General features: G+C 42.9%; 1 protein-coding gene across 6 annotated transcripts; it reads right to left on the reverse strand.

Annotated features, from left to right (window-relative positions):
- Window positions 1-2,174: 2,174 nt before the first annotated feature.
- On the reverse strand, window positions 2,175-58,470 carry ephb3b (eph receptor B3b). 6 transcript variants are annotated; one of them, XM_080883231.1, is made up of 16 exons: window positions 57,736-58,469; window positions 29,988-30,052; window positions 24,793-25,465; window positions 21,451-21,606; window positions 20,198-20,533; window positions 17,247-17,371; window positions 16,598-16,760; window positions 16,119-16,227; window positions 14,541-14,593; window positions 14,179-14,385; window positions 11,744-11,991; window positions 10,943-11,158; window positions 9,796-9,945; window positions 9,293-9,492; window positions 6,200-6,355; window positions 2,175-4,074 (listed from the first exon to the last, which is right to left on the reverse strand). In XM_080883231.1, the coding sequence occupies exons 1-16, from the start codon at window positions 57,797-57,799 to the stop codon at window positions 3,966-3,968; spliced, it is 3,030 nt and encodes a 1,009-aa protein (XP_080739357.1). In that variant the 5' UTR covers window positions 57,800-58,469; the 3' UTR covers window positions 2,175-3,965. The 6 variants fall into 6 exon arrangements, with proteins under 6 accessions (XP_080739357.1, XP_080739356.1, XP_080739359.1 ...); XM_080883230.1 differs by having other exon boundaries at window positions 14,179-14,397; XM_080883233.1 differs by having other exon boundaries at window positions 14,263-14,385; window positions 57,736-58,468.
- Window positions 58,471-72,089: the final 13,619 nt, after the last annotated feature.

Below are 72,089 nucleotides of genomic sequence, written 5' to 3' on the forward strand. Positions count from 1 at the left end.
TCAACAATTGAGTCTATCAGTTCTTCATTCACCCCCACCTACCCCCATTTCACTAAACATGTACAGTACTCTCTGAAACATGTCGCTTACTTTTACGAGGGTGTTTAAAAGTGGCGAGAAGACATATGCGTAGTGAGAAGAGAAGACAGAAGAAAAGACAGTACTGTATATATTTATTTAAAACACAACTGAAGAAAAAAAAGCTAAAGATATATAAGTGAGGGGCGGGGGTAGGGGCGGGGTTGGGAGAGGGCGGGTGAATGTGCTGTGGTGGATGATGTAAAATATAAAGAAAGGCAGGAATGTCTGGATAGTTTAAATCCATGTGGCACACAAGGAGATAGCGGACAAAGCCCGATCTCTGATGATGAAAACGGCAATACTTTTCTAACATATGGTCTCACACACAAACACACACACACATGCTCACACAGACTAAAAGTACCAGTTTATCTCAATTTCAGCATCATAAAGTCTGATAAATGAACAAAGAACACAGGAGAGAAAGCTATTTCCTCTCAGCGATGTTAAATACGAAACACTCTCCCAAATGTGTGAAAAATACACTTAAAGATTAATTGTTTGCGTTGATGTGGTGACGGTTTAATCTTTTAAATATGTGCAACGCTGCCATTTGAGCTCATCACTCATGGCCGGTTAACTTTGGTGAACCCAGCTCCAGGGTCCGGAACACCATGTGCACCTCATCAAGAGTTCATGCGAGCTCCAAAACTGTCATTTTTCATGATTAGGCATGTCTGCCTTCTGATTTCGTTGAGCCCCTTTATTCCCTGTTTTCCAGCTTTTTTTGCCCGTCAGCTGTGTCTCGTTTGGCACCGCATCCAAGTTGACAACAGTGGGGTTAAGCTGAGTGACTGAGCCCAGTGAAGGAAGTGTATGGTAAGAAACTTTGACAAATGAAAAAAGTGAGACTACGAGTCTGTTATTTCTGCTTCTGTCATATCTCAATGTCTATCGCTCTTTTCCAACAAAACAGTGTTTTGCATCATAAGAGGAAACAATATACTTGTGGAAAAAAATTAAAGCCTGCCAACAGATTCTACTCATGTTAGCAAATGTTGTCGCCGGGACTGACATGCCTGGTTGTGAGCCATCATGTCAAATATGCCTTGGCGACCTCAATGAAGTCTGACTTAACTGCAGAATTCCTATTTGAGTTTCTCCTACAACTGTTACATGTTAGTAAGCCCTTAATAGAGTGTACTAGCAGTAGTGACAACACATGTATGTGGAATGAGAACACGCAAAGGTGGGAACGCATTGTGTGCTTTGCATAACGTCCTCTTCATTTGAAAGAACTTATGAGGGGTTGGCACGCTCCACAGTCACTAACATCATGCTGTCCTTACATATCTACGGAATAATATTGTCATAATGTGCTGATCACCTCTGGAAGGTGACACCGGTGATGTACCTTGCGGATCCCTATTCAGCTAACTTGAAATACCTCTCCGTGAGGAGTGCAGATGGTGCAGTCTCAGAATTGTGGCTTTCAGCTACGATGAAAGGAGCTGCAGATTTTGACTGCGTGTCTGGGCTGTTGATCCTGCACTGTACTAATCGTGCACTAGCGGCATGAGCTGAAACAGGATGATTACAGGCCACAGAGGGAATGAAGAGCTCTAATGATGGGTCATCTTGCCCTGGATGTCTGTGTCAGCCGCATGCTTATATCCTTGTGAGACCCGATGGGCCACTTGCATTATTTTAACCAACAGTGACCAGCAGGGTTCTCCTCTGATGTCTCTCACGTGAGTATCGTTTTGTAGGAAAGTGCAGGTCACATGATGGAGTTCCACCTCTTGGGGTGGAAATGACTAGTCTGACACAACAATGCCTCTGGACCTGCTCCCTAATAATAACAGTCCTTGGTAAGATGTGTTGGTCTGCATTTAAGTGACTTTCAGGAGTGAAAATAATGTGCCTGGAAGACGATTAAGTACAGCTTCACAAACGCTCTTCATGTTGCGAATGAGAATGGATTCAGGGAAGCTTAATATCGAGTTTAAATGGCACACAAAAACTTTAACACACCTACAGTGAGTTGACCATTCAGAGGAAACCCAGACAAATGGTGTTCAACTCTTCTACCCTACTTCCTGACTTCCTTTGTCCTTTTCTTCGCTCAAAATCAAACATTTCACAACAGCACGTCCGTTTTGTCAAAACACCATTTTTTTCTCTTGTTATTTATCTTATTTTTTGTTACAAAACATGTACAGGCTGTTTAGAACAACAACAAAAATACAATATCCAATTATTATGCAATTTCTCTTGTTTTAATAATCATCAATTCAATAGGTGAATCCTCTTGGGAGTTTCTCTTCCTTCTGATTGTTCCAAGTCCCCAAACGGCCTAAAGTCCTTCTGGGTGTTGGGGAGGGGTGTGTGGGTTGGTGGGTGAGGTACAAATAAATACATAGGGCAGGACGCCAAGAAATTAAAACAAGGATTCTGATTATTTCTAAAACCCACACAATAGAAAGTAGAAATTAAAGTGTCCATCATGGTTTGTCTTCAGTTTCTGCATGATGCATATATATATATATATATATATATATAATTTCATATATATATATGTTTACGTCCAAAGTCCATTTTTTTGGATTCAATAAAAAAAAGAATGTTTTTAACAGTTGTCCACAGAATATAGCATAAGTGTTTCAGATATATTTGCTCCTTATCACAGTTCAGTTCATGCGTAAATTCTCCATGGTGGCAAATAGCGGAAGCCGTATTGTACAGTATATTTGTGTGCAACTCGCCACACCCGCACATCCAGTCGCACTTGATCACACATACAAACCCACATGCACGCACGCTCACATACAAAAATGCACACAAAAGGCCAAAAGGGTCTTTCTATTTTGTTGCCACAGTCCTCGTCTCCCCCCCAGTCGTCACCGCGTATCCAGCGGGGGTACTTCAGTCTGACCAGTCGTTTTGAAACCACAAATCTCCCAAAATATGATCAAGAAAGAAAAACATTAAAATAAAAAAATCTGACAAACAGAAAATATGGTGCAGACAAAGGAAAGTAGAAAAGCAAAATACCAGGTGTAAAATGCAGTTGATGAGCAGGTGTTCCCACACTGGGAAACTATCCTGAGTCACTTCAGGTCAGAGTGAAGAGGTCGTCTCTGAGCTACCGAGGATCCAGCAACCAAAACAGGTGTCCAGAAATATGGCCGCCTCCCTTTGACCTTTATTGACCTCCGTCACTCCTTCGACCTTTAGACCGCAGCCCATCGTATTGCCCTCCTCCACCACCCCACCCTTTTCCAGCAAGTGCCCTTTTAGATAACACACCTTCAATATGAAGATGGAGAACAACACACATGCACAATAAAACAACTTCTAGCAAGGAAAAAACAAAACAAGGAAACTGTCCTCTCGCTCTCTCGTGGTCTGAAACACTTTTTTTTTTTGCGTTGATTTTCGTTATATGTAAAAACGTTTTCACTTTTTTTTATACAAGGGTCTTCCTTCTTTCCTACATAGATCATCCAGCAGAGCTGGGAACAGGAATCAAGGGGAGGGGCTCTTGTGTGAGGATAAGAGTGTGACATTTAAGTGACAGGACTAAGGCCAACTCCACTACAATGCACATGCATGCAAACATCAACTCACTCCAGAGCTGGTGAGGCACGCGTAAGGATATACGGGGGTTTACTATTTCTCCTCTTTCAAAAACACACAAGCTCCGATTGGATGGGGGGAGAAAAAACAGAAAACTAACAAAAAATGCAGAAACAGGAAATGTAAGTGGTAATGAAATAAAGAAAGAAAAAATATTCAGAGGCACTGCAAGCCAGTTTCGTAGTGTCTAATTGGCAGAGATGGGTCAGGCAGCTAGGGTTTTCCAGTGGCAATCTCTGGCACAGTTTCTCCCCCTTTTTCCGTCTGGCTGTCCTTCGACTGCATCGGTTTGCGTGTCTTCTCACTCACACCTGGACAGGAAGTGTTTGGTTCATCTGTAGTCTCATGTCCTGAATGCTACCAAGAATTTTCTTCTGATGGCCAGCCAATGTAACCCCTATCCGCAGCAGGTCCCTGTGAGCGAAGAACAAAAAGGAAACAAAAAAAAAAAAAGGAAAAATGAGAACAGGTGGCTCAGTCGTGAAAACAAAAGAAAAGAAAAGAAATAAAAGAAGGAAAACATCACATGAAGCTGAAGTGCAAATTTCACTGTTCACCACAAGTGAACACATACTCGACCAGGTGGGAACGCAACATAGGCCTCACCTTGGCGATGGACCATAAAATGGATTCTGAGAGTGAGGTAACAAAATGGGAGCACTCATCTGAGTGTTAGTCTTAATGCATGATACCTTTGTTACCCAGCAGGTGGGCATGAGGATGTGAGGCGAGCAGCAGTAATGACAGTTAATGATTAAAGTGCAAACTTCGCTACTGTCTGGCAGGTGGCAGACTTCACAGAGTCTATACCCGTCTGTCACTTGGCGAGAAAAAAAACACGGGAACACGGAAGCAAAAGGTTTTCTTCATCAACAACAGCCTTTCTCTGTATAACTACATGCTACTTTCAGCAGGTAGATCCATCTTTCAACCACCCAATCACGTGGCAGCAACTCAATGCATTTAGACGTGTGCATATGGTCGAGTCAACCTGCTGCAGTTCAAACAGAGCGTCTCCATTGCAAAGCTCGGTTGTCAAGTGACTTTGAACGTGGCAAAGTCAGACGGGCTGGAAACTGCTGATCTGCTGAGATTTTCCCCGTACAGCCATCTTTAGGGTTTACAGAGGATGGTTTAAAAAAGAGAATTTTTCCAGCGAGTGGCTGTTCTCTGAGTTAAAAATGCCTCCTGCGAGTGCATCGAGCTGATGGGAAGGCATCAGTTACTCAAATACCTACTTGTTACAACAAAAGTATGCAGAAGAGCATCTCCAAATGCACAACAAGTTGAACCTTGAAACAGAAGACCACACTGGGTGTCACCCCTAAGAACAGGAAACAGGGGCTACAGTACGCAGAGGTTAAGTAAAACTGGACCATAGCAGGTGCCTGGGTAATGAGTGTCAGTTTCTGCTGCGACATTTCGAAGGGTCAGAACTTAAAACAACATGAAAACATGGATCCATCCGGCCTTATGTCGATGATTCAGACTGGTTGTGGTGTAATGATGTGAAGGATATTTTCAATGTCAGTAATTTCATACTAGTATAAATATGTCTATACATACACTTAGTTGACTTCTCCAGATAATAGCTGAGGAGAGAGCAGACCATCAGCTGACCAGCTGACCACGAGTGCTCTGCCTCTGTACGCGTCCTGTCCCTTCTGATCTAATATAACCTACAGACAACATGCTTTCTCACTTTATGAGTTTCTCTGCTTCAAAAACAAAGGTATACAGTGAAGTCTATCACTTAACCAGATATGTACATAATCGCAGGTACACAATTTCGCAGCGCACATCTGTCCTCTCGTCACATTCGAGTCGCCACAACTTCACACAAACAAATTCTCCCCCACCCCCCATATTTTGCCAACCCCATCAGCACAGTGACGGAGGATGAAATGATAATAAATGGGCACCATTAGAGGAATTACTGGCCATTAAGGGCAACAGAGAGCCACAGTACACCACACCTGTCAGCCTAGCCAAATTGAAACAAATTACTCCCACCTCCACTGTCTATTATGCACCTAATGAGAATGATTTATTTATCATTATAATCCTAATTCATTTATTTAATCATCACTGGCCTGCAATTTCCATGGTTTCCATTGCATCATTTCCTGTTTGTAAACATGATCAAAGCTGAACCAAATTGCAGTAAAGGAAACAGCCGCAGGAGTTAGCTTAAAAATTGTAGGCTGCGGTGCTGTGCAATCGTGTAACGGTGATTTGTTTGCTTCTAAAACGGGCGACAAAGTATCAGTTTCTGAGCAAGCAACTTCTGATCAACCAAATATAATCACTTTGTTATCTCTGACATCTTCAATTATTAAACTAGTGTTCAGCATATATCAAAGTATGTGAGCATACCTACTGGAAAACAAATATAAATGTATTCTTTTTCTTATTCTGTGATATCTGAGTTGGTTCAGAGACCTGTTTTCCGCATCTCATCATCATATTTAAGTGTTTTTAATTTGACTCTGAATCTCAGTCCCGCTCAGGCGTTGTAGACCTGAGTAGCTCCACTCACTCTGCTGTCATCTGGGCCACCAGGTCAAAGGAAGCAAATCCTGCGTTGACAAAGTTGTCACGGTAGCGGCTCATCTTGATGGCATCCAGCCAGTCCCCCACAGTGGTGAAAGTGGTATAGTCTGGCACACAGCGGTCAAGCAAGGGCTGAGAAACCCTACATTAGGGGACAGGGGGGAAGGGAGGGAGGAGAGAAAGAGAAACAGAGAGAGAGAGAGGGTTAAGGTCGTCACTCTGTGTGCCTCTACCGGCCAACCTCACCCCCAAACGCCCCCCGCTGAGCGCCACCTCTCCATTTCTCTCCTCCTCTCCTCTCCTCTCCCTCCTCCTCTCCTCTCCTCTGTACTGAGTTGTGTGCAGGGGCGAGTGGAGGGGCGGGGCGAGGACCCAGGGAATGTACAGGGTGGGTGAGGAGCAAGTTGTGACTGTGGAGAGACTGGCTGGAGGCTTGGGTGGTGGATGTTGGCGCAACAGCTGGTGAGGGGAGGTCACGTGTATTCACACACAGAGCTTCAAATCTAGCTTAAACCAGCAACAAGTGTTAAAGAAACCAAGTGGAGATCGTTTTAGTCAGGAATGCATCTGCCTGGCAGCATCGGTGATGGTGATAATGTTAATAACAATGCAGAAAAGTGCCTTCTTTATGAAAACCTCAAGAAATGAAAACCTGGAAATATCTGAAAAGCTCTGTCTTTGTGTTTTGCGTCTCGTTCTTTTTGTTGCAAAGAGATGTCGGTGTATTGTTTGGGGACTGATGAAAGGAGGAAAAAAACAAAAGATCAACAACAACTTGAAATTCAATTTGTGTGGTTGTACTGATTGCACTATTAAACCATCTACAAACGTGCTTTAAATCTGATCTGGAAAGATTGGACTCTTTGCGGTTTTGCAGGTCAGTTCAAATCAAATTTCGTCCGGCTGTGAGAACACGAGCTTAAACGACAGGCTGGGAGCCATATGCCTTTCAGTGCATAATTACCAATGCATAAAATGATACACTGTGTGCAACACGAGTCCGCAAAGGTGGAAATATTTTTTAAAAATTGCTTTCAGGAAAAGAGGGAAAAACACTGAAATGTAAACACAGATGTCACTCACATGTGTGCGCGGTTTCGCATTAGCGCCGACTTGCAATGTTGGGGACTCTGGAAGAAATGACTCACAAACTCATAGTTCATGTGTGTTTGACAGCGTATGAATGTGATTAGTTGCGCAACGCTTCCCTCAAACGTCTTGAAAACGTGTCGGAGGGCGCTCTGCGTGTTGCTGCACACCTGTTGACAGCCCCAAAAGGGCTTCTTTAGGGGAAAAAAAGAACCTAACCTCCTGCGCTGATCAACGCTGCAGATAGAGAGGCCACCTTGGGAGTTTTAATAAAACGGCGCAACAACTCAGAGCGAAGCGCAGCAGATGAACGACAGAGGAGGTGGAGGTGGAGAGAATGTCCTGGGATGTGAAGGGAAAAAACAAGAAAGAGCACCACTGTCTCCACTCCTTTCTGCTCCGTTGATCCCTGTCATCCTTTTTGATGGCATTAGATTCATTAACAATTAAAAGGAATGGAGAGAGAACGAGAGGGGAAGGAGAAAGCACACGGAGGAGGAGGAGGGGAGTTAATAACAGTGATACAGAGGCTCCATTGAGTGGTGTAGATGGAGTGATTTTTAATAAGGCCTGTGCTTGGGCATCCAAGCCCTTGGGCTGTCGTTAACGCACGACTCTGGCTTCTCTTAATGGAGTATTGTTGGTCCTCCCATAAAATTGGCTTCAAAAGGGGTCCAGACTTATGCTGGCCACATGTTAGCCACAAGCACAACGCAGCAGGAAGGCTGGATAGTGCTGTGAGCTAGCTAGTGAGTCCACTACGAGCCGAACTTCATGTCATAAAAAAATGGCTGCTGCATTAGTCAGTGGTTTGGCCTTTTATGCAGTCATTGTTTTAAAAAGTTTGATGTTTCTTTCTTTGCTTGTTCTGACCGATTGAGCTGCAGCAAAGGATAGAAATCACCGAAGCTCACGCGGGCAAATATTCAGTCAGGTCAGGCATGTGCAACTCCCGCAGTCAAAGTCTTTAATGTCAGACAGCGTTAGCTAACCTCCAGCCACCCTTCAGTGCCGACCAGGACGACTGTAACATCTTTTACTCCTCCCTTGTTAGGTCTATCGGCAGGAGGCCACCTCTCTGCTGGCCCATTTAAAATCTCGTTAGTGGCTAATTAAAAGGCACTCTCATCTCTTTTTTGCATCGCCTTAATCGGGCTAATTAACCGCAAGCTTAATCTTCTAAGAGCGTCGCTCCTGTGGCCAACCGAGACCCTGGTTTCCCCCTTGAGCACAACCCAGGATTGTCTCTGTCCCTCCCTCAAGACAGAAAGACCCCGATGCAGAGACAGATAGGTAGGTCAGCCCCATCAGCTTTGTGCCAACTCGTTCCTCCAAATTCTTTCCAAGAAACCAATTGGACGGAAAGATAGTTCAGCTAAATGTAGATGTGACACGTCGAGCTCCCAGCTGGCGATAAAGCTGCTTTAAGGCTCGAATTGAGCAATGGTAATTTGGATTTGTATAACAGCTTACCCTGAGCTTGTGCAAACTAAAGAGTTGAATGAGATGATATCGGAACAATAAAAAAGAAGCCTGTTGCAGATGATTCAGGAACATTCATATCCACTATTTAAACTTAGCAATACTTGCAGAGTTCTCTTCCCTTGGTGCTAATGAAATTGCCTGACCAGCACTCTCTTTACTGACTGAGTTTCTTAAATCAATAAACTTAACTGACTGAAGGTTCTTGTTATTATATTACACCGCAAAAGCCAAGCAAGCCTAATCCGCCATATGACTCAGGAAAGGTAGTCATTACTAATATCCATTTATGCTATGACCATAATTATGCATTATTAATACACAGAGCATTACACTTAACAAGAGCCCTCAGGGGCATTTAGAAAAACACCCTCACATTTAAAGTCCCCTTCTATGATAACATGTTCCTCAGCATAAACAAGCATTTACTGCAAATCTCCACTTGACATGGCCTTCATACTAATTTTGACTTTAACGTGACCAATGTGCTTTTTATATTAAGGCTTACCCCGAGGACTGTGTGCTGTTGGTGACTACTTTGAGACTGGCAGCATTGCGAATAAGCTTATCCAACGTGGCCACGATCTGGGTGAATTTAGGTCGTAGGTTCCTTTCTTTCACCCAGCAGTCCAACATGAGCTGGTGCAGAGCTGTCGGGCAGTCCATGGGTGGGGGCAGTCGATAGTCCTGCTCCACGGCATTTATCACCTGGGGAAGGACAACAGAGAAATCCCAATCACTTCTAATCACAGAGTGTAGCGCAGAGGGAGGGCGGACAATGCGAGAGAGGCGGTCGATGGAAAACAGCACGGCAGAAGAGAGTGAATGGTGGGAATTATAAAAACCGGGGATAAAGAAGGAAAAAATGGCTTTGGTTATTCACAGAAACAAGGGCAAGCAAAAGTTGGAGCTGTGGGTGGATGTGTGGTGAGAAAAAGAATGGCTCTTCCACATAAATGGAAGAAGAAGGTGGTTTCTTATATATAAGCATAAATTCTCTTGTGATCTTACATCTTGATTGCTCATGTCCCAGTACGGCCGCTCGCCATACGACATAACTTCCCACATGACGATGCCGTAGCTCCAGACGTCGCTGGCAGAGGTGAACTTCCTGTAGGCGATTGCCTCTGGAGCGGTCCAGCGAATGGGGATCTTCCCTCCCTGTGGATATGCGAATGAGTAGGTGAGCATGAAATACTGGAGAGATGGAGCGCAAACACAGAGTCACACACATACAAGAGGGAAAGAGAGGGTGAGAAAAAAACTATCCAAGGGAAACGTTGATGCACAACAGATGGGTGCATGCCATAGAACCCAAACACCGCATTCACACAAGGTTAGTCAGACGTTTACAGACAAATGACACGTGCAGAGAGGTGAAACTTTAAGGATATGAAATGTGCAGCACAGTGCATTTTTCAGTGTCATTGTTAATCCTTTTCATTCAACTATGTACCCGATAGACAGTTGCTGACTCATACTAGGAGTGTCTCTTGGAGTAAAGAGCACAAAAATGAACACAACTGCTTCCTGCCATAAGGAGAATTGACCTTCTGCACGCCTCCTGACATTGTTCTGTGCTTTATCTCCTTCTTTGCTTTACTATACATGGATGTAAAAAATGGTCAGCGTCTTTCATATCGGGCCGAATCAGAGCTGAGAAGAAAAAAACAAAGCTGTCTTTATACCATCGTTCATATTCATAAGTCTATTATCCTCAGTATACCCTTTCAGACATAAATCCCAAACTGCTTTGCCAGTTGAAGAATATTAGAGACTCCAGCAATTTGTCAACAACCGATTTTGTAACGTTTCTGGGACTCTAAAACAAATCATGTGTAACACCTGCGTGCGATTGGAGGTACTCTTGTGATCTTTAAATTTCACGTATTCATTAATGTCATTAACTGGATCATTCCACACCCTTTAATATAGACTTCTATACCCTTAACTGTTCTTAATTTGTCCACGTGTCTGTGCCACAGTGACAAGAAAAACCTCTGATCTTGTGGGAACAGACCGGGCATTTATTGGACACGATGATTAAAAGAAAACAACAATAATGGGTTGATGTTGGAACAACATATGTAGCCTTTTTAAACACAGGAATACAGACAAACACAAAAAGCAGTCAAATGTAATATATCCACTAACTCACCAGTGAGCTGGTGTAGGTTGGATCTGTGGGGTCATCCTCAAGGAAACGAGACAGGCCGAAGTCAGATACCTTACACACCAGATTACTGTTAACCAAGATGTTACGGGCAGCCAAGTCTCTGTGCACGTAGTTCATGTCTGACAGGTACTTCATGCCTGCTGCGATCCCACGGAGCATGCCTACCAGCTGGATCACTGTGAACTGCCCATCATTGAGCTAGCAAAGGAGGAGAGAGTGACACGTATGAACTGCATTGCAGATCAAGGATCCATTTTCAAAGGAGAAAACAGCCTGTGTGCCTCTTCTTTCATGGTTTAGCTCATGGTTATTTCATGGTTTAGCTCTCTATATTCAGTGTCTTCTACACTTTTTTATGTCCTCTTACCTATATCTTTAATCTCTCATCATCTCACGCCGTAATCTCCTTCTCTTTTCTACATGCCCATTCTATATTCTTCCATTCTCCATTATCTCTGTATCAGCCCCCCCTCTTTTCTCTGGCAGACAGTGTATGATGTGACTTTGAGGCAGAGATTCATTGGAGACTGAGCTCTGTAAATGTCACCAACTGCCAGAATACAGGATTTGTAAGATATCCATAGTGAGCTCTGCAGCTGCACTTAAGAAGACCTTTTAAGGTTGCAAAGACAGTGAGATAACTGCAAACAAAAATCCAGCGGCTTTGGATGGGCTTATTTACCCAGTAGTGTTGCATCACTCATAAAATCACATTTTATGCAGAGTAACTAATTTTAAGGCTATTCTGGTGTGTGCTTGTTTTTTTAATTAGTTTTTTCTCACCCTCAGAAAAGAGTCCAGTGCTCCATTCTCCATAAACTCGGTCACAATCATCACCGGACGACTTTTGGTGACCACACCTTCCAGGCGGATAATGTTGGGGTGGTCGAACTGGCCCATGATGGAAGCTTCAGATAGGAAGTCTCGCCTCTGCCTGTCGGTGTAGCCCACCTTGAGAGTCTTGATGGCTACGATGATCTCCCGGCGCCCGGGCAGCTTTAGGCGACCGCGACACACCTCCCCAAACTCTCCTGCGAGAGCCCAGGTGAGACAGCCAGAAAAACAGCAAAAGAGGAGAGATGGAAAGACAGACAGAGAGAGAGAGAGGGAGGGAAGAGAGGCATGACGGAAGAGTGGAGGAGAGTGGGGGGAAAGAGGGAAGAGGGGACAGTTAACTGGTTAGAACCAAGGAGCCAGGGAAGGGTAGCTGGGGGCAGAGTGGGACAAGGGGGTGTGGGACTGCAAGAGAAGCCAAGACTCTAGGCCAGTCTTAAGGGATTGTGATATAAGGGGAGGCATACAGTGACTTTATACTGTTAACTTACATACTAAAAGAAAAACAAATGGTGAGTGAAAGGCATAATGGCACAATGTGAAATGACACAGGACTGGGAAAAAAAAGCATAACATTTTTAGGGTAAAGTTGGGTGACATTATAGGCCAGACTTAGGGTGATTACGGGGAAAGGGGGGTCAAGGGTTTGGGGGGGGGGGGGGGGGGTGCTAAGCTTCAGAGGGGCCGGAGAAGTGAGCACAGGAGGAAGAGATGGGTGGAGACAGGAGCTTGGGGGTTGTGGACGCTTTATGTTTACACTCTACACCAAGCGTGTGCAAGAAGCCAAGAAAAATCAGGTGATGAAAGTGATGCGTGTCAACACAGGTGCAAAGGTAACAAAGAGGGGGAGGTCAGGGAAGGCGGGGGCAAAGGGTTGAGGGGCATGGAGGGATGGATTGAGGAAGGGGGAGAGGAGAGGAAGGGGACAGGGAAGACAGGGGTTGAGGGTTTGTCACTTTAAAGGCGAATGCTGGGGAGCGAGGGTTTCAAGAAGTTGCCTCAGCAGTAGAAGAGCTGTCGTAGTAGTAGTAGTAGTAGTAGTAGTAGTAGTAGTAGTAATGGTAGTAGCAGAAGCAAGCGATTCCCATCTCTGCCATCACAACGTCTTCCTTTTTTGGCTCAGAAACATATGCTAAAATATCTGAACCTCACATGGCACAGTCCTGTAGCTTTTAGGCAGAGATATAACTGTCAAATATATCAAAGACATAAAATATTTCACTGTCTACAACATCATGTGAGGGAGGGTTTCTAAAACAAGGGGGTTACAACCACATAGTGGATAGGGTGTGAGTACCAGGGAAAAAAAGGTCAAACATAACGATCCAGTAAAAATCCTCTTTTTAATTAAGAGGTTCTCCGGATATAAAAAAGTGGGCAGGGTTACAGGCAGCCAATCCTGGACTTGGAGCAATTTAATATATTTTACACCCCAACCAGACAGATTTAAACCTCTAGAAGAGTACAACAGATAAATATTAGCCATGGCTCTTAGAGACAGGAATTCCCCAAGCTTACACACACAAAACCAGACACAGAGCCAAAGAGCTGGACTTTAAGTCCTCTAAAGTACATATCCATTACAATCACGCCCTCGCAGGTTCACACAGTGCTCATTAAGGCAATCGCTGGCCAGTAAATCTCTCGATATTTCACAACATACACAAGTTTGTGAGCTACAGCAACTACAGTACATTTTCACATTACCTTCAGTCTTCCTTCTTTTAAAATTTCAATTTCCTTTGCATCAGTTTTGAAGTGCAGAGTAGTGCAATGAGGTATGAAAGAAGTAGAAAACAAGCCCACTTTAAGAGGTAGATAAGGTATCCTACAGCATTCCTGCCAGTAGCCAGATATAATTACCACTAGAATTACAACATCCTGCATTATTTCAATGATGGCAGCTGCTGAAACTCAAAACCTTAACGCTCAGTGTTTATCTGTGCACACGAAAGTTCAATAAGTGTGCAAAAAAACAGGTTTGTAGCTTATACTGGAAAATACATGCAATCAGATGGGATTAAACTCTCCCCTAGAGAAATCAATCCTGTCTGTATGGGGTTGTGCTTTTACAAAAATTTAATCAGTTATCAATAACTCTTGTGCCATATTTATTGCATTGCTCCCATTGCAGGATTGGGGTAATTTTTGCCTTTTAGGACATGGGTGAAAAAATAATCTACCATACAATGGGTATTAAAACTAGTTTAAACGCACACGGCGTGGTAAACGTGGGGGGTGCTAGAACTGTGAGTCACACTAACACAGTGCTGGACATCTGGAAGGCTAAAAAAACAAAAAACACAAAAACGTTCCTAAGAGGTGACGGTATGCGGTAGGGAGGCGAGCAAGAAGAGGGCTAGCGATGAATTGAGTGAAAGTACCGCTTGGTGTGAAGTCCTCTAATGGTATGGCCTGGAGGTGACTAGCAGTCTTCCCCCTGTAGCTCAGGAGCTTTGGTGGGTTACCTGCGCCAATGACCTCCTCGATCTTCACGCAGGACACATCGATCTCCTTGGCAAACTCGCGCACTGCCTCATTGGGGTCCTCGTAGGTGAAGGGGTCAATGTAGACTTTCATTCCCGGCGTTACTATTGGGGATTCAGTGGCAAGAACAGGAAAGTGAATCTCCGTTGCCAAGCAATAAATATTCAATGTGATATCTGTCTGATCACTTCTGACGACAGCGAGAAGCACAGACATGCTGCCGTTGGAACAGGCAAGCGAGCTTAGCGGAGAGACTTACTGTACTGCTGCAGTTTCTCTGTGTACTCTGACTCTGAACCGTTTCTCTGCTTTCTGTTGAGAAAGATGAAAACACAAACTGAGTCACGTGGTCCCTGCACAGTGGGACACAAACACTGCTGAGGAACAAAGGCACGGGGAGAAAACAGATCCCTAATAACGCCTAGTTGTAGCGTGAGATGCAGTCGCACTGTGATGTGGCATGGTAAATATGTGTAGTCTTTTTGTGCGCTGGAAGCAAGGGATACGCTGATAAAGATTGTATCAATGCCTAGTGGTAAAAATGATTCATACTCGGGGACTGTAGCGCAAGTGTAAACAAAAGGATATCATACTATTGTCTGAAGCGGCAAGTGAAAGCCATTCACTCTCAGTACCCCCCCCCCCCCCCCCCCCCCCCAAAAAAAAAAAAAAAAATGAGCAGCCGTGACAAAAGCGGACTCAAACAGCAAGCTCAGCTGTCTCACTTTCCTCGCCCCGCAGACATCACACTGCACATTTCAATTCAATCTTGCTCTCTGGTTGTCAGTCTCCCTTTTCTGTTTTTATGAACTTATTTACTCTTGTCCTCTTATAGCCACTCAGTTCCTCCAGCTTCACCTCCATGCATCTGTCCCTTTCGCACCCAGCGGGGGTGGGGTGTAGGCTCGGATACGGAGCTGGGTTGTTGAAATCACATGTTAATGTGCTTCCTTTGTTGTCTAACCAGTAACCGGGGCAAAAAATACCCGATGGTAATTTGCATTTTATTTTAAATTCTAATTTTCTTCTGGTATATGCCGAAGCTGTGTATTTTGTATCATTTCTATTTTTCTCCCTTCTTCTGTAGCAGTCAGAGCAGTGGCTAAGCCAAGACCCTGAGAGAGAGAGAGACACAATGTAGCGGTGTGAAAATTAGGGAGAGCGAAGAGGCAGGAGGGAGAAAGAAAAGGAGGGGGATCCAGGGAGATTATTATTCAGTCTAGCATGACCGATGCCCACGCTTGTCAGCAGCTGCCTGAACTGGCTTGCAGAGAGAACCCAAGTGGGCACCAGTCAGCAGTGGGTGCCAGCCTCTCGCACATATAGACACCCTCGCACGGCATTTTCTGCTTGACAAATGAATGGTATAAAGGATAAACGAGTGCGGTTAGACCCAGCTGATGTAGTGTCAGACTTTCTGAAAGGTAAGAGCAGCCACTTGCAGCTTCCCAGTCAATTGGGCTCAGCAGACAGGGGCGCATCTGGGTTCTTTGTGGTCGGGCAAACGCACAGTTGATTCTGAGTGCTGGGCCGTGAGGGCAGGCCTATCAGGCCCAACAGCTGCTCCACCATGCTGTTTCCACTGAGCAAAGTAGCATTTTGGCCAAAGCTGTTTACTATTCACAGATTCAGAAGGCTAATCTGGCATTCAGTGGGCTCACAGGTGGCAAAGCAATCCGCTGAGACTGTTCCGGGGCAGTTTGGAGGACAAGCAAACAAAGCTGACATTTGAAGCTATCTCGGTGTTTTGTTTTGTTTTTTTCAAATTGACGGGAAAAACAACAGTTTGGCACCAATGCTTCTGTAAGCCTTGCTGTTTTAGTAGCAGGATTCTCACCTCAGGCAGACAATAGCGATGACCACAACTGCAATGATGAAGACTAAGGTGGCGGTGGCTGATCCAACGATGAGCGGCAGCTGTTCCTGCAGCGACTTTGGGGGGTCAGCTTTACAAGATTAAAGAGAGAAGGTGATCAGTTAGTTAGTCAGTTGCCGCAAGCATCGACCAAACTAGCTGCAATCCAGCTCAGTACAAAAGTACGAGGTTTATTAATCTGTATACAGAAGAATCTGCACATCCTTTATAAAGTAGAGGAAGGGTATGGCTGATACACAGACTGGCTGACCATAGGTACATTTTCATCAAATCATAAGTCCGTTACAAGAATTTCAGTTTTTTTCGTTTCTCGCATATTGGCTTCTTACACTATAAACGCTTGAAAAAATCCAACACATCTATAAGCTTTGCATTGCACTATTTGTACAGACATATCCCAGTATATCCCCGGGTAGTAACGCAGGCGGGGTGTAACGTACTTTGGAGGTTGGTGCTGAAGTCGGCTGGGCTGCTGTAGCGACCGTAACCAGCGACTGTTCGAGCGCGGACCTGCACCACGTAAGGCGTACCAGCCTTAAGACCTTCAATGCGGGCGTTGCTCCGTTGGGCAGTCATGGTATGGGCAATGGCCTCACCCTGATCCTGCACATACAAATACAGGGATTAAACAACGCACCCCTGCTCCTCATTGTTCCTTCTCTAAAAGTTTTGATGTAGGTTGACAAAAAATATATAAAAAAGACAAGACCAAGAGAGAGAGAGAGAAAAGGAGTGCCATATCATAGCTGGTATGTTAATCTGACAGCAGAAGACAGCATATAGTGAGGACTGTGCTCTTTCCCCAAGGAAAACTCTAAACTTTCTGGGGTTTTAGAAACTTTTTAAGGCATGGATTGACAGAGGATGGGAGGGAAAAGAAGAAAAGGGAAGAGTACAACAGGGAAGGGATTGGAAGGATAGAAAGAGATGGAAAGAGTGGAATAAGAAGAAAAGGAAGCCTCACGGCCAACATGTGTTTATCAGCAGAGCCATTGTTTTCCACATTTACAGAAACACAGATGATACAGAAACCATGCGAGTCACTGAAATTGGATTGAATTACAGGCGTTCTCTAACATCGGCGCTTACCTTCTCATGGTACTTAATCTCATAATCCAGAATGATTCCGTTGGGCTTCTCTGGAGGCAGCCAGGACAGGCTCATGGTGCTCGCTGTGGCCGCCATCAGGTGAACTGTGGGCACTGCAGAGGGAGCTTCACAGGGGGAAAATAAATAAAGGGAAATCCGTTTTATTTATTGTTTTTCGTGTTATGTCTTTTGAAGTTCTGTGCCCTTTGTCTGTCCACAGAAGCCCAAATACAAAGTCTTAGCTGTGAGCTTTGTGAAAAGCTTTGGCCACTAGTTAGTATGCAGAGCCATTCCCGACTAATGCTCAAATTCTCCCTCCCAGAGTCCTAGGGGAACGAGAGGTTATGTCTAATTCTCCTGTAGCAAGAGAATCAAACTTTAGAAACTGATGGATAAGGTCCATGCAGTTCCCTCTGTCATATATTAACGGCGGGCGAGCTAAGGAACAGCCGCACATACAGAGTTTTGCACGTATGTGTCTGTGCACTTGCTTCACTGCTGCTGAGCTGTTACTCCACAATCTCGTTGAAATGTTTGAGAGGAGCTGTGCTTTCCTTTTTTTTCTCGGCTGTAGAAAAAGATCTTGTTCTTTAAGTGCTGCGCATGAATATAATATACAAATACAAAAATGTGCACACACCATACAATCTAATTATTTTATGAAACATGTAATCACTGGAGTTTCCCATGCTTAGTTTACACGTGCCGCATTAACAGTAAGCCCATGCCGCTCTTTCCTTTACTCCCTCCTCCACTCGGTCTACCCTTTTAACTTTACTTCACACCTTCCACTGTCTATCTCCACTATTACCTTTACTTGAATATAAATAATACACTTCCTGCTTTTTCAGTGGACTTTTCAACTCTTTTGCTTATCTTTCACTGCTACGGCCCTCCATCCACCCCCCCTTCCTCCAGAGTTTTATGACTTCTTCACAAGATGTCCTGTCTAACCAAGACAGATGTGCTGATAATCACTTCTGGTCAATAAGGAAAGTGAAGTGAAGGAAGTCAAGTGTTGCACAATAATATTATTCGATACTGTACCGCACTCATTTTAGGAAAATCCCTGGATCAGTGTTTCTCATTCCCCCATACCACACACCAGTTTTCGCTGGCTTTGTTAAAAACTTTTACATCCCATTTTTACATTCTTTCATCGTCCCCATTCCATTTCCTTTCTAACCTCGCTGCTTGTCTTGGAGACCAGACAACCTTCTGTTGCTCTGTCTTTCTTTCTGGTGTCTGCACCTCCCCTTTCCTGAGTTTTCCCCTTCCTTGTAAGTCCCATCTATTCCATTTCTCCTTGTCTCTCTTATTCCCCCAGAAGACAATGCTTCCTAGGCAGATCCCCTGGTTACTCTAGCCAAGGGATTAGGGGCCCTCCTCCAGGAGGAGACGTTGGGAGTAACCATGGAGGTGGCCCCAGGGGCTTATCACCAACCCAGTATTTATTTTGATTCTTAAAAGGTGACTGCACATGCAGGGATGGTCTTGGGACTACACAAATGGATAATCTGATCACAAATGATGCACTCTTGCCCCGTTCTTTCTCTTCACTGCTCCCTCCGCACCCACCTGACCCCAAGCACCCAAGGGTGGACACTTGTCCCTGTCAGCCCAGCGCCAAACCTCCCCATGAAACAATGAGGCCCTCATGTGGGGCTGGTGGGGCCTTTGGGTTCCAGACTCACAAAAAGAAGGCATTCCTAAAGAATCTTTTAGGAGTAGGCACACAAGGTCAAAGGTGAGGAGGACAAGGCCATGGAGAGAAGGAAAAAGGGTGGGGGAGGAGGAGCCAAGGAATAATCCTTGGTGTTTACTAGGCTAGCCGAAAGAGCAAACTTAACACAGCAGCAAAGAGTTCAATTTACAAGTAAAAAGAAAAACTGGAGTGAGTAAAAGTACATCACTGAGAATAGTGAGATTTCCTAGGTAACTGAAAAAATGATCATAATAGTCCCCCAGCTATAGTGTCAAACATAAGGCTCAGTGGCCAAAGACTCCAATCCAAGGAGGGCGTACATTCTGGACTTTAAATGTATTTGGAGTTTTTCCTTCTGATAAAGACCGTTCATATTGCACCAAAGTAGTTAAGTAATAAACAAACCATTTAAAAAAAGAAGAGTTCTTGTTTTTTACAGTATGTCCACAAAAAATGTGAATTAATGGAAACTTTCTAAACCTTTCGGATTTTTTTCTGTGATTTAAAACATTTATTCCTTATAATTTTAGCCCAAAGAATAATGCTGAAAGCTTTCTTTCATTTACTACAGCAGCTTTTCTTTATCATGTGGAAAAACTGAGACATACTGTTGAAACTGCACTTCTTTTTCTTATATTAAGGTATCTTAGGATACTTATCCTTTTTCACTGACAGGTGGAGTGTTACTGGTCCAATGCACGATATACAAGTATTCTGACGTCCCTGGTCTACAGTCTCCCTCCATTTATTGATTTATTTTCATCACTTGGCTTATCAATAGCGGGTTCTATTACTCTGTATATCTATATATACCAGATGGGTTTAAAAAAAATCATCTCAGCTCTGATTGCTACATTGGCCTAGTTACTGTTTTTGCTGAGAGCTGAAGGATCGGTGGGTTGGAACCAGTGGGCAGCCAGAATACTAAAGGTTCCACACTTTGAATATACACTGCCTCGCTATTGCTATTTGCAGTGGTGTTAGCACAGAGCATGCTGTGGGCGTGTGAAAAAAAGGTCGCTTTCTAAGCTCATTCAGAAGAATGTCTTCCTTCTCAATCCCTGTTCAAAGGAAAAATATGTAGCACACTCCTACATACATACAAGAAATTGATCTCTGCTTTTTAGGCGCAGAGCGTATTCTCTGACATCCTTTTGTGTCTTTTCCCAGCCTTTGAAAGTTGGCATCGCCCGAAACATCAATGCTGATCTTTGCCAGGTAGCCACAGTGCTGAAGCTGCACCTACCGGCCTGATTTGTGGTGATGTTCACGGCGGAGAACTGGGGCGTATAGGGGCTCTTGTTGGAAACGCCGTTGACCGCCTGGATCTCGAAGCTGTACTGTGTGTGGGCTTGCAGGTTCCGGACCGCCACACGCCGCTGGGTCAATCCCAGGTGGCGCGGTGAGATGTCCACGTTGTCGTCGCAGCGCGAACACATTCCCCGGTCGGGGAGGCACTTCTTACAGATGACGTTGTAGAGGACATCATCGCGGCCGCCCAGGTCACGAGGCTCGCTCCACTCCAGCACGAGCGAGGTTTCGTTGACGCTGGAGATGACGCTGCGTGGGGCAGACGGAACGGCTGCAAAAGGAAGGATGGGATGAAGAAAATAGGTCGCAATGAGAATGCATTCAATCTCCGTGCACAATGGGTGTAAAGAAATTTGTCCTGGTGACAGCACAGAGACATCAGGACAATAGACAAAAGATTCATACTGGAAAGCACAGTTTATATATCATTACACACACATGCATTCATTATTCCATAACTGCGCTGCGGTATTAGTACATTTCTTATGCATTAACTAGACCATTTTCTTTTCTTTCACTGTAACAAGAGACTGTTCCAGCAGTTCTTCATTAAAAAAAAGAAAAAAAGAGGACAGGAGTTCAAATTTGAATTGCATGCTTATTTCCACTGTGTGTCTGTGTGTACAGAGTGCTTGGGGGCAACGAGCAAGACAAACTATTGGCAGAGTCTTGGCAATTCTTATCCAATTACCGGAGCCTTATCTCTCACTGCACTGTGGGAGAATCAGCCCCACACCCCAGCAACAGAAAAAAGGATCTTCTTTCTTCACTTCTGAATAAATTCACCCCTCAGTGTCTGTTTGCTTTTAATAGAGCCAACAGTAAAAAAAAAAAAAAAAGATAAAGCTCACAAAAAAACAAGTGGGTTTCACTTTCCGGCCGTAGTGGGGCAGAGACGTTGTGAGTGCAGGTTGGTGGGAAGGGGAGGGGTTGGATGATAAAGTTGTGGATAACGCTGGGAAAGCAAGCAGACTTGTTTGCTGTCTGTGTGGCGTGGCAGGAGCATTGTGCTAGGAGCTTTTATCAGCAGTTGATGGAAATATCCAAAGACGTTTAATACACAATAACTTTAACTTTATGATTACAACACATTTGGCCCAGTTCTGATGGGAAAAATAGACTAGATGTAAGGTTGTCAGCATTAAAACGTACTGAGTTATACAGATGGCTGAAGGAAGCATTACTTACTAGTGCAGGGGGAGTCGGGAGAATCTGTGTCTGCGCGGTAATAACCGTTTCGACAGGAGCAAACACTGGCTGCTCCCGAGCTGGCACGGCTGTTGGCTGGGCAGGGCAAGCACAAACTGTCCCCCTGTTTGGACTTGAAGGTGCCAGGGCTGCAAGCTGATGGCAAAAGAGGGAATGATGAAGAAAGCATGACCAACAGCTTAAAAAAAACACAAACAAACTGATTTTACCACTATCATTTTAGAAAGTGTCTTACTCTGGAATGAAAAGACAAATTTTACTTTTGCCAATCCATGCCAATAGCCTGTAATTCTACTCATTTTTAGTGGAAAAAGTACTATAGTATTTGTAGTAGTCTCGGATCAATACTAGCACAATAGGATTGATACTTTGTTTCTAATTTCAGTATGTAGCCCACTGAATTGTGTTACATAAATTATGTTTTTGGAAGTGAAGAAAAAACTATACATCAAACATGTCGGTTTGTGTTGACTGCCATGTTCATTTTATTTATAGCCTACAGCACACTTAAACAACAGAAGCAACAGAAGTGCTTTAGAGGTAACATTGGCATCCCAGGTCTCCTAAAAACGCAGTGTCAAAAACATGAAAATCTGACTGGTGTGCTTATGTTATATTGATTAATTATTTTTGAATGTACAAATAACATTTACTTAGTGGACGATGTATTCAGAATTTGCAAAGTGAGGAAATCAGGAAATGCAAACGTGCAAACATAAATCTTTGTATACAGACAGAGACCATGTCAAAGTTTCTTTTTTTAAAAAATTGTTTTTTCTCTGTATTTCTACTGAGACTACTTCTATACAGGAAACTACTTTCAGCATAACTTTACCTAAACTGGTTCTTGAAGGCAAGTCAGTAACATGAAAACACTGCTAGGATTTGAAAATGCCATATCTCCATTTATAGCTGCTGTTTGGACGTTTATAACTCGTGTGATAAGTTACAGACGTGCAGGGAAACTGTAACGGCAACATTGTGATTCAGGACGCTTGGGTAGGCTCCATATCTTTCATAAACTGTCTTGTTAAAAGATGAATGAGTTTGCCGCCATGCCTAATAAAAAAAGAGAGGCAGGAGCAGGTAAGAGAGGCAAAGTTTACAAGGGCCAGTTGATTAGCTGACCCACTAGCGCATTAGCTCGTCAACGTCAAGGACAAACTGCAATGTTTGTCCTCCCCCCCGAATGATAATTATCGTCACAGATTCCATGTTGGATTTATGCTCCCCTTTGAAAACGACTGAGGTCAGAGGTCAAATTTACAGCAGACCACTTACTGCTCCTGCTGTTTTCCTGCTTCTGAAAGTTCAATATTAGCTCAAAACCACCAGCTGGCTGCACCGTGTACATTAGCACTGAGTATATTTGTTCTCCCACCAATTTGTCAGAGTTATCCACACTGCTGGCTAACAGGAAGTTTGGTTTGATAAACAGATAAAGAACTGACCTTGAATTTAGGTGTCAGAACAGTTTCTTTAAACAAATTTGTTCATATTTTTTCACCTAACACAGAACAAATTGCAAGCTAATTCTGAGCTCACAGGGCAAGAAAAAAAATATTTTTAACTGTTAGCAAAGATGTTGAAGAAGCATTCCCGTTAAAGGAAGCCTCTTTTTTTACACCAAAAGGTTGAAAGCGCTGATCAATCACTTCCAGCGAGTAAAGGGGTCATCCTGTTCCTTTTATCTATTTTCCCTTAGAGGAACCATTAAAGAATGAGGAAGAAAGACAGACAAGGGGGTAGAGCGAAAAGGGAGGGAGAGGTGGAAGAGGTGGAGGCATAGAAAATGCTAATCCTGTAGGACCCCCACCTCCCCTCTTCCTCGCTCCCCTGTGTCTTATCCTCTCATGCAGAACATAGAGCTTAAGGAACTGATTAAAATGTATGCTGAAATTGGAAAGTCTGAGGCATGAAAAAGTAAAGAATATTGGGGGTAAAAAATGTGCAGCTAATGAGTGGGAAGGCAAAAAAGGCTCATCGATTAATATTAATACTGACATCCTTACTGTAACTCTAGTGGCTTATTAATGAGCACAACGGCCTTCAGATTAGGAAGGAATTGGAGAAGTAAAGACTGGCGCAGAGAGAAATGAAGAGCTGCAAGAGATACTGTATGCTAGGAGGACAGAAAAAGCACGGAAAAAGGGTGATGAGAAATGAGCATGGAATAATATAGAAGGAGAGGAAGGAAAAGGAGAGAGGACCTAACGAGAACAAGAAAGCGAGATTTATCCCTTGTGGTTTCTAGTGATTAGAGAGCATTTTATCAGCGGCCAGTCACCAGAGCTTCAACCTTGAGGTGCCAGAAACAAACAAATGAGTTTTTAACCACGTTCACTTTAGATATACTACACTCTCCCCTTTGTCTCGTGCAAACACTCTCCTTCTAAAGGTGAGCGCATATTCAGTATCCACCCACTCCTGGAGTGGAGTGGATACAAAATATAAGGCCTGTGCAGCGTCATCGCTTTCTTCTATTATAGGAAGAAGGACCCAGACAGGCAGGGATCACCGCCGAAGTCGAAGCCCAGCGAACACGCACGGGGCACCTTGCATTCACGTGATCAATAACCTCACCAGATCGCTCTTTCACTCTTCACACACTTTCTGCACGCCCAGGCCTAATTTTACACCCACGTACACACAAGCACAAATTTTTCCATTTATCCTTCATTATTCTCATGCTGTCACCTGCACTCCATTTCAGTCGGGACCTTGCTGTTTAAATTTACCTTTCTCTTTCACCTCTGTGAACCTGTCATGTTTTCCATCAGACCTGAAGCCATTAGCCACTCGCTTTCATAAAGAGACAACACACTGCACATTCATTTTGCAACCAACCTCAAGGCAAAACTGAGGTCACGGGAGTGCGTAGCCCTGCTAGTCTGTATTATTATAGCTTGTAATCACTGGATTAACATGTCAAAAGAAAACAAGATAAAATAAATTATTCATTACGATGTGTTGAGTGAACAATCCAGCATAAAACAGTGTATCCTGTAGCCAAAATAATGTCCAATTAATCTCTCAGGCAATCAGTGTGTTTTTTTCCACAGCAGTTAAGTCTTTGTGAAGACTAGGACCACTAGTCTAATACCATTCCATGTTCCCAAAATGTAAACGTAAATGTCTTCTCATATGATCTTCGTAAGAAGGCTCCATCCTGAAATCTGAGGACTGTAACATAAGATGAAGTAGCACACTATTCTGTTGTGGGTTTGAACCTTGAGCAACCTGTTGAAGAATGTCTAATCCACTTAATCCGCCACAACACGTCATAAACTGACCTAAATTATATATTGTGAAAACACTCACCTTGACACTGGGTGTCCTTCATGGCCGGTTCAAAACCAGCCATGCAGGTACAGGCTCCTACAGGAACCATCCACTCCCCATCTCCGTTGCAATAAAGCTTCAGCGGCACAGACACCTCCAAGGCATTGGGGACACAAGTTCCTGGGGCTATCACCAGCGATGTCGCTTCAGCCCCCGTTGCCGTTTCGGGAAATACGGCGAAGTTGGCGATTGTGGTGGAGCACTTCTTATAAAACACTCTGACTGAGATGAGCGACATGCAAGCACCGAGATCCTGGAAGGCCAAGTAGAAGCCAGCTTTGGACAGCGGGCCAAAACTTCTGACTTTCGTGTTTACCCGTCCAGACTCGAGCATGGAAAAACTCTCATCTGGGGCGATGGTGTCAACCTTCACATAAGGGTTCTCCATCCAGAAAGGGCTGGTAGCCGTAGCTGAATCCGAGTCAGACTCATAGTAGAAGAGGTTAAATGTTTCTTTGCAGGAACCAGGGATGTTGGGAATGCTGTTGCAGTCACGCACTGTGAATTTCATCTCCACATATACGCGCAGTACATCTTTTCGCGGGATGAAGTCGCTACGTAGCCAGTTATTTTGGTTGAGCTCACGTACATTGCAGACTTGATACGTCCGGATGGGGTTCATGGCATCGTCGTAGCCACTGACCTCTTCCCACTGAAAAGAAATCAGATGAAGAACATGAAAAATTAGCAGCTGTAAATGTCTGATAGATATTGAGTTGCTGCGGGGCATCTTCCATCGAACCTAGATGAGCTACATTAAATCAAGTGGCATAAAAAGCAAGTGATTAAAGTACCAGGACACAAGTCATGAGGGAGCGAGAATTGGACTTTTTCAGTTTAGCTGTATTTCTTTTACTTCCATTCCCTTGCTTTTGCCATGATGCACCTTTCATTCCTGATTAGTGTGGCGAAAAGCCAGGCACAAGGACTGCAAATTCATCACAATTACAGGAACCTGTCACCTCCTCGCCACAGAGCCACCAAAGCATGTTTACCTCATATCTGTTTGGAAGAACCAGCCACACTGCTTCACAACCAATTACGCTTCAATTACCGAGCAATGACTGCAACGTCCTCTAATAAAAGCGGGGAAAAGGCGGCAGTTAACCTTCATGCTTTTCTGTTTTTACACTCTACATCTTTCAATGCTACTACAGTACCCAGGGGGTGAATTACTCGGGATAAAATGGGATTAAATTTTCTAAACTTTGATTACCAGCTTCATTAAATGAGTGCAAGCAAACCAGACTGTAAAAGCTTTGCTGTGAGACGCGTTAATGTTATGTCTTTTTTTCTTCTTCTTCTTTTTTTCAATCTCGAATGAGGACACCGCGATTAAATCATTTCACTTCAAACAGCAATTCCTGTGTGTATAATATATCTAAGTGTGTGCGTGTGTGTTTGCGTGCGTGTGTGTTTGCGTGCGTGTGTGCGCACGCTGAGGGATCTGCTCCCCTTTCTTTTATCAGACAAACATTTGAGTCAAAGTATTTTTAGACACGTTTAAATACAACAGTAGTTAACAGTGCTATGCAAAAGACATGCCAGTGCTTTAGAGCATTAAATGTAGAGGGAACAGGGGAGGAAAATAATACTAGAGAAGGGAATAATGGGTGGCTGTAGCTTATGAGGTAGAGCGGGTCACCTACTAATCAGAAGGTTGGTGGTTTGATTGCCAGCTGCACCAGTCTGCATACCAAAGTATCCTTGGGCAAGATCCTGAATCCTAAGTTGCTCTGATGCATTCACTGGAGTGTGAATGTGTGAGAATGTGAGACATTGAAAAAAGTGATGTATGGATGGGGCAAGTTCTATAAAGTGCTTTGAGTGACTATATATAAACCATTTACCAATAAGTCACAGGGCAGTCAAAAGCTAACACACCACTTTGCATTTAGGTATTGATCATTATTAATCTCTGCTTCTACCAGACGTTTTTTCCTGCCAAAAGCTAGTTTTTCCTTCCTACTGTTGCCAAGTGCTTGCTCAGAATTTGTTTGATTTTGGGGGTTTTCTCTGTATTACTGTAGGGTCGTTACCTTGCAATATCCTCAAGCGCCTTGAGATGACTGCTAAAACTATACACCAAATGCATAGTGCATATTTAGCGTAACTGGTGGTGAACTCGCTACCTGAACCTGAGACATTGCTATATGAGATATCTATAGTAAAATTAAATCTCTACAGTTATGTTCTTGGGGCTGGATTGTACCTCAAAGCATTTGCCTTCCTCAACACTCGGGTAAATATATACCGCTTTTCCTCTTCAGAGCCAGTCGTTTCCTTCTGAGCTTGAAGCATCTTAATTAAGGCTGTGATATGGATGTGGTGGAGACAAGGCTATTCATCCAAGACCGTGGAGGCCATAAGGGACACAGGGGGAAGAATGGGTGTAGTTTGGCTGTGGCATTAAAATGATGGCCTCACAAGAGCGGGAGAGAAGGAGGAAGCGACCAGAGGGAATCGATAATCACCAGCCAGGTCAATGGAATGGCTAAAAGCATGAAGTGTCAATGGGTATTTAGTTTAGTGTAATAAATCACCCTGCGCAAAAGAGCAATGCGGCCAAGTGTTTTGTGGCTGTGCGTTTGTATAAATTTGCTCATGCGAGCTTGTCTGGCCAAGTTTGTGCTCACTCTGTGTGTTTGTTTGAGAGTATATATATATATGTATAGGTGTGGGTCTGTTTGTGTATGCGTGCAGTTAGAAAGGGGTCAACCAACCCCCCGTCAGACATGCACCAGTGGGCAAACAATCTGAGAGCCTGCTTACCAAGCCTGAATGAATTAAGCATGTTGTGCAAAAAAGGGTCAAGTTTCTTGGCGTCGATTTTCAACAAGATGAATTGTTATGCAAGATTGGCGAGCCTCTCTGTTTTCTCTTTGTCCTTTCCAATCAAAGCTTTAACTTTCACCTCCAGACGGCAACGCACGGGCCTTACACATTGCACATTTTGGTGCAACAATAATTCTCAAAATCATCATTTAAAGCTGTTTTTTTTGCCAGTTTTATCATGTTTTTTCATCCTTCGACCTTGGATGAATTAAAAGAGAACATTTACTCTAAGAAACCTTCATGGCAACATGGATAAACTATTATTATTAGCTTTAGGCATTGCCTGAAATGCTGAAAGTTCCAACAAGCTCAATGCAACCAATTAGTGTGTTTTTATTTTGTTGTTTGTTTAGCCGGTTCAATAATCCCACTAAGGCTAATTTAATACTGTTCCAGCTTGTTTATGACACGTTTTGTGCAAGGAAGGTGGTCTTGTGAAGGAGACAGTCATATACCGACAATACTTATTATCTCTGTAGGCTCGCTAACTTCATATATTGTTGTCAACGTATGCTTAGGGAAAGCCCTGTGGGTATCATTCCGGGTCTGAGGAGAGCTACTCAGCGGAATTCCCCCTTCTTCGCCCATCTGGTTTGGAACATAAACGGCATGATTTATAGACAAATATTCACACGTCACACATGGAGGCATAATGAATGCTGGAAATCCAAACGCATCAACCAAACTGGTGCTGAGCTGCATGCATCCATGCCTCATACAGAGATGCTACAGTCTATAAAGACAGATGCAGACAGACTGAGAAATGCACATACCATAGCAAACAGAGACGTGAAAGAATATACTAAAAGAATGTGTGTAAAACACAACAACCTAGTGTTGGAGCATGTAAAGACACTTCCTTACGATTATCAGCGCTTACAAACACAGCTTCTGTGTAGCTTTATGTTTGTAGCTTCATTTGCATGTGTTTTGCAATGTTATTTAAAAAGATGGAGACGATATGATTCGTGTTTGGCATGAATGAGAGAATGTGTAGTGTTAGATTTGCTTTTTGAGGAACTGATTTTCTTGTCTCATACACTCTTTCCTTCTTGACGCACGGACATTGCTCTGGATTTTCCTGAAACCCTGTCTCTCTCTCTCTCTCTCTTTCTCTCTCGTCCCTTTCCCCGCAGGCTGCTTTGTTTGTCCTCTTATCCACGGCATCGGTTTCTCTTAAACACTCGTCACACACAACAAAAACAGGTTGGGTCGTTCCCACCGCAAGACTGCGAGAGCAAACAAACACGTATACAATAAAAGTCTGCGTGAAGAAAGGAACAAGGCAACACGGACGATTGATTTTGCGAGAGCGAGGGACTGAGAGTGAAAGTGAGGGAGGGAGGGAAAAAATAAAAGGAGGGAAAACGCGCACACAAACACACAAAGGGTGGAAAAATAACTCAGGGACAACAAATGCTGTCTGTGGCACATTCTGCTGCAAACACACACCCACCCAAAAAAAAAAGGGCCAAGGGGACAAATTCATCTCCACCCTTTTGGCAGGTAATGTGGGAAATCTGGATTGCAAAAGGGCAGCTACTGTATGTACATCTACTGAGAAGGAGCATCTGTTGTAGGATTGTTGGAACAGAAACAGAGAGGCATGTTTTTTAGGTTCCTAAACCATGTCTGCCTGGACCTCGTGGGAGCATCACCGCTGCATTGTAGCGTAACAGGATGAAGAGGTGTGTGTGTGTTTGGAGGGAAGGGGGAACAGAAATGGGACATGCCAGGCTGTGAGAGGGTTTGTCCTCCTGATTGTTTACAGCTGAGGTGGCTAGTGTGTGTCTGGCACAGTGAATGTTTAATGGCTAGGCGAAAAGGAGCATAAGGAGGGTGGGTGACTTTGAACAGCTGGGGAAGAATCCTCTGACAAGTGTGTTGTGGTAAGAGCAAAAATATACTAAAAAAAAGGGGGCCCATCGTTCAAAACACAAGGGCCAAGTCAGAGGACCACACAAAGGCAAGGGAGGAGTGCTGGCAGTCTTTGAAGTATATCCGAGGAGGGGTCGAGGCTCTTTTTGCCTCATTGTGGAGACCACATGGGAAAGCCATGTGAGGCTGTCATGGACACTTTGTGTAAGGTAGATTTGGGTGCTGAGACATTTATCAGCGTTTAAGAGGGAACTTCATGACAACACCAATGCTTTTTTTTTTTTTGCATTTTTCAAGAGGAGGCAAGAGGGAGTCAATCAGGTCAGTCAGGTGAATTAGATGTCAGTGCATCATTTGTTTTGCTGCCTAAAATATTTTAATTGCATCAAATGGTAAAACATAGCCTGGAGTATTGCTCATTATTAACACAACACAATGCACACTATGCCCAGTAAACTCACCCCAGTCTCAGGATGTGCAGTCCAAGCCAGTTCTGTCGTGGCCCACTTTGTGTCCATCAACGTCTCTGAAAAATGGAAGCAGAAAGAAAACAACACAATCAAACAAGGAAGAAAAAAAGAGATCAGTAGAACTTTCAGTTGTTTTACAACAATCTCATAAAACTTGCAAAATGATCCAAGGAACAGATACGAGGCTCTGACCAAAGCTGCTTTCAGAAAACTGTGTGAATAAAGGACACACAAGCTCACAACTAACTGAATTGATTTAGACAAAGGAGTACTTTATGTGCAAGTGAGTATGTGTGGGTGTGTGTGAGTGAATGTATTATAGATGAAACACGAGACAGACAAAGGTCCCGATAGGTGATCAGTGAGGTATTGTGTGATATTTTACTGTTGCTCCTCATTAAGCTAATTAGTCCCAATTAGGTGTTTCCCTTAAACAAAGCTCTCACTGCGAAACAGTTCCGCTTCCCACAGAACACGTGACACACAGACACACACTTGATAAGATATAGACACAGTTGTAAAACTCAAGATATACAACCCAACAGAATACTTGAATGGAGAGCAGGGGCAATAAATTTCGGTGTCACAAAAGAGGAGCTCTCGAGTGGAACAGAGGTCGGTAAACTTCAATAGGATTCGTTTTGCGTCAATACTTGAAGGCACTTCAGTTTAGAACATTCTTACACGTATCTATATGCCACACACGGGGGATTTCACACACAAAAACATCAACAAATGGCTCGCGCAAGTTGAAGTGGACAGAGATCTCCCCTGCAAAACCGTTTTTGCTCTCCACTTTCCACTTTCTTGTTTCTACTGGCAGAGATGGGAGCTTTGCGAGAGCGGGGAAGGAAGACTATAAATGTCGAGTCTTTTACTACCTGGCGCTCAAGGCATGATGTGCAGCCACCGTTATTATCTCAACCGCTGTGCTGTTCTACAAGATAGTGAAAGATGATGAAACGGTGCAGCCAGTGAGTGCTTGGTCATCAAATGAAGTTTGAGATTTTCCAAGTCTTTGCAGACTTCTTTTTTTTGGCTTGCTAACTAATTGTAAATAGGTCCTAGGTATAAGTACAATACTATAACTCAAGGATTTTTACCACACATCAAGCAACTGCTACATTCAGGCAAACAAAAAGAACTTCAAGCCCCTTGTGAATTATATCTAACTTTGTCCAAGTGTTATGCTCTTACAACGGGGAAGTCCCACTCATTTTCACCCCTGCAGACTTTGACTGAAAAAGGTCTAAAACTGTCACCATGAGCCAAATCAAAGCCTTTATCATAAGTGATTCCTTTTGCTTAGCGGGTTTGCAATATTCTCAATGTGTTTCCAGTGTTAAAGCAGGGAACTCATGAACGTGGTGTTTGCTAAGAGCTCCCTTTGTAACCAGATGTAGCCACATGTGAGCAACTGAGGGCCTGCTTGTGTTTTCTCAGAGAATGGGCCAGCACTCACTAGCTGCAGGACTTCCTGTGACTCATACTGTGACAGTGTGTGATTTGGGACCTGTTACTGACAGCCGTGCAGGTAGGTAAGCCGGTGAGGTGAAAATTATATATGTTTGCCGCCTGGTACTTATTATTACAAGTCGGCCTTGTGTTTGATGCGCTCGCTTGTCATTAGAGCTGGCCTCGCTGAAAATGACAGCACGGCAAAACGCAAAGATGAACGGGGAGGGAAGGAATGGGATGCGGGGATGAAGCAGAAGGGACGTGACGTGAAAGAGAGATAGATATGCAAAGTGCAAACAGACACACCTGTCCAGCCTGACTCAGTGGTTGGGACAGCAGATGATTCGAGACCGCACACTCATCGCTGAAACCCTCCTTTCTCGCTGCATCTGCATTGTTTGATCTGGCCGGGGTTGTGTTTTGTGTGCGTGCATAACTGTGTGCTTGCAAGTCTGTGTCAGAGGACAATTGTATGTGTGTGTATTTGGTGCAAAGTCCTGCATTGTGCCCAAAGTGGAGCACCAATCCTGAGTCAATGGGCCAGAGCAAAAGTGGTGAATGACCCTGACCTAACCCGGCCGCTCCCTCTCTGTCAGTGTATGTGTGCCAGGATGTGTGTGTGTGTGTGTGTATGGGTGCCTGCCATGCTCTGTCCACTATATTGCTGTGATTTTAAATAACACACCTGGCATTACAAGCACATTGTAAGAATAAAGCCTGGACTGAAAGTCCAAGCATCTTAAAATTATCTAATACACGGACAAAAAAAATCTAATAAACTGTGCAAAGCAGACTCGTACAGATAATAAAGGACAAGAAGGAGGCAGAAGGAACTAGATTATAGAGCGAAAGGTATTCTGTAAAGGAAACAAGCCCTGAAAGCTTAGAAGACTATAATGGCAGCACGACTTAAGGGCCCGAGTGAGACAAAAGAAAAATAAATGGAAAGAAAACCAGAAGGACAAGTCGGTTAAGAAAAAAAACAAATCTCAATTAGACTCTGAGATGATTTCTAAACACACTGAGTGCACTGGTTTGCCTTCTATGCATTTCATTTTACTCTTTCAAATCTTGTAAATAGAGATAGGGGAAAATTGAAGGGAGCAAACAAAGGAAATCAGGCAAACGAACATGCAAATTGGCTGCTGTAAATCACACACGTGGTGAGAGCGAGGCATCGATGGGTCACAAACAGAGAGGCACAAGGCTTCACTTTTCTCACACTTTCTCCTTTTTTCAATCTCTTTCTCAACCAACTCTCCCAGTTTGTTATGTTTCTTCTACTTGTCCCACTTTTCTCTCCTACTTCAACTAAAAAAAATTGTTTTTTTAAAATCTCCTTCTCTTTTCTCTGCCTTCGACGCCAATATCTGCAGCTGTGCTCCTGTGTTCTTGCTGCACAGTGATGTGACATGCGCTGTTCAGGGGGGTGTTTTTCAACCCCCTGTTGCTCACAAAGACTTTTCAATTAGCGAGTCACTGTTTGAGTAACCTAAGGATTGCTTTAGTAAAGTGTTATTTATGGTAGAGGTCAAATGCACCGGGGATTATCATAAAAACCATGGGGGGAAAAAAACGGCTGTGACATTTGTTTTCTCTGTGTCCTCTGACTGTGTGAGAAAAATTGTAGGAATACAAACAGGCTTGGAGAGATCGCACTCTGGCAAATAAATGCACACACACACACACACACACACACACACGCACACACACATGCATACAGACACGCATGCAAAGCCAAACCCCTACACTCTAATCCTGTAATGACAGGGCAGGCCTAATAACAGGGGAGGGCACTGAAGCGTTCGTCCTTATGGCCGCATCCAACGTACGAGCACGCACACGCGCACACGCATACACAGAGTTACAAGCCTCTTAAAATATTTCTTTGTTCAAACAAGCAGACTTCTTAAAAGAAAGAAAAAAGAGAAGGAGAAGAGCAGGAAAAGAGAAGAAAGGCTATTATTGAGAGGGAGGAATGCGCAGTCGTTTTCAGGGTGAAGGCTGCAGGTCACAGGGAGCACACAGGTGAGTGATTTAGCTCAGGTCTTGCTTTGAGCTTCTGAGTGTGGATGTCTTTGGTATGTGTGATTCTTCAAAATTCAGACAGCAGTCACCAAACTAATATTTTTAATGAAATGTTCTTTTCCCACCTTGACAATCAAGCCGACTAAGTTCTCTGCTATTAGTGCAAAACAAAACGGCTTCACCTTAGAAATTACCACTAACTTGTGTGTTAATGAAACGTGACAAAAGCAAGATTTTGCGTCCAGGAAAACCCATAATAACATAAAAATAAACTCAACTCCAAACCCTAATGACTCCCTTCCCACAATCCTTTGCTCGGGGCTTCTTCAGTAGTTAATTATCTTCTCCCCACCTCTCCTCTGAGTTGCTTTTGTTGTTGTTTTTTTGTATCTTTTTTTTTTGCAGTCGAAGAGACCAAGCACATGGCAACCTGGCATGGGGTAGCCACTCCATTAAAATACTATGCCGTCTGGTTGCCAAACACTTGAGCCTCTGTTTAGCCACTGAAACAGTGGAAAGTGTCAACACTGAGAGCGAGGACCCCACACTCAACTTATTAGCGCTATTAGCCTGATTGCTTTGTGCGCTATCTTTGTTGGCTCCACTTTTGTCATCCAGTGCGAGGCTGAGGCAGAGAAAGAGGAAGCGGGGCAGGAAAAAAAGGAAAGTGGGAGGAGAGATGCTATTCAAATTCAAATCGTCCGAGCAGTCTTTTTTGCCTTTGTGCGAGGCCAGAGGGCGATGATTAGGAGAAGTCCCCTCCATTTTATAGCTAGACCTCCCCTTCAGCATCCCCACACCCCCACTCCCCCTGTGCGCGCGCACACACACACACACACACACACACACACACACACACACACACAGTCACGGTAATTGGTTGCTGCAACATGGACAAGCCAAGGAGTTGATTCCTCTGTGGAATTCCTGAAGGGACTCGCCTCCCATGACAACAACCCCCCCACCTCCCATTAGCACAAATACACACACAGACACACACACATACTTCATCCTACTACTGCAGTCAGTCATCACACAATGGCTGTCACAAAAGAGGTGTGTCCTGCCTGTATGCTAACAGGGAATGCTGCTGGAGCTTCATGAGTAAGTTGTCTTTACCTCTCTGTCGTTTTCTCTTATTTATTTATTAAATATAGTTTTTTCATCACTGGAAACGTCAAATTAAATTAAATCTTTGCTCTATGAATACGTGGCTGCGACCTTGCCCTTGGTTACCTTCCCTTCATCAAGGGATATCTCAAGGCTGAATACCTTTTTTGTGCATTGGGAGGAGGGGGGGTTGAACGTCTGTCTGCTTATCCCACCTTGTCTCCGGAGGCAATGTCTGTCAAGCATCTCTTACCTGTCGACACTTTTGTGATAAATAAACAAAAAACAAACAGCTTTTTTTTTCTTTTTGCTGTGAGATGCTTTTAGAGAGCAGAGCTGAGCAAAGTGGTTGAAATGGAAAAAGAAAGGGCTTTGATCGCAGCAAGGAGGATGCAAGCTAGCGAAGCTGAGCCAATACATAGGCCTATATGTGTATGTGTGTGTGTGTGTGTGTGTGTGTGTGTGTGTGTGTGTGTGTGTGTGTGTGTGTGTGTGTGTGTGTGTGTGTGTGTGTGTGTGTGTGCCTGCTTCAAACTGAGGAGGGGTATAGCCTCATTCAGAAGTCTCATCTAGTTCCTGTCCTGTCAGTGGAACCGGCTTCTTTGTCTTAACCCACCCCCACCCCTCCTTCGCTGTCTTTCTCTCTCTCACTCACTCATTCCTTCTGTCCTTCTCTCATCTGTCTCCTTCCCTCTCTTCACCCCTCCCTCCCCCCTTTTACTTCTAATTACTAACCGCAGAGGATCTGACGAACAGGTAGCCCTCAGGGCAGCTGTCTACAAAACCAGGTGTGCCTTTACGGGTGGGAACACATGTTTGTCAGTACGTGTGCGTGTTTGAGTGAATAAGTGCATGTGTGTACGTCGGGCCTTAGTTTGACTCACAGAATTTCTGTTTAGCTTACTGCATAGTTGTGTGGCATTCTGACTGAGTTAATTACTACACAACCCAGTTAACTGTTAATATAACTGGTTTTCTGGGAATGCTTGAAATCCCCCTCTCCTCACCTTAACCAACCCGAGCCTGAGACCCAGCACTCGCAGGAGCCGACACTGTGCCGTGGTTTTATTGGACGGCTCTGTGTTTTGCCTGCTTTTGAATAAGTCGCAGCACCTTCATCAGCAGTACTGACAACATAATACGTACCCACTCAAACACGCACATTCACAGTTGGGGGTGAGTCATTAGCGCTTGTTTTATTGGCTGACACAAGCACTTCGGATTGCCTTCAAAATCCAATGCTGCTAAGATTTAATGGAGGTCCTTCATAGTGAGTGTATCAGCATTTCATTAGGAGAGCGACCTCGGCTTTGTTACGGCGCCTCGACCTGATCAATTATTCTTTTTATTGTTCTGAAAATATGAGTAGTCACAATAAGATCACATATCACATTACTTGGCTTTGTAGCTTATGCTTACAACTTCCATTTCCCATACTGCTTTTGTTTCATAACATCCGCTTATTGCTTTCTTCCTCTCGCTCTGCCTTACCACTGAATATAAACACTGCCTAGTCATATTCATATACTACTGTATGGAGCAGTATATGAGCAGATACAAGCTTCCACAACACTGCAGAGGCAATAGCGCAGTTTTCAGGGTGTTTTTTATAGTGTTTACACAGTGATGCATCCTGTGTGACACAAAACTTACTCGAATTCATCCCCTACTGAAATATTCCCGCGGAGGAGTCATTCCAGCCACTGTGGATTTACCACACGGAGATGTCTGGCCTTGTCTTTTGAAATCTGAATATAGCTCTCTGTGATTTTTCTTACTCATTATTGAAAAAAAAGCATTACATCATGTACCATGCTCAGATCAGCTGAAACAGAACAGCACTTTTTACATTTACAGTTAAACTATCACGTACTTTGGCAAAAATGTCAAGAGGCAAATAGATAATTAAGGCTTCAGTAATGTTTTGTTGTAATCATCATTTTTAAGGTTTGGTGTAATATTTATCATTTACAACCTGCTCTGGAAAGGGCGTGTGCTTCGTTTGCAAATGATTACTTTAAGGGCATCAGGTCTGGCTTTGTTTAAAAACCAGCAGGAAATGGGCGCAAAACCAGATTTCTGTAGAAATGATTGGTGTTTACATCACCCAACATGGAAACTATTGCCTCAAACTTTGCCATAGATGAAGTATTTTTTTTGCTTACAGCCCTTCCTGGAAATTAATCGCCCCACTCTCCTTCTAGATTTTACAACATTTTAAATTTAACTCTAAGACTTTAAAAAAAATGCTGACAATTAACAGTGTTTAAGCAGAGCCCTCTAGTCCTGAATTAGATGGCTGAATTAATGCGAGCACTGGGTGAACTGCGCAGCGTGTGCCTCTGCGTGAGACGCTTAGATGCCATCATCAGATTTCCTGGCAAATGACTCAGCCGGCTGCAACTTAAAAATACAAGTTAGCGAGTAGCAGGTTTGCTTTTACCTCAAAGGCGTGCATATGGAAATGTGGCTCTCCTTATCAAACTCTGTGTGCATTTGGATGTGCGCTTTTCGTTGTTTTTATGCGAGTGAGGCCGCTGGAGCGGAGTAATTTGTCTTTTTGCATCTGCGTGGTTGTGTATGATGGAGTGTGTGTGCGTCGCTACAGCTGTTGATTTCATTTAGTGTTTACCCCACACTCCCTCTGAGGGGGCAGCAATACCTGGTATACGATTCATATTCAAAACGCTATATAGCACAACTGCAACCCGAATTAGATTGATTTACTAGACTGTAAAACAAATACACTGCATACTCATGTGCATGAACACGAGCAGCAACGCATGTCAAACTTCTATAAAAAGACTTCTTTTGATACAGATACAGATCTTCTAGCATGTGCACCTCAATTATTTTTCACTTATTTTTAAACTTCTACTGTGTAATACACAGATTTTTTTCACCAAGGCTTCCTTTTTGCAAAAGGGTTCAAAGCCTTGCTCAAGGGCACCTCGGCAGCTGTTGTGCAGTTCTGCAAACAGTACAGACTAAAATCATTATTTTACAAATAATTTACCACAATATTTTGAATTGTATAAAGTAAACAGCGGATTATATATATATATATATATATATATATATATATATATATATATATATATATATTGGGGTGCAACGATACACAAAATTCACGGTTCGGTTCGTTATTTTGGTGTCACGGTTCGATATTTTTTTGATGCAAAAAAATGTTCATGCCTTTTTAATTTGTCATTTATTAAAATGATAAATATATATTTTAACTCAAAAACACAGTTTTTAAATGCAATGTTGCTGAAACAACAAAATAATAAAAAAATAAATCTATCTGATTGAGAAATCACTCATCTTTGGAAAAGAGTTTATTACAGAGAAATGGCTCTTTCCAAAATAAAAGCTATACTATACACTTCTTCTGGGGTACATTCTCAGCAGCATATTAAACATATCAGGTCCCCATGAGGAGAATCATGTGCTAACGGCTGTCTAAATGACTCGGGTAAAGTTAGTAGCATGCGTGCTTGTTGTTTTTGTCTGCGTCCACTAGTCTTTGTACTAGGATAATGTCGGCGTAAATGTGCAGTCATATTCGTTGCGTTCCCACTTGTGCTGTCAGCGTTAATCTCGTTAAAATGACATTAACGCCATAACGCGGCAAATCTCCCTTAACAAGTTACCGCGGATCGCCCCGTGCGTGCGGCTGGATGGCATCAACACGTTAACAAGCTAACTGCGCTAACGCACCAGGTCCCACGAATTGAGCATTGTGTGGCACATCCGACATACTGTTTTACTTTTGTCCATGACGCGCTTACCTTCAGGGTCATACTTCACATGAAAACCAAGATAGTTCCAAACGCCAGATATGAATGAGGGTGGGGGAGGTTCAATTTCGGGTAGCGTTGAGGCTTAGCTTCTGTCTTGCTAGCTTGCGCTGCAATCGACAGTGCAGCCTAGGTGGAGTAGTCGAACGCAGATCCACTAAGCGCTCAACACAGACAGTATCGTCAGAAGAAAAGTTGATAAAATAAATAAAAACAATTTGTATGGTTCGATACATATGCATACCGAACCGAAAGCACTGTATCGAACAGTTCAATATCAATACGAGTATCGTTGCACCCCTAATATATATATATATATATATATATATATACACATAAATAAAACTTCTTTTTTTTTGGTTTAGGTATAAAAATCAGACATTCATCTTTTTGCACTACCTGCCTATGAGTGTCTATCTGTGAGCTGAAGCTCTGGTGGATTTTGGGCATTAGTGGTCTAGGCTAATTGTGACAGGCGAGAGTCAGGGCTCTCTGCTACTTCCACTTAGCATAGCATATCTGGGGCTTTCTCAGCCATCAGTTCAGTCTTATATTTGATCTAATCAATCCCTCAGCACCACAACATTTGTTCAAAAACTGTAATTCACCCCAGATCAAAGCAAAAAGTAGTAGTTTTTGCAGCAATACTGAAATGTTGGAACATATATGCCAGATACAAAAGGGAGCAAAGGAGGGATGATCAGTGGAAAATTAAAGAGAAAAAAAGATGTGTATTGAATTCTTAGCACCTCCCAGTCCTCCACACAAAGTACAAAGAAAAGAACTACTGAACACTGTTTTATGTGAGATATGCAAAGGAGAATTAGGTGGAGTGAGGAAGCAGAATCGGAGGGAACACGGTTTGCTGCTTTGGGTGTGGCCGTTTTTGATTACAAAAAAATAACTCAATGCACATTCATTCATACTGGCATTGCTTATAAGTCTTAATAGAATTCAGCAAAAATCAGACAGAGAGAATGAGGAAAGGAGGGAGGCAGGAGTCAGGGAAAACTGGGGGAGGGAAGGAGGGGGGAGAGAGGGATGGGAATGCAGAGAAAGGAAGAGATATTCAACGTACAGACAAAGCGAGGGGGTGCAAAGAGGAAAAAGATGGGAATGAAAGGCAAAGAGGGGCCAGTAAGGTAACAAAGGGGGTGGGGGGCGGACGGAGAGGAGAGGATGGAGAGCTGCTGCACGCTCTCTTGTATTCCCCACAGCCCCGGCACGTCTTTCTTTGCCACTGTGTCGCTGGCATGCTAACACGCTGTCGCCTTCAGAGACAGTATGTGACTGTGTGCATGTACACAACTGCAGTGTCTTCTGTATGTTTGTGTGCCTGCCTTGAGTGTCTGTGTTTAACATGCAGCCTGATGGGCTCATTGCCCTACTGCTGCCCAGGGAGCCATTGTCTAGTACTTTGCTGCTGTACTTCTCTGTTCTGCTCTCTCCTCCCTGGCCTTCCTCTGCTCCGCTGCCCTTTGCTAACCAAGGCATTCATTCATAACAGCTTGATAGCTGCCCTGGTATCAGTCTGTACAGATGATAGCAGCCCGGTTTCCGAAGCCAAATACCAAACAGCGATAGCAGCAACGTGCCCTTGGGGAATCTATGTGTGGATTTGAGGGGAAGCATTTCATTGGTGCAGAGCAGAGTATTTGAAATACACCTGTATGAATGAATGTGCATTTGCTTGTATAGGTGGAAGCTGTTGATTATCTGACTGTCACGGGGGTGCTGGAAGCATAAACATACACAAGAGCGTGCACACATGCACACACCTTTTGTTCAATAGGAGATGGGCTATTGTGCTGCCTGTGCAGTCGGATTGTGTGCGAGCAGTTCCCTCACAGCTCTTAATAGCAGTTTTCAGGCAATTTTGTGTGTCAGCAGTGGCTGACTCAACAAACTCAAACACAGGGGAACACAAACCATACACTTACATAATACTAATGCATACACATTATCGGTAACACATACAAACAGAAAATGAGACATGTTATTAAGACTTATACACATGCACACAAATGCACACATACACACACACAAATCCTGTTTGTTCACTGGGGGTGTAGCCTAGAAAGAGCTGGAACCGGGCTTTGAATAAAAGCCGTGGCTTTTTGAATGGCTGAGCACCACAAGAAAAGGGCTTAGCAGCCAGCTTTGCCATTCTGTATCAACAGCCACTGAGTCTCTCTCACAAATACATGGCCTCTCTCTCTCTCACTAACTCTCTGACAGACACACAAGCACACACACACTGTGTCCCTCTATCGTTGTTTCTGTTAATACAGTCATTGCTAATGCAGTCATCTGCCAACGTATCAGGTCACCTTACACTGCACTTTCCTGCGCAGCATGTAGTGATTGTGTTGAATCTAATTAAAGATGGCTACTTCCTGTTACACCCGGAACAGCTGCCTGTGTGTCTGCAGTAAGGGGCAAAGCCCCAAAGCGGTTCGCATTTTCCACATGCCAGTGGCTTCCAATTACTTTAAAACAGTTTAAAAAACACTGCGGCGGTCGAAACCAACCGGCTTTTGAGGTTTGCTTGTTTCTTTTCAACTTCTCCTCGGAAACTTTCGCAGACAGGATAAACAAAATAACAAAACCAAAATAGAGCCGGGGACTACCCTATTAGCAGGGATTTCCAGCTAGTCTACCCAAAGGCTGTCTTTCGGCTCATCGAGCACCCGCTGATGATTTATGAAGATGTTGCTAGATAATTATCAAGTCAGTTATCACCGCCAGTCATGTTAATTTGCCAGGTATGCCCTCATTTACCTGTGAATAAAAATGAAAATGGAAAAGATGAATAATGGCGAATGGGGAATTTTAAGAGATGAGTAATTATACCCTTTCATCCCTCACCACAACTTTTTTTTTGAAGGATGACGGAACCAGGTGACATGAAGACACTGGCTTGTGGGAGACTCTGTCATCAGTATGCGTACGTTTTGTTAAAGTTTACCAGGTAGCCCAGTCATTAGCCATTCAGGTCGAAGATACCAGAAACAAAAGAGAGGTTAGGGCAGTTAATGCCAGGAATGCAACCTGCCGGGTAAGGTCTCTGGAGACCAGTGACTGGCACAATCTCACACACACACCCTTTCTGTAACAACCACACAAATTCATAAACACAAAGATTGCACAAAAGTATGCGCTTTCTCTTCTCTCTTTTTCTTTGTACCCTCAAACACTAGCTCGGGAGTGGTTCCTTACGACAAAAAAAAACAAAAAATCAGGAAGCTCTAATGTATCACGCAGCACTGGAAATAAAAACAGAAACAATGACCCACATGCACTCACGCAAAGGATATACAACACTGGGCAAGGTAAACTGGGTAGGTCAGCTGCATTGTTTTGTCCCTTTTCTCCCCCTCACAAATCCTTTCTCTTCTTCCAGCTTTGTCTTTTTTTCCCATCACCATTCCCTCGTCTTTACACGTATCGCTGCCACTCTCTTTCTTTCTCATTCTTCCCTCCTGCTCCACCTGGTCTTGCAAAAATACACACAAGTGGCCAAAAACACCTCGAAATCTCTTATGTTACAGTCAGTAGATATTACAATCAAATAAAATGCTGGTAGCACAGAAGGCAGCGACTTCTTTGTAATTTGACCATTTTTTCAAGATAAGGCGGGCAGTCATTTTACGCACTTCTGCGAGACAGGCTTGTTTTGATAGATATCACAAACTAGCCAGTGTGAGAGCAATTCATGCTTCACCTTTGCAAAGCCGGGACGACGGCATTGCTCTCCTGCGTGAGACAACTGCATTCTGGACAATCTTTATCATATCACAACTGTTACTGATCTCTGATGGCAAACAACAGCAGACTTTTTGCTGAAAAGGCTTTACACATTTATTTCAGAATCCAGACTTTATGTCACTTTGGGAAGCTTGTGATAGTGGATATACATGTGTTTGTTTGTTTCTTGGCACCTATAACTTAGCATAAAAGGTAAAGGAGAGGGCGATTGTTATTATTTAAGGACATTCTTACAAATAGCTATCTGTGAGATTAGTCACATTCATATGTTTTGGGGTGGAAAGCTCTCTCTCTGTCTCTGTCTCCGTCTCACTCCCTCCCACCTTGCTGCCACTGAGATTCTTTCTGGCCCCTTATTCTTAATCGCCACTAAGTTAATTAATCTCACACTTGGCCACTGTAATAACTTGACTTGTTAGACCTCTTCCGCGCAAATGGACTTTGCCTCTTTAGCAGCTAAAAGCACCAGTAATGAGCCATCTGAAAAAACACGGCCGTGTTAGTGTTAATATCCGCTCAACCTTTCATAATGTTACAATTACATATTAGCCAAGCGTCCTCCTGTAAATATAGCAACAGAAAAAAAAGTTATATAACTGTAACTAACTAACTATATATCAAAGTCTGATGCCATGGAAATTTGCAGAAGGCTCAGAGTAGGAGAGCTGGTTTGACTCATACATGAAATATAATGACTTTTAATAATTTTATTTCATGTATGAGTCAAAGTATAATCAATAATCAAAGTATACGAAAATCTGTGACTTTAACCTTAAAACTAGTACAGACAAAGAACCTTAACATTTATATTGCAAGTAGTGTAAAATGTTGTTCTACTTCCACCACGATGTATTTGATTCAGATTCATATGTTTACTACTAGCAGCATTGTTTTATGACAAATCATAAAAGCGTATGTCCGATTATCTATAATACTAATAATCAAAAAGGATAGCTTAAGTTGAGTTAATAGGGTAGGAAAAGTTAAAGCCAGACTAAAACTTTTAGTATTTGCACTCCTTGTCCTCAGCCCCGCTCAGCATTATCTGGTCAATCTCATGGTCTGGGATTGTCGAGGTCCCAAACCTTATTACATATTAATGTATTTAACCTATTGAGGAACCACTCAATAGACAGTCAAAGCACAGAATCCTGGCGCTGGGCAATTAAAAGAAATTGAGGGATGGACAGACAGACTGCCATCCAAGGCTGTTGGGGTCCATGTGGCGGGGGGCTTTCAGAGGCGCTCTTCAATTACATAAAGACCTGTGTGTATTGGCATGACACACAGAGGAGCCCAGACAGCAACACCAGAGAAAGAAGGAATAAATCATATTGCACTTAGTAACACACACACACACACACACACACACACACACACACACACACACACACACACACACACACACACACATTTATATGCATATACACTAGCGCAGAAAGAGACAGAATGGCAAATACAGAAGTCCCAAATTGCAGACACACAGAGCAGGTCAACAAAGGCACAACAAGATTTTGGATTCACTGTAACATGACAACAGAACCACTTGCATCAACACTCAAGCACCGTGACACACTACAAGCAAGCCCGACTGATCCCAAGCTTGCTTACGGCTTGTCTCCTCTTTCTTCTGAAAGCAGCTCCAATGCAAAAGAAAAAGACTGACTGTACATCAGGACAAGGAAGGTAAGGACACTAGCTAAAATAGATATGTTCAAGGCAAGCTGAGCTTAAATGGTCTGGCTGAAGATGTGTAGATGACAAATGAGATATGTCAGGGGATGGAGAGCTTAGGGTTAAATACCTTTTCTAGCTTTTTTTTCACCCCAATTTAAGATATTTTTCATTTTGTCATCTGCCTACCTTGCCCCCACCCCCTCTTCTCTTGGGATGTGTAGGAGGGACATGCACTACCCTAGCTAATGTATTATTCACCCTTCATTGATGTGTAACTAAGCCTGGCAGTTTGGAGGGAGCACGGTGTCACCAATTACCCCACACTACCACCACCTACACATACACACAGAAGCTCTAGTCACAAGGCCACCAGGAACCCATTTATTAATGTGCTGACACACAGCACACAGAGCTAGCACACACTGTTTTTCCTGTATCGAAAACATGGGTTTCAGTGTAACGTGCGTGTGCGTCACTGTGGTTTACTCATATTTTGGGAATGTGTCGCTGTTATGCGGCCTAAAATCAAAGTCGTTATAACTGACGTTGTTAACATTGAGGTGAGGACGTCTTTTGAGGTTAGGGTAAAGTTAGGGTAGCGGTATGGGTTCTTGTTAAGGTTATTGTTAATTACCACATAATAAGGAGAGCAACAGATTAAATGAAATTATTACTTTTCCCTGTGCTTCTTTAAACACACAAATTTGTGAATGTAATTGCTTTCAGATGCACACGAACAACAGAAAGCTTGTTTCTCACCTGGGCTGTCCAAGTCAAGCAACAGTTAACTTTTTTCATAACTAACCCAAAAGTTTCCCTCACATTCCCACCTGCATTATTGTTATACTTATAACACAGCCTGTGGCAAAGTTAGCTAGTTAAAAAAATAACAATCCCACTGTTTATGCCTAAGCTCACCCATTAGCGCATGTGTTCGGCTGGGTTCAGTTCTGTTGTGGCCTTTGGCGATAAAATCTGAAGGGAATAAACAAGAACGAGGTAAAAGTTTGTTTTTCTCCACAACTGGAGACATGGGAAATGAGATGCACCAAAAATATCAGCTCGTTTCCATCCAGCTTGTGTGTGTTCCCTCTACCTTCAGCACAAATACACTTGGTGGTCCAAGTGAGCTAGGTGGGGTTGGTAGTGCCCCGACCGCAGGGTGTGGATCAGTCCTGACCTGATTAGTCATCATGCCTGACCCTGAACCAGCCAAAGAGGGAAGAATGCAAATGAATCTCCAGGACTGCTCGCCAGTAAATTTGACTTGGGACCAGTGTTTATGTGATGCAAACCACACCACACAAGGCCACAGTGGATGAGCCTGCTGACCCTGAACAGTGACTGTACCATTAAAACCAAAGGGAAAAATGCTCGGGTGTTCGCCGAGTTAAAAGTAAGTAGTTAAAGTAATTGCACGATGGTGTTTAGAGAAGTGATGTCATGCCGTTGGCTTACTTTGATCAATAAAGCGATATAAAGTCAGCAGCGTGCTGTTTGCAACAACCCAAGACAATAATAATTAATAATGACAATTAATCATGCCAGAGTTAAGCCCCTCTTTCCCTGAGCGTACTGGGAAAGTGTTACTATTTCACCAGCATGAAGCTTCTTGTTTTCTTTCGTCGGGTTCTCTTCTTGTCAAGGCTCAACACATCCAGAGTACTCTATTCTTGGGTTAATGAACAGGTGAGGAATTACTTAGACAGATGGAGAAGGAAATTGATTTTTTTAAGTGTCGCCTCATTATCCCATGTGGGGCACTTTATTCAGCACCACAGAAACACAACACCAGAAAACATGGGTTGTGTAACGTCAAGGTCGTGTGGTTTGGTGTGTGCATAAACAAAATGGGGGTCAGCGGTTTGAAATTGTCTGGAAGCCTGGCCATTAGTGAGAGACTAATTAGGGGAGACCAAGTGGTTTCCAGTACCGGTCGAAGCCAAGATTCATAAATAAGTAAGTGCAGGGGCAGCTTGGGCGCTTAATTAACAAAGCGTGAAAAAAGGGCGTGAATCCCAAGAGGCACAAACCCAATCTGGTTGCAAGGACGGGCTATCAGCAGCAATCCTGTCTATCTTGGTGGCATTGATTGATAGCAAGCCAAATTGAATCCCCAATCATCACCACCCTTTTAGTTCCTGCACCCTGGGGGATTTACAGAGGCCAAATTTGGCACACAGGGTCATGCTTTTGAGTCCCCTTTTCTGACATCGGTGCCATAAACAGCGCAACCCCCCACCCGACAACCTTTCTCCTGTGTTCACTTGACCATACCCATCTGGCCAGAGGTTATCTGACCCCTGTGTGTGTGTTCTTGCTTACACTTTCATGTCTTTGCCAATTGTTTTCACACTCTTAAGCTGTTTGCCTTGGTATTTAAACCCCAGACACCTCCTGCAACTCACACTTAGAAACCCTCTGCCACCTAAAGCAACATATTAAGTTACAGCCAAGTGAGATGCTATTGTCTTTCTTTTTTCCTTTTTTTTGCAGTCGTTCTTTCTGTCCTAATCTTTTATATTGTTAAAGCTGACAGGCGAAGAACGTGTTTTGTGGAAGAAGGAAAAAAAGCAGTGTGTCACGAAAAGCGACAAGCTGTCATGTAAGCGTTAGGCTTTGAACCTTTTTTTTGTTTCTATTTTCTGTATATGGAACACCATTTGGTTTTTGTGACATACAGGACTGTTTCAGTCGGTGGAACGAGCAGAGGTGGTGTACATTCACCACACCTTTCCACTGTATCTTTCTCTCCCTACAGACAATGGGGGAAGTCATCTTGACAATCAAGACCTTATCACACAGTAGGCAACAACAATGGGTCTCCAAGTAGTAAATAGCAACTGTCTCCCAGCTGCTTACTGTCGCTGTTGGGATTTTGATATCACAAGGCCGTGAGATAACAGGCGGAGGAAAATAATACTGTAATTAGGGCCTACTGCAAGTGTGATAAGCTGCAGTCACAGAAGAGGTAACTGAAAAGGGGCAGAGGGAAGAACCACAGAAAAAAAAGCATGAAATAAAGAAAAAAGGGCTAAATAACAGTGTAACTCAGAGATCATGCCTTTAAGCTGAAAGGCCTTAAAACTTATGGTTTTATTCTCTAAATTGCTTAGAAGAAAGAAGACAAGCTGTATGGTAGGATAACAATGAACATGGAACAATCTAGAATATAAGTAAGGCTAAATAAAGTGTACAGGCCATCAATGCCAGTTTCAACCAGATGTTTAGAAACCTTCTGATGGATTAACAACCCGTCTACGGAGTTGTCGCCTTTTGCCCAGTGACAGCTGGGATAGGCATAAGCTCAACTGTGACCCTGAACTGGATAAGGGGAAGAAAATAGATGGATGGATGGATGGATGGATGGATGGATGGATGGATGGATGGATGGATGGATGGATGGGTGGATGGAGCTTCTTCCCTTACATATTATTGACCTAATTTTTTTCATGTGTTTTTGACCCCCATTCTGATAATTTCAGTGAATGCATTTCGAAATTGTCGTACAATGCTTCGGTTGATTACTACTGGTCGTTTGCAACATTCATTAAAAAAATCACGAGCACGCCTGTTAAAGGCTGGTTCCTTCAAGTGGGACTATGTGCATGTGTTCAAGGTGCAGAGTTATTGAAAGGCACTAATGGGAAGCAGTGGATCTTCCCTGGTGTAATCTTCTACCTGAGAGGAAATACCATCGTGTAGTGAAAGCTTTGATGATAGGTTAGTGGCAGAATTCCAAATGATGGGATGATCTTTGTTGTGCTCAAATGGATCTCTCAGATACTACTCCTCCTCTGAAGCTCAGCTCGTCACACTCCTTCCTCCCGGTCTTCTGCTACCTACCTGTCCACTACCATCCTCGGCCATCCTCCCCCTCCCCAAACTCAGTTGAGGCGACCTTGGCTCCCAACAACCTCTGGTCTGCATAGTTGCTTCGCTCAACACCTTTTGAAATGAACTGGCAGCCCAATAAACAGAACTAAGTGGGTTTTGAAAATGAAAACCCTCTGAACCCTCTCTTCTGGTCTGCCTCTCCTTTCTCTGCATGGCCTTGTACACACACACACAAACTGCTTAAACTTTGAGGGGCTTGGAAAAAAAATTATAACCTTTCTGACTTTGACTCAGTGGGGGAGTGGAGCGTGGCGAGAGTTGGACTCATCAAACACATTGCTCCCCTAGCCAAGTTAGAGGCTCAAACTCCAGAGGAGTGTGGGCTAGTTTATGCATCATTGCTACCTTCTATCTGCTATTCCATTTCAGCATCAACAGAATCCACTGTGCTAAACTGTGATTCCCGCTAACGGTAAGATGAACGCTGAATATCGTGTATAATTTTTAGCTTAATTCTTTTTAATCCCTTCTCTTTAATTTAGTTCACATACATAAAGTACATACACAGCTGAACGCTCTCAAACTACATTTCTAGGAAACGAAAGAGAAAAAGAAATGAGGAGTCTTTCAACTGTCTGGATGTTTCAAGCAGACCCTTTTTTTTACTCCCCTCAATCTCTGAGGTCCCCCGCTGCTCTGTTAGGACAGGAAGAAAGAGGCTGATCGATTGGGTCTGACAGAAATGAAATGAATGGTGCCACTCGATTGATTCATTAGCACAGGAGTGAATGAATGTAGATGTGGGCTCTGACCCTAAGAAGCAGGCGTAAGGATCAAGATTTTGTGGGATTTATGTGCACATGTGTGTCCAGCCGCGTGATTAAGAAACTGTCACCGCTCGTGTTTTCAATGTGTGTGTGTGTGTGTGTGTGAGAGAGAGAGAGAAAGGTCACAAGGGATTTCCATAAGGTGTAAGAGGGGAAGGGGAAGCTGTTTATGGCCTGACTTGGCACAGAGGGAGGGGGTCAGCCTATATTGTGTGGTGCTTTCATCTGGCTCATTGCAATTAGTGTTTCACAGCACTTGTCAAATCCCTTTTAAAGTCACAGTCGGCAAGCACCATGACAAACAGGCACGGTGGTACAAAGACACAGAAAAGTGTTTAAAATTGTCCCAAATTAGCAAACTTAGAAATAAACTTTCTTCTAACAGTGAAACACCAGCTTTGTGAGATGAGTGAAGCTGATATCAAAGCCACAGGGTGGCCTCTGTTTCCTTCTTATGCCACATCCACAGCAACAAGCATCGTTTATAGCTCTATGTCATCTACACTTCTACCAAGTGCAGAGGTGTTAGGACAATCTCAGTAACAACATGGCAGCAGCGACACCTCCACATTTGCAAGATTGCCCTGAAATGTTTATTTTTATAACAGTCACTGAGGCTTGTTTGTTCGTTTGATTCTTTTATTTATTTATTTATTTTACATTTGCTTCAGCATCCTCTATATGTTGTACTCATTGTATGGCATATTTCAACTTTCATCTCCATTTGATTTTGCAGTGATATCAGTTTGCAGGACTTACTCACAGATAATACGTGGATGCAATGAAATCAGTTCCTGTGTGCAATACAAGATTAAACCAATTAAGCTCGTCTTACTGTGAGAAAAAAAGAAACCGGAATAAACAAGTTTCTTTAACAGTGAAACACCAACTTTGTGAGATGACTGAAGCTGATATCAAAACCACAGGGTGGCCTCTGGTTCAGCAACAAACATCACTTTATAGCCATATGTGATCTACACTTCTACCAAATGGGCAGGTGTTAGGGCAATCTGAGTAACAACACGCCAAAAGTGACGCCTCTACATTTGTAAGATTGCCCTCATGAAACGTTTACTTTTATAACAGTCGTTGTGGCTTTTTTTTTTTTACCTTTTCTTCAGCGTCCTCTAAATATTGCACTCACTTGGAACATAAAAGTCACGGTGTCACTGAAACTCTGTTTCACTGTGAGCCGAGGTTAAGTAAATGCTCCCCACAGCCGGCAGTGTCTGAAGGGAAGCTGCAGTGTGGAACTGTGGAGATTACGGTATGTAAAAATATGGACATCGGGTCACATGTTATTGCTGCTTCTGTCACCCAAATGTGTTGGTTTCACCCACCCTGTGCGAGCCGTGCTGGAGAGCGTGTTTAAGATGTTCAGAGTGAATTGGATGAGCTGTTGATAAGAGAGCAGGGGTCTAGTTAAACCCGCCGCCATTCTCCAGAAGACGAGAGAAAAAAAGGGGAGAAATATTTAATAGAGGTGGGGAGTCTTCCTGGGTCTTCTGAAGTGTAGATGAAGTGTGGGCGGTTAGTGTTTTTGACACCCAGGATGAGAAGTGGGGCACAATAAGTTGTAATAGAGTTCTACTGCAACACTGTACTCAGTGTGAGCAGGAGCACTCCTGCGCAGACCTCTTACCAAGTAAAATATACACTCCTGTTCTCACACATGCATTATGGTTAATTACAGTGGACATTTGAGCCCATCACATCAGTTCTGACTACAGCTGTTCCTTTTTGAAGCAGTGCCTATCATCACACATAGGCTTGCTCAGGATGGCTATTTGAAAATTAGCAAAAGCTGTTTCCCTGCTCTTGAAAAGGAATAAGGGCCTGGAGCTAGGCTGTCTGCCACAAAATGTCTTACCATTAACCACCCAGCTATGGTTAAACTCAACAAAGAAATCTCCCTCCCCGCTTCCTGCATCTCTGTTTCCTTCTTACATTTAACAAGGCCAGCAAAGGCTGAAACCAGGTAATGTGGCCTTTATTCCCCCTGAAGGCACGCTGTTTTACAGCTGTGTCCACTCTCCCGACAGATGTAACTAGCCATTTTCAAAGACAAATATCAAAGATCTCTTTTCTGCTCCATTGGCAAAAATTTGTTACAAGAGCCTGTAGCTCGTAAAGAAATGGTAGGAGGATGCCCTGAGGTGGATCAAACTGCTGCGAGGAGAAGTCCGCTCCTTTAAACTCCACCTTTCAAACCTCCCGCTGACCCGGTCTTTTTCGACTCTCTGAGAGGCAAGAGGCACGTTAGCTTTTCATGTTTACTATTTGTCGTCTCTCATAAGCAGACTGAGTCTTAAATGCAAACACCACTAATCTACAGATTAGCCATATGGGACAAAATGGAGTCATGCACACATCAGTCACCCACTGTGCCCTAAATCTGCTCTGCTTGTGAGTTTTTACATGTGAGCCTTAGAAAAGTTGCCAAAGTTTCTTTACAAATATGCACATCCTCTTTTATGATATACTTTGTTTTCCCCACTGGAATAGGACAAGCTCTGGGCTTTGATTGTTCAGCTACTGAACAAGACTAGCCTTAGGCAGAGAGCCCCACATCAAAATCATACAAAAAGACCCCCTCATGACCTCTCGATAGGGATCACACAATGTGGGCTGAGCGTGGGTGGAAAGCACAGCAGATACTAACTCACCTATAATATGAACATTCTGACACATGGTCATTTGAGTAGCAGACAGAGCCTATAAAATGTCATCTCAGAAAGCCATTATTATTATTAAGTTAACGTTTTTCTAACAGTATTCAAGTCATTATCATAAGTCAGTTAAACACAGCGGGGGGAATATCCCACTCATGTGCTTCCTCATCTGATTTATAGGGTTTTCTCTGTACTGCTGCAGAGTCAAAGCACCTTGAGAAAACTGTTGTTGTGATTTGGCGCTTTAGTTTTATATATTTAAAACTGAACCAATGAATCAACCATCAGCAGGACAAAAGTCATCAGGTTATATAAAAGTTTGAAATAATATAAATATAGTAGAGATCTTATTTTTAATGTTTGACAGTTGTTTTTAAAAACTAGGTTCTCATTCAAAAAAATATCAGCATTGCTGGACGTTGAGCTTGAGTGCCTCCATCTCTCAATGCAGTCAAAACATTTCTTAAAAAACAAAAAAGTTAGTTGAGACTGCACACATGGACAAACTGTACCTCCAGCAGTGCACACACAGACCCTCCCCAACCCCTGTAATCTCCCAAATACACTCCTCTCGCTTAGATCAACAGCCCATCTTGCCCCTCGCCCATAAGTGAAAAATCTCTCCTTGCTCTCCTTTTCGTTCCCTGTGTCTGTGTGTGTCTCTTTTCCTTTCTCTCGTGTTCTGCTTGGCTAAATATAGACAGCAGCAGTGTGTCTGTGTGGTGGGCTGGCCCAGACACATTCACCCTCCCCTGCTTGCTCTCCACACTGAGTGTCAAAGACCTGCCATCCCACAAGGCCACTCTGTTGGAGACCAGGAAAGACTGCGCACACAGTGCCATATGCAAGGAAATCCATACACAAAAACTGTGCGCACACATTTTGTTTGGCATAAAAAAAAAGATCTGGAACAACCTCTTGTAAAACTACCATCAATTCTGAATACTTACAAGTGCTTGTTTACATTAACGTAACAACAAGTCCTCACGGCAGTAATGTGAGAAGGATAAACCCAGTTAAACATCATACACGCCGTTTATTCGTGTGATTATATTCGTCATGGTTTCTGTGCGGTAAAATATTTTACGTGCTTTACTTCACTTAATAGTGCATGTGTCTATATAACATTCTTGTAATCACAAGAATGTTATATAAACTCGACTAATGGCACTGTCATTCATTAACAGTGCCGTGTACATGTCCAATATAAATATTTGGTGAATCTGAGGTGGATATAAACATAGTCGCTGATATGATAAACACTGCTTAGTGGGATTATTGTAACTATATTTTAAGGCAAAGTAGTCACAACCTAGAGAAACTATTATATTTCTGTAATTGTTTTACTTATATGTCTGAAATGGTAAAGTTTTGTTGAAGCTGAAGCTAAGCTGCTGCCTGCCTCCATGTTCTAAAGCCCTAAGCAAACAAAGGAAAATTTACTTGGTCACACTCTGATGTGTCACATTGAGGTTCATATTCATTAATTGTTCTTCACTGTAGTTCCTCAGAAAAAAATATCCTGTTTTGACTATATCCCTATTTGCATCCTTGCTGCCTTATTTTGACTAGTAATCCTCGTTCATTCACTTCCTGGTGTATGAAGGCTCATGCAGGCCTGACATGGCTGCCGCTTGTCTGCATGTGAAATTCCAGCTCGGTGAATCTTTCCATGCCGCCGTCAGAGCCATGAACCATCCTTCGGTGTGCATGAGTGCTCCTGCAGGCCCGCTGCATCTGTAAAGTCTGTCAGCTCTGTTGCCCTCTGGGTTGCTGATCCAAATCCAACCCCACACCCTGAAAACCACCAGACTGCTCCCCTGTACCATCATATCCCAACTCCCTACATGTCGTCATCCACGCGCCATTTCTTCCCAAGCGCCTGAACCTATGTCAGAATGCATCTGTTCAACGCGGCTCCAGCCTAGCATACGACCTGCAGACGGTCTGGGATCCCTGTTGGCTGATTGACTGGCACAACTGCCTCTTATGACTTTATCATTTCTTTTGTTTGTTGTTCAAAACATTGAAAAAATGTAAATAGGATGAGATCATCATGCCGTGCAGCATGCAATTCTGAAGAGAACATTACCAATGAGAGACAGAGCCCCAAAATAATAAATAAATAGATAGATAGATAGATAGATAGATAGATAGATAGATAGATAGATAGATAGATAGATAGATAGATAGATAGATAGATAGATAGATAGATAGATAGATAGATAGATAGATAGATAGATAGATAGATAGATTACAATAACAATAATAATAAATTATATATTTAATGTATACTTATATATAATAAATTATAATAATTATTATTAGTACTAATAGTAGTAGCAATAGCACTGCTACTATTTGAATTGCATTTTGGAGTATATTTCACAACATACAGTCTTCCTTCATCGGGCCAATTGATTCAGGACATATCGACAATTATCCTTATGCGTTGTTTATTACCTTTAGCCAGTGTTCCGAATCAAATCTGAATCTGTGGTTTTGAAAGGCTGAGCAAGGGCGAATGGCTAGATCAATAAGACCGCATTAATGGAGACTTTACGCATTCCCTGTGTTGAGGGTGTCCATCTGTGCGTCTGTGTTTTATTCATCTTATATATCTTTCATAATCGCATTAAGATAGATAGATCGTGTCCCCTTGTAGAATGATTGATTAGCAGAACTGACGCTTTTATTTTGCAAATTCACTTTCACGCCTCTTTAGCGCCACATCCACTTAGCCCTTCAATGGTCTCTGTGATAGGCACCATAGGGTCACTAATATATCCTTTTGTTACTTCAATAGTGACCTTAAACAGATTTGTTCAGTAAATTTGCTTTTGAATGTTATGTAGACGAGCTCCGGAGGAAAAGTTTGACTTAGCTGCTTCACTGGGAGTCCCGCTCAGGCCACACAGACTGACCCTGCGCCCTTAAATAAAGCCCGGTGTATGTAGGCCTTGGGACAGCTGGTCCCGGCCAGAATGGCCCAATTACTCTCTTTATTACGAAGGTTAGTTGCGTTTCAGCAAGATGTGGTCACCTGAAATCTGTACACGGGTAAAGTGAGAAATATCAATCAAGCAGTCACATGACCAAAGGAGGAGAAAGAAATCAAGTTCGATAAGACTCGAGCGTTTACAGTGTGGACAGAGTTTACGCATATTTTTTATGCATGCGTTGTTAATATATTAATCACCACCTGGAAATGATAATTAAATATATATATACATAAAAAATGTTTATGAGGACTAGGGGGACTCCCCTGCTGGAAAAAAAGAGCGAGAATAAATCACGGGAGAGAGTTTGATGAGAAATGTGCCAACTGCAAACAGGCACAGGAAAGCTCCCGTGGAGGTGTGATCTCACCCACATAAAAACATAAACATGTGCGCTACAAAGCCCTTGCTTGTGCGTAATCAGTCGTCGAAACACACAGCCATAAATAGAAAAAAAAAAAAAGACTGGGGAACTCTCTGTCGCTGTTTATGTGGCTTCAGCTAACAATACAAAACGGTTTAAATTGAGTAAAAATTTAGTTCCAGTGGGTCCAGTGTTTGAGTTTAGAGAAAAATATAATAAGAAAGAATAAGAAAAAATCAGGCCTGCTCTTAAGACACTTGTACAGTATTAGCGGGGTGTTTTGCCTGTCCCGAATATCACCAGGAAGCCCGTTCATACTTTTTTGTGCCTTCGTTCTCCCAAAACATCTGCGCACTAAATAGCACAATTATCGACGCAATTTGTCTCCTCAGCACACTGCTAAGCACCCCAAAGTTCAAGGCCACGGTAGCATCCGCCGAGGACGACCCAAAACGCCAGGGCATCAATCAACCCCGACATAAACACAGGTTAATGGTTTCATCTCTTATTTAACTGAGATACAATTAAGACACTTAACCCATCTGAGTAGTCCAACCCATAACAAAGATTACATAAAATTCAATAGCATAAACAACTCTTATGTTAAGGTTTCGTGTACAGCCACATTAAGAAAATTACCAAAAGTATCAAATCCAGCAAGAAAACAACCGTCATGCTTTTACGTGCCTGATGTGCGCCACATCAAACACCCAATCAGTTAAATGAGGTATGCTGAATGAGGAGTCAAATTAATGTTTTGCGCTGATGTTGCCACGGAGAACTCAGAAACCCTGGGTTTAACTGTCCCATAATTACACGATTACAAATAAACTGAATTTATACTGTTGAAGACCTTGGGAGTGACTTTTATCCTACATGGCTTTTTAAAATATCAAATTTAAAACCAAAGGGTCAAAAAGAAAACATGAAATAATTAACAGCCTTTTCCGCGGGCAGTGTGACCCCGGGACCGGAGAGGCGCACAGTGAGCCTGGGCAAACGTCCCCCCACCGGGCCGCTTGTTGCTCCCTAACTCGCCATAAACCCATATATCCCAGAAAGAAGTAGCAGCAGCCATAAATCATCCGGCTGTATTACAAGCTTAGGTAAACCCCCAGCCAGGTCAGTAGAGCAGAGTTTATGGCATCACTTAGGTAGGGAATAGATTGTTCTAACAAAATACATCAACTTCAAGCAGTGCGAAGGAAAACTTTCTGCTTTTGTTAAGGCCAAGCCCTCTCTCACTCTGTCTCCCTTTCCCGGCTCACTCCCGGTGTCTACCTCTTTACCCCACAACTTTTGCACGACAGGAATCCACCCATCCATTCAAAGCCATATGTTTTAAGTCAGTGGTTCCTCACTGGGGTCCGGTGAGGTACAGGGGCCACTAAGTGGCATTCAAGGTTCCTTAGAAGAAGAAAAAAAAAGATATTTGGGACTTTTTTAAAGATTTGGAAATAGATATTAGAATTTGATTATTCTAATAAAAGATTTTCATTGAAAATATTTCTTTTTTTTAAAAAATCACAGCCTACTTTGGTCTTCTTTTGTGTAGAATTAATTAAATAAATGAATAAAACCAAACAAAATACATCTTAACCGGTAACCATAGTGTTACTAAAGTCACTCTTATTAACTGAGTTTTGACTCTAGGTCCTGACCGAGCAAATATTACTACGTGGAAATCAGAATAATTGGTTGTGAAGAGTTTAAGAAAGTGTGGGATATAAGAATTTCTTAAATTGCGGACAACATGGATTGAGAGCCATCTCAGAGGCTGTAAAACAATCTTCATTTAGAGTAATTTGTGTTTGTATTAGCTTAGCAGACAAAGCGACTTTCCACTGCAGTTAAATAAAAAAAAAAAAAAATTAAACTCTTTTTTCCGTGCAGCCTGCTGTCAGTTTTTTTTTTTTTAATCAAAGGCCCTGTGTATCTACAGCAGGCTAGTTTATTCATAGTGTAAATCTGGTGCGCCACTTGTATTTCAAACAATCGGTGACAAATCGGCAGAAAGTAAAATGTACCTTGGGGAAAAAATATCCATCAGCAACAACCTTTTCTCAGTTTCTGAGAGTGAAAAAACAAAAACTTCAGACGTTATGTGGACAGGTGGAGAAATAAGCTGAGATCGAGACGCGTTTGCTGAGCCAGTGGCCCACTGTCCTACTTTCCTACTGGCATCACAAGCCAACCGGGAGCCTCGCCTGGGCTCCGACATTCATACTCTCAAGCTTTAGGCCTCTTTCAACCTTATTTCGACTAGTCCATTTTTTTAAATTCCCAAACATCGCAGAGTGAAACAAAGTACGGGGAAGACGTAATAGAAGAGCGGGGCAGTCGTTTACATCGCTGGGAAAAACGACAGATGGAATTTCTCATTGATTTTACGCACTGCAAACATCCACACAGAGCTAAGACAGATGAGCTGTCAGAGGAAACTGATAAAAATATATAACTGAGGATTACCAAATTCATATCACGTTAATAAAAAACAATAAATAAAATAAAAACATCTGATAAAACTAAAATAATAATTACTGTACAGATGAGAGAAGAGACAACTCATCAGTTATAAAAATGACTTTACCAAATCACACGTCGCGTTTCAGATATTTCAGATTAATAAAAAAAATATTCAAAATGTGGGTTATGATTCAATCCCCTCGCCTTCTTTTGAAGGGCACATAAATATACGCATAGTCCAGATGTCAGAAGGCCACACACCGAAGCAATCCCTTAAAATGCACGCAGTTGACCTGGGGAAAGTGCTGTGTGTGTGTGCGTGGGGGGAAAGCCGCGACTCCCCAGTGAGATACAGTGTGGAGCTAATGTCCTTAAATGACAAAGAAAGCACTGGCAGCCCTCACAATCCTGTGCTCCAAAAAAGAATACACAACGATCATTGAAATGGATGAGCTTTCGTGGACGCACAACAATTGAATCCTGTAAAGTCAGTAATTTCATTAGAGATGCTTAAAAAAGAAAGAACGAAATCAGCCACGGCTGGTCACTTCCAAAATGAAATTAATTCGGGGGGTAGAAATGGAATCATCATTTTTTGGGTACGGCTACATGAGCTTTAGGGTGCAGTGCCCAGCCTTTAAGAGGCACGGGTGCGGACTCGCTTGGTGTGGAGAAATATTAGGCTTCAGGAAAGCTGCAACATGAAACCTCTAGAACAGTTAAAATTTCTTACCTTCCACGGCAGACACCACAGGCAGCAAGAGGCTGCATAAAAGCAGAAAGTAATCCATTGTCATAAAGCGGTCAGGTCGGACATGTAAATAGACCCACGGCAGAGAGAGTGAGGAAGGAATACAATCCTGGGTGATCCGACGCTCCACGCACCCAGTCCCGTCCCGGTCCCCGCTGTGTCAAACCTCCAGGACCAGAGTTACCTCCATTCACCAAAACACATAGAGGTGAGAGTTCAAATCAAATATCGCCTTTGATATAAAATATTTCAACCCTTCTCCCCTTTTCAGTGATTTCCAAAGTGCCTTATTAAACCAGGGAAAAGACAACAGGCGCAAGTCTCACGGTCCCTTCCCCTCGCATTGAGCGAATGCACTGAAAACAGGTAGTCCAGCCCGTGGTCACCATCCGGAGAATATTTCCAGCAGCGTTTGGATGATACTCGGTAACAAAAAAGAAAGAAAAAATGGAAATGCCAACCTTCTCCGAGAGATCCAAGCACTTTCTCTATAGTCAGAGCAGAGGCAGAGATAGCGGCAGTGCTGTCAGGATCATGCTGTATAGTCCGATACGTGCACGCTCACGTGCGTCAAGTGGTATTCCTATAAGGAGAGAGCCGCGGTTTATAGATATTTATTCCCTGAGCGAATTTATCGGCTTTGGCTGCCGCGTAAACCGTCTTGTTTCGCTCGGCTTGTGCACTGGAATGAAGCACAAGGCGGTGGATGAATAAGGAGAGGAGAGAGAGGGAGAGAGCGAGCGAGCGAGCGAGAGAGAGACCTGGGGGGGACCAAGAGGAGGGGTTACGGCTGAAGCAGCTGCACTGAAAAACTGTACCATGACAATCATTTACTTTCCACATTTATTCTAAAATAAAAATCTGTGTCTGCTCCAAATAAGAATGCATCGCTACATTTTTCTGCACTTATCTCCGGAGCAGCCTTTGTTTGTGCCACATCCACAATAAAGCAAACACAGGAGACGGTTTCTCTGCTTCTCTGCCAGATGTTTAACTGTGTAGTGACTACCTATAAGAAGCTTCAACAGTCCTATACAATGGCAGCTTTGTTAACTTGATGGGGTTTTTTTTAAATTCTAGTTTACTTTTTTCTGCAGCGGGTCACTGACTTGGCTAAGAGCGCATGTAAAAGCATGGACACACAGCGCCCCCTTGCGGGTCGCTTCCGTTTCGATGAATAGGGTCTGATTAAAACTTCTTTCTCCTCAATTATTTGACTCCAGAGCACTTAAGCATTCCGGGGAATTTCCGTCGGACTTTAACTGTTTTTTTCTCAGATATATTAAAAAGGACCTCGCCTGTTTTCAAATTCGGTGCCTTGGACATTACATCTTGGTTTTTATTTGAAAGAGTACACACATAAATAAAAAGCGATTTAGTGATTATATTCAAGTCGGAAAGGTGATAAAAGTTTTTCTCCAATTTTCGATTTAGGAAACGTCGGACTTTTCTTTGAGATTTAAAATAATAACAAAAATGGAAAAACTTATAAAGAAACGAAGCCCTTAACTTGAGCTGAACATTGAACAGCCCCCGTATGTAAATCGCTTCTCTGTGTTTATAATTCAATGAGACATTTAAGTCAATTGGTCGGGCAAAATGTTGCCAGCAGCGGTTTTTGTTTCCTTCGGGACCACGGAGCTACTATTTACTTTTCCTCTCCCCTGGATAAGTTAAGCAGAGGGCATCTGTCACGAGCGGGCTTTTCCAGCCTTTCTCCTCAACCTCCCTGAATCTACAGCCGTTCTGTCATGCTGCTACCATGTTGTTTTATTTTCAAACACCAGTAAACAGAGGGGTTTGAAATAAGTTTACGTTCCACTCGGAAGTGAGATCGCTTTTTATCTCACAGGGAAATGATTTCCTTTATGCCCCATTTGTCAGTTTTAGGGGTCATTACAGCACTTTGAATTAACGGAAATAGCCATTTGGTCATTTGCACAAAAACTGTGATTTATTGATTAATTATAGGAAACTGGTACTTACTTTAGAGGTGAGTAAAACTGTGTCTTGTTTGTTATTTTATGCTTAGTAATAATTATATGATGCCAGAGATGTTAGAGAATGTTCTCCACTGAACAGTTATGTAGTGGGCGATTAAATAGCGTAACTACAGTGTTGTTACCACGCTGTTTTCTCTCGTGTCTTTGGAGATAAGAGAGTGATCTTGCTTACACTGGTTTATTCTACTCGGAACTAATAGCGCTTTTGCTGCTACACAATGAAGCCAAAGTGAAGCTAAATGAGGGGTTTGTCATCATTAGTGTAGAGTTGTAAAGCGATTGTCTGCCATATCCTGAGAACTGCAGTCAGACAGATGAGACAATGTTTTCCTGCGTGTGTTAGGTCGCCAGCGTCGATGGGATTGTTGCTATTTATTTGTATATTTATTTATTTAAAGACTTAATTTTCCACATATTTTGGAATTTGTGGAATTTAAGTTTGCTGTTGTCATCAACAAGCAGTTGAATACATTAAAAGCTAATACATTTTATTTTAATTATTTGGTAATTAAGCATTTATCATTATGCAATATTCTGTGAAATTAGAAGTTAGACATTTTCTCAAAATTTAACTTTAGCTTGTAAACCTAAACAACAGCAGTTTACACCACTGTTAGCATAGCACTCTTTTACTTTTGTTGTTTAATGTAATTTTGTTTTTAATGTATAATTTATTCAATGAATTGTTCTAACATGTAAAACTGAATTAAAGTTTAACTTTTTTAATTTTGATTTTCAGTTTTTCAGGGTTTTTTTTTTCAGGAATTATGAGAAAAACGTTGTTTATATGAGAATACAAAAAGTTCACAAAGGGGTTGGATTTATGTATGAATACTCTCTTACATTTACTCCGTGTAAGACAGTAATAAAGCTCTATATGAGACTTTTGCAATATTTCCTTCAGATAGTTATTAATAATTTTTTGTTTCTCCTCTTTTGGTAACACAGCAACTCAGCATATAGGGATCCACACATCCACACAACGCAAAATAAATGCTCTTCATGCTCTCTATATGAAAGTTAATTTTAAACCAGCATGTACTGTCAGACTTACTTTTGCAAGAAAATATTCCATATTTCTGTGCAGTAAAATTTCTTTGGCATTTAAAGTTCCCTATGTTATGGGTTAGGGCTCACTGACACAAAATTTGTCCATTTCCAATAAGAATTCCTGTATACCTCACAATGACATAGTCCATTTGAAAGGAAAATCATTTTACAAGTTTAGCAACGTGGGTAGAAGGATCTGCGGTGGCTTCAAAGAAGACTTTTCATTACCAAAAGCCACTGAAGCCCAGACTCTCCTGCCTGCTCGCTATTAATGGGCAACTTGAAGCACACAAGTTCATGACTACCACCTTTGTTACTTTTATGTGCTTCTAACTTCTCTTTGCAGGAAATGAGGATCAACTTTGTAAAGGAAAGAAAAACATAACTATAACTTCAAAATTATGAATGTTTAGCTGCATTTATTTTTAAAGAATTTTACAAGTACTACTTTTCACTGTTGATTTTCTCTCTTTCTGAAGATCACAGAGCACAAATCGTGGTCTACGATAAGCAAAAGAGTGCCAGGGCAAGTATTAGAGAACCCTCGTGTTTGGCAATGTAAAAAGATAAAGATAAATGTGTCAAACCATAAATATAGTCTTGATATAAACCAACAGACTTTGGAGGAGGGGGTGTTTTTTTCCACATTAATATATGTATATATATACACTTCACCCGTTGCCTACTGGTGGTGGTCAGAGGGCCCGGTGGCGCCAGTGTCCGGCAGCCTCGCCTCTGTCAGTGCGCCCCAGGGTGGCTGTGGCTACAATGTAGCTTGCCATCACCAGTGTGTGAATGGGTGGATGACTGGTTGTGTAAAGCGCTTTGGGGTCCTTAGGGACTAAGTAAAGCGCTATATAAATACTGGCCATTTACCATATATTATTACCGGTATTATGATATGTATATATATATATGTATATATATACTGAGGACAGGATAATAGCAGGATACTTCGCAGTTTTTCAATGTTGCCTCTTTGAAATGAAATTGTTAAGATAAGATAAGATAAGATACCTTTATTAGTCCCACGAGTGGGAAATTTCATGTCCATTATCTTCCCAAATATAACCTCAAACAAATACATATACAGACATACTCTCCACAAACAAAGAAGGAAACAGTCCACTAAGTCCTGGGAGCGTCACAACAGCACCTGGCACACATTAGAAACTCAGTAAGTAAAGTGGCAGACATTTTACTGCCATATGGAAATTTCTCAAGCTTACACCTACTGAGCCCTCGCCAGACCCTCACTAACCTCATCCATCCTTCCTCCCACTCATCTTGTGCCAGGGTAACAGTGTCTCTACTTTCTGTTTTAAAGCAGCTCTGCACAGATGCACATAAGCATTGCAAAAAAGACCTTTTATTATACACAATGAACTTCCTTCACAAATCACACGCATGGGTGCAAGCACAAACACGCACGGTCACCCCTCTAGCATGTATAAAACTAATGCAGACACACACTACACACACACACACTGTAGCTCTTATGTCTGGGTCTGGTCTAATAGCAGCACTAATGCGATGTGAGTGTGAGAGGATCGCTTTACTCCGGCAATATTAGGGGAATGGTGAGCTGTTGGTTATGTTAGAGTGTCTTTTGATGTATGTGTGTGTGAACAGCCAAAGTGTACTGGTAGTACTGGTGGAGGAGGAGGACTTGGTAGTGTTGGTGGCTCTGGAGAATCTCACAAAAGCTCAAAGCTGGAATCCAGGAAGAGAGGAGTTGTGTGTGTGTGTGTGTGTGTGTGTGTGTGTGTGTGTGTGTGTGTGTGTGTGTGTGTGTGTGTGTGTGTGTGTGTGTGTGTAGGAGACTGTAGGGCTGTTCACAAGAGTTTTGAGGGTGGGGGTCTAATCCTCCAGGCCTTCACCACTGACCCAGCACTTAACACAGGATCACAAACATAGTCCCAACTGAACTCCCCGAAGACCACCATCATCCACACTCTTCTGCACACACCAGGACAAACACACATTCGATACCAGTTCCAGATCCTTGTGTCTGTAAATCGGCACCTTTTTGCTACCTTCTCTCCTCTTTCCTTACCATGACTGAGAGCCCAATCTCAGCCACAATCAGCTACTGTCTGTCTCTGGTGATCTATCGCCTTTCGGCACTTTCTTTACCTAACTGAGAAAAGATATGCTTCACTGTCTCAGCTGACTGCAGATTTATGACTCAAACTGCCATCATCCTGATTTTGCTGTTTGTACGCTGACAGAGACACTGACAGGAAGGCATTTAGATAGAGGGAGAGTCTCTTTAGATGGGCACAGTCAAATACACGTATGGGGATCATGACGCCATGCAGGCGCACGCATACACGGCTGACAAACTGCCTGAGCATGCTAATTATACGCTGTGCAGAGAAAAAGCAAAAGAAATAACCCTTCAGCACTATGGCAGCAATGCACAGAGAACACAAACTTGTTTGACATGGTTCGAAAAATTGATAATAAAATTTAACTGTTAATCAAGACACTCTGCCCTAAAAACACCTATCCCAATCTCAGCTGTAAAAGCAGCTAATAAAGCGTAGTTGTGTTTACAATCACAAAAACTGTGTGTGAGTTTGTATATATGAAGCCTGTGACATGACTACCTTAATCGTCTGCTGTAGCTTAAAAAACTTTATTATTGCTTAACATTACTTCATGTGGGTCAGGGATCTGTTTTTGGCTTTTTTAAAAATGGAAATTGTGTTTATATAGCACATTTTATTACATGCAAACTTCATGTTCACCCAGAGAAAACCTATGTGTACATATGGAGAGTAAGCCAACTGCACTTAGAAAGACCCCGATGACCAGCAGATTCAAATCCCCAAACTATAGAATAAATGTAGAAAACTGGGTAACCAAGACAACACACAGCAATAAACATAATAGTGGTGAATTCGAGAAGTGTGCCTTTGATTAGCTGAACACATTACTCTAAAACTATTCTTTCTTTTTAATTCATACTCCCACACGTGTGTTTTCTCTGTGTTACAGTATTTTCTCTAGCCAGAGTATCCAGAGCAGGTGGAGGAGGTCAAGGCAGGTACACTGGCCAGGAGAAACAGCTTCAAAGCTTTTCCATTAAGACAGTGGAACAATTCCAACACATGTCTTCTGGATGTTGCTACTATCACTGACAACGTAAATGCTTATTCTTCTCAAAGTGCGTTCTATTCCCTCTCTGCTTCCGAGGCATGTCTGTCTGTGTATTACAGATTAATATGCTGTCTTCTTACATCCTTGGCTGAGCTTGAACTGTCTTGAGTGGAACTTGTGCCAACACAATCATTTTAGATGAATAAATATTCTGGACCTTTCCAACGTAGCTGTGGATTACGCTCACGTTGGGCTGAAAATGAACACCCGATTCACTTTAATACCTAAATGTTCTGAGGAAATACAGCCGTGACAAATTCCCAAGGACAAAGTCCAGACAGTGAGCGAGTAAAGGAAGCTCGTGAGGGATCAGTTTGACATCGACTGATATCAAAGGTCCAGGATGAATAATCACCAGAGCCGGTCCAATAACAGAATGATTGATTGGCCCATAGCCCCGTACTGTCTGAGATAACAATGTTCAAAGTGTCCAAACACAATGTCAACACAGCGTCTCCCCCAGCGGTCTCCATTTTTCCTCCATACCCACAGTCCTCGCTTTGACCCTTGACACTTTAGCATGTCCAGCTGCAAAACGCAATCATCCATCGTGCCCATGACCTGAAAGGTTGGCAACAGTGGCACATGCTGTGTGATGTTCTCTTACTGTATGTCATCGGAGGCCACAATCAAAATTCCTCTGAAATAAAGCCTGAAAATGAAGTCATTAAACGGGCCTGGAGGAAATTTCCGCTATTTGAAAGCGCATCAAAGCCCGTGATAGCATAGGAACTGCTGCAGCCCTCTCTTTTAGCGAATACTTTAGCTTGTTGACTGAAGCAGAGGTCAGTAGCTTTTGGTGTCAACTTTTTATGAGCAGCAAATCACAATAAATCGTCCCTGTCTAGTTACCGTCAGTCATATGAAAAAGGTTTTTTTTTTCCCCTCTGTGTCCAGCTTTGTGTCTGCTCTCCCAGAGGTAGTTAGTCATGACAAAACTTCTAACCACAAAAGCACATGGTTTCAGTTTAGCTCTCGCTACCATTCAATGTGGCTCCCATCCGGTTGCACTCGCTCTCTCTGCATGATCACACCACTTGTATATGACATACCATAACCCAAAGGATGCATAATGGGAAGCAGAGAGCCTTAACCGCCACTGCTAAATGTGGGCACCCGATAGGAAATGTCAGCCGTATCCCTGAGTAAATTGCGAAGACTTTGCTCGTATGTGTAAGAGAGCTCTGGTGAATCATCTGAAAGCAGGGTAAAGATGTCTAAATGAGAGCGAATTGCTTTGTAAGGGTGGTAGTGCGAGCCTAAAGGGAGTCAGATGGTCAACTGGCTTGGTCTGCTGGCTCTTAGGCATGTAGTAAAAGAGCACCTGGCGAGATGGTGGAATACTGTAGCGTCTGTGTGAATGTTTGTAAGTCAAGCCCTCATTACGTCAGTTTGGGAGGGTGTGTGGTGGTCTGTGCATTCATGCTCAGACCTTAATACCTTTGCATATACACTGACATGGCATTAAGTGTCTAATGTTTATAGTGTATGTGTGTATTTGCTTCTTCCTCCTCACTAGATGATACACCTTGGCCACTACCGAGCACGCACAGAAAGCACAGCGGTAACTCTTTCATGACCGCCATAAACACTGGGAACAAGGAAAAATTGCAGGTTAATAGCCTTAATTATTATCGTCACATGGAAGCAAACAGCTGTATATGGAAATGGCTTCATTTAGTGGGAGGAAATACTCAGTCCCAGTGCATTTGGGAGCTGTGAAATTTATTCAGTGCCTTCACAACACGGAAAATTTGTATTTAGCATATTGAACTGTAGTCTTTTCATTAAAAAGAAGTAGTTATGCAAAGCCAGAGTAAAATTTAAAAGGAAAAAAAAGCTGAGGGGGAGGCAGAATTGTTTAGAAATGTAAAAAAATTCCCAAAAGGGTTCTAAAGTCATTCATAGCTTGGCTGGTCCCAAAAAAGGCATCATTTTCAGCACGTAGTGGATGTGAATATCAGGTTGTCTCTGTTAAACAATACACATATTATCCACAACAGCTCTCTGTATTTTAAAGATAAAAACCCCCACTGATTCAGAGCTCAGAGATGCACAGGTAACTCGAGTTTTTTTTCTCTCTCTCTGCAAAGACAATAAAGTTACATGTTCTTCGAACTAAGCTACAGCTTTTGCGTAAATACCGCCTCAAAGAGGATGTTATGACACGGAAAAACCCAACCAGTTGTTTTGCAGTTGTCCCGGCCTCCATCGGCTCCATCGTTGGCCTCAGGGTAAAGGCTTGTCCGTGCACTTACACTTGATTACATCATGCTAGTGTTAATATTTGGGAAAACTAGCATTACTCAGCTGGAGTTCATAACATCTCACCTATGAGTCACAACACGTTTTGCTGTTATAGAAACAGATGGATCGGTTTCACTCTATAGTATTTTGTCTGGTATCACTATAATAACCCCTAATTTTAGAGTGACTGGTGATGACTCTGACTGAATGTTCTTATATTTTAAAAGGTATACACCACAAACTCCCAAGAATCTAAAGTCAGCTCTAAAGCTCTATGCTCTTAGTTGCTTTGCTTCTGCAAGATAAATGGGACATAAATCCAAAGCTAAAAGCTGAATGCAAACTGCTGTGAATATGATGCTTGGAATAATGCTGTAGCGTCTTACTCTCACGTTCTGTATTCATGCTGTGGCAACCAATGGGGCAGACCGAGGAGTAAAGCAAGATGCCTGGCAGAGAAAGTAATTTGGTAATGCGGATATGTAATTCAAGAACATGCACCCATGTACAAGCAAGCCTGTGCAGTATGCACATGGCACATGGCAATAGGGATGAATGCATGCAGTTGTGCCTGCACACACACACACACACACACACACACACACACACACACACACACACACACACACACACACACACACACACACACACACACACACACACACACACACACACACACACACGACTGTACCCAGCAAGCATTTGACAGACAGCAACACACAGGAGGTGGCCAAGTTCAACCACTTTCCAATCCCCAGTGACATTTACATGACACACAGGTTGACATTAACCCAAACAAGCACACTTTCTTTCTCCACAATATGATAGTATGACTCTCCAAGAAAACATTTTACCAGGTATGGAAAATGTTTGAAGCTGACTGCATAAAGGTATTTAGTTTCACATTGCACAGAGTAATTAATTTAGAAGGAATATAATTGATGTAATATATCATAACTTCCGCTTCTTTCATGTGTGGAAATACACATGCGTGCAGACAGAGCCTTTTCTTTCTCCACATTTCCAATCCCACCAGTCTTTATAGCCCAGATACATGTATGAAAAACCAGTCACTGGCAGCACTTACCCGCACAACAACCACCATTCAGCGGCCTTATGCCTGCCATTGATACAAACAGACAACACAAAATGCTCTGCCAAGAAGCAATCAGTCAGAAGGAGAGCCTCGGTGATTTGTTATGAGCAGGTGCTGTGAAGAAAATTGACAGGCAATGTTTTATCAAGACAGAGTAAATTTACTGCCAGTAAATTGATAGTAGGCATAATGAAACAATAAAAGTGTGTGCAGCACCAGCCAGGGCAAGACGGTCTGTAGCCAGATGTTTGTGTGCGCACATATTTGCACGTGCACGTGCTGCGCGTGGCGGACGAGATTCATTGCCTTGCAATTCACCGGATCCCAGCATTACATGCTCGCTTTTTGATGTCCCATTGTTTCCTTTTTAACTGATAAGGAAGTACTTGAGCTATTTGCAAACAGTGCTTCAACAGCAACAGAGGACAATAGAGCCATTCAAGAGCCAGAGAGAATAAAAGCAGGGTAACAGGAGGGGAAAAAGAAACAGTCCGAAGAACAGCCACGTGTGTAGGGGATGTGGATGTGCACGTGTTTTGCAAGGCCAGTGAATGGGTGTTCAAACAAACAAACTTCTCCAGAGTGGCCAATTTTCAGCATTGTTGCATTATTTTATGTCTCTCTGCTGCAGGTCGTCATATGGTGCTTAATGACTTTGCACATTGCTCTCTCTATACCCTTTCTCCTTCCGTGACTCACACACACACACACGCAGAGGTCTGTCACCCACGGTGAGGTGAGTGATGCCTCTATGGACGCTGCTGCTGAGCTGCTCAAGGGGGGCATCTGGTCTTTTTCCCCTCTCAGTCGCTGAAATGTAAACACCCCAGTTGCCTGGATTTGCCAAATGAGCACCTGGTATTTCAAAGTGGCCTCCTGGCTGTGACTTTTTTTTTGTTTCAAGTTGGAGTGGGAGGCAAGGCTGTTCTGCATTATGTTCTGCGAGCAGGCTCTCACACACATCCAATGTTGTTCACCACAAACGTGTAGTGTTGGAGACACAGGCTGAGCTGGCCAAGCAGGCCCACACATGCACATGTGGATGTACACACACTGACATCACACACACGAACACAAGAAAGAACGCTCTGGCACACAAACATGCATGCTATGAACTCACATGCACACACCACTCTGTCATTCTCTCACCTGGTTTTGTGTTTAGTCTATGTGCAGTGTAATGGTATACGGTAGGATTACTGCATCCCTCAGAGGTGCTGCGGTACAGCGGTGTGGTGTGTGTCAAGTAGTCGTCCCGTTAGGCTGCGAGGACTTGTCATCTGAACAGTTCGCCACACGGAGCTAAGCCAGATCCCAGAGCTTCACTGTTAATCTGAGGAAAAATTGGGGTCATCACACTGAATATCCATTGTAAAAATAAAGAGTAGTAAAAAACCCAAAGGATTTGCAGTGTTTCATCTTCTCATTTGAAAGAAAAAAAGTTTTATTTTACACAGACAAAGTAAAGATGACTTTTTTTTCATCCAATTTAAGTTTTCTCGCTAAGAAGCCCAAAGAAAAGAATGCAGGCCGGGCTTTCAAGCAGATAACTGCTCACTGGAGGATAAGGACGCCTATCCAAACATTCACACCCAAAGCAAAATAGGAAGGACCAAAGTGAGCTCAAGATGTGTAAAAAAGAGAAACCTTTATTTTCCTTGTTAATTTAAAGAATAAAAACCAAACTAATATTGTTTACAAGAAACTGTACCGAATGTATTTTCATCTTCATCATCATTAGCGTGTAAGAGAGGAAACCAAAACTACAGCAGCTAAAGTGGAAATTCAAACACCAGCTAATTATCACATAAGCTTGAGATGATAGAGAAGAAGAAGAAAGAGAAAAGTCAGAATAAGCATTTCTTCATCCATGATTATGATGCTTCAGTTTTTGGACATTTCCAATAAAAGTTTGATTTTTTTTCCCTAAATATTGCTAACAAGCTTACACCCCTCCCACTCCTCCTGCTTTCTTCCCTCGTCAAAAGGATTGGAGAGAAGAAAAAAAGGGAAGTTGCTTCTTTTTTATTTTTAGTTTTTTTTGGGTGTACTTCGTTCCCAGCAACACAAAGGAGAGTGTAGTCGTCTGTGTAGTGGCACTTGCCAAGCTGGATTTAAATTTGAAATAAAGAGCATGTTTCAAAACACGTTGTTGTGGTCCTTTTGCCAAAACCAACTGAAGAAGAAGAGTCCCGTGATAATAGCTTAAAACACTGTTTAAAAAAAAGAATAATGAAAAGCCGGCCCGTGATATCATTTTGCATAAACTACAGTCGCTCTCATGACAAACCTTCAGCCTGTCACAAAAAAATAGATATATAGACAAAATCTCCATTTGGCCCTGGGGGCCTTTTACTCATCCCGCTGCCCTCCTCCTAAAATGAAAAATGTTGCCTTGTTGATTTGTAGTCTGTTGCTTTTGGGGCTGATTCACATTCATGTGATAACAGACTATATCGTGCTGCTGCATGCCTCATCTTTGACAGCAGTCAGTGTTGATAGCCAACACTGTCTGGCGCACAATGACACATCCAGGCCTACACCTACTCAGACCAGAATGAAGCATCAAGGATACAACCTCATCTGCCTCTTTTTCCACTTCCCAAACACATTCCAACACACTAAATCACCAAAACAACAGTCTGGAGTATGAGTTGTGCATATTGATCATGTGTATACACAAATACGGTGACAGTAGTACAGTATGGGATTACATGACTGGATAAATTAGAGGGAAAAAAGTGGTTTGTGGGAGGAGTGTAATAATAAAAGCATGCTTTAAAGTATGTTTGCATGTGTCGGGAATATGTGAGCATTCTTACATGTGCCAGTGAACAAATCAAGCACACATCTCCTCTCATGCTTTCAGGAAAAAAAAACCTTTTCACATGGGACCGTGATACCCTCTTTTACCCACTCCAGCAAAAAAGTGATGCTCTGTCTTTGTAGCAAATCCCTGTTTTCTCAGCTGGCTGCGTCCACCGGGGAAAGAGAACACATTCTACAGACAAGCATGAGAAACACCCTGACAAAACAGACTACAAACACTGTGCGCCGATACAGAAATGCTGATAACGTCAGTCTTTTCTGTTCCCCCCTCCCGTCTCAGTCTTCTACTATCTGTCATTATTTGTCATTTTGTCTTGGGCATTATCTGCTGTTCTATTTGAATGTTCAAATGTTTCCCATGGGTGGTGACGGGGAAAGAAAAATCCTGTCAACATTTCTTGTAGACTCTCTCCAAGGTTACAGGACCTTGAGTCTTCCTCCCTCCATAACACAGGCCCACCTTTGCCTTTCATTGTCACTTTTTGACTTCCTCTATTTCTCCTTTTGCCCTTCTTCTTCCTTTCATCAAAACTTTACCAAACGGGAGCTTTGTGGTCTCCTATGCGCTGGGGGCAAAGGTGCTCTAGATTAAAAAGAACGTTGCAAATTGAATTCACACTTGATGAAACAAACAGATTTGCATGTGTCTATCCGCCTGAGACGAGGTGGCCAGCTCCAGGCAAAGAACTGTCCCACCTCTGAACAGTGTAATGTGCTCAACTAATTAATGGGCTGTTATTGGAGAATTGTGTCACTGAGTCTGAGGTGAGACGATGTAGAGTGGTGTGACCCCAGTCCAATAAAGGTCGAGGTCCCTGATAATAGGATGTAACCGTGTCATCTCTTCTGCTAATGAAAGTTTCAAGGTGTTCCGCGATAAGTTTTGTATCAGCCTGTTATATACACGTCTCACAGAGCAAAAAAAAAAAAACCCTGATTCCTTGGTCTCTCTTGTTAAAAGGCCCAGATTGTCACATCTTTGTAATATGGTGACAATATGCAATGTATTCAGGCTGCTTTGAAGCCATATTGTGGTGACAGCTGTGGATTTGTGTTGACAGCTGAGTCTATTATGCCCAACTTTTTTTTCAATTTTTTTTTTTCATCAAAAGACATATTTCTTCACATTACATCATCTCTGAAATAACACTGATGTGCTGAGGCAAAAACACTCCTGGAATTCTTTGCGCTGTATGCTCATTCACACAATGCATTTTTTTCTTCATTTGTTGCCCTTTGGTCCCAGGCAGCGATATTACTGATATTTCTGTAAGACCACACACCTTTACAGCAGGACCTCCTCAGCTAGAGCTTTATTGGCCTTTATGGCAGTTTCCCTGCCGGCTGCCAACAGAGGTCAGTGGGGAGATAGGTTGGGCATCAGTGACCACAGATAAACCGTCCTCTCTCTGTGGGCATGATGGGAAGGATCAGGGGAACAGTGTGGGCAGACAGGCTGACGCGTTTCCTCCCCTCTTTGTCCCCGCAGCTATGTACCAGACGGAGGTCCCATCTAAGCAGGAATTTCACACCCTATTGACAATGTGGCTTCTCTCAGCTGCCGCTCCAGCACTCATCAACAGGAGCTCATCCTTCCATCTCTTCCTTGTTTCCTTCTCTGTCACTTCCTGCCTTTCCTAACCCTTTGAGTTCTGCTTTCTAGGGTGTGTAAAGAAAAGACAGGATCTGGACTTTGTAATCACGGATTGATGCCTGGTGAGAGATGTGTGGCTCCAGGGTGTGGCTTTGCTTTTAAGGCGCTGTGCTGGAGGAAGTTTGTTCAGAGTCAGTGTTAAAGAAAGAGGGATGTGTGACCAGCCTAGCACCCACTTTCTAATTCATCTTAGTTAAACTGCCAGAACCCACTCACGGCTTGCAGTCATGTGGAGGCGTGAAGCTTTGTCTTTATTCTCGTCAAGATGTTTTGATCTCCTAGAAGCACCTCA

Source organism: Rhamphochromis sp. 'chilingali' (genome assembly GCF_963969265.1).
Source record: "Rhamphochromis sp. 'chilingali' genome assembly, chromosome: 5".
Classification (NCBI taxonomy): Eukaryota; Metazoa; Chordata; class Actinopteri; order Cichliformes; family Cichlidae; genus Rhamphochromis; species Rhamphochromis sp. 'chilingali'.

Excerpts from the sequence above, each read along its gene's own strand:
- ephb3b (XM_080883230.1), bottom strand. The coding sequence starts at position 57,799 with ATGACAATGGATTACTTTCTGCTTTTATGCAGCCTCTTGCTGCCTGTG. Across the intron at positions 17,372-20,197 it reads CATCACCACAAATCAGGCCG|CTCCCTCTGCAGTGCCCACA; the intron begins GTAGGTGCAGCT and ends CCCCCTGTGAAG. Across the intron at positions 6,356-9,292 it reads AACAGCACACAGTCCTCGGG|GGTTTCTCAGCCCTTGCTTG; the intron begins GTAAGCCTTAAT and ends CCCCTAATGTAG.